General features: G+C 42.7%; 3 protein-coding genes and 4 long non-coding RNA genes across 8 annotated transcripts in view; 3 read left to right on the forward strand and 4 right to left on the reverse strand.

Moving 5' to 3' along the window:
• Positions 1-14224, forward strand: part of LOC144100085 (uncharacterized) — a 16740-nt gene extending 2516 nt beyond the window's left edge. Inside the window, exons 3-7 of the mRNA XM_077633127.1 lie at positions 1405-1454; positions 5447-5486; positions 10045-10100; positions 11133-11211; positions 14080-14224. Coding sequence (XP_077489253.1) covers positions 1405-1454; positions 5447-5486; positions 10045-10100; positions 11133-11211; positions 14080-14092 — 238 coding nt within the window. The 3' untranslated portion in view covers positions 14093-14224. The remainder of the gene's footprint in view (positions 1-1404; positions 1455-5446; positions 5487-10044; positions 10101-11132; positions 11212-14079) is intronic.
• A 6754-nt stretch (positions 14225-20978) lies between these two features.
• Positions 20979-33230, forward strand: LOC144100086 (uncharacterized). Its single transcript, XM_077633128.1, has 7 exons — positions 20979-21070; positions 22988-23057; positions 26766-26824; positions 29249-29324; positions 30554-30609; positions 32325-32391; positions 33086-33230. The coding sequence occupies exons 1-7, from the start codon at positions 21028-21030 to the stop codon at positions 33090-33092; spliced, it is 378 nt and encodes a 125-aa protein (XP_077489254.1). The 5' UTR covers positions 20979-21027; the 3' UTR covers positions 33093-33230.
• A 2560-nt stretch (positions 33231-35790) lies between these two features.
• On the forward strand, positions 35791-40037 carry LOC144100087 (uncharacterized). Of its 2 annotated transcripts, XR_013307515.1 has the most exons (6): positions 35791-35986; positions 36779-36815; positions 37715-37749; positions 38463-38690; positions 39486-39519; positions 39884-39929. XR_013307515.1 is itself a non-coding variant. In XM_077633130.1 (5 exons), the coding sequence occupies exons 1-5, from the start codon at positions 35830-35832 to the stop codon at positions 39936-39938; spliced, it is 318 nt and encodes a 105-aa protein (XP_077489256.1). In that variant the 5' UTR covers positions 35791-35829; the 3' UTR covers positions 39939-40037. The 2 variants fall into 2 exon arrangements, 1 of the variants encoding a protein (XP_077489256.1); XM_077633130.1 differs by lacking the exon at positions 38463-38690 and having other exon boundaries at positions 39884-40037.
• A 1614-nt stretch (positions 40038-41651) lies between these two features.
• Positions 41652-44305, reverse strand: LOC144100088 (uncharacterized). The gene is made up of 2 exons (XR_013307516.1): positions 44041-44305; positions 41652-41746 (listed from the first exon to the last, which is right to left on the reverse strand). It is a non-coding gene; the product is annotated as an uncharacterized LOC144100088 (long non-coding RNA).
• A 5218-nt stretch (positions 44306-49523) lies between these two features.
• Positions 49524-52131, reverse strand: LOC144100089 (uncharacterized). The gene is made up of 3 exons (XR_013307517.1): positions 52118-52131; positions 51512-51527; positions 49524-49651 (listed from the first exon to the last, which is right to left on the reverse strand). It is a non-coding gene; the product is annotated as an uncharacterized LOC144100089 (long non-coding RNA).
• A 5641-nt stretch (positions 52132-57772) lies between these two features.
• Positions 57773-60361, reverse strand: LOC144100090 (uncharacterized). Its single transcript, XR_013307518.1, has 2 exons — positions 59801-60361; positions 57773-57886 (listed from the first exon to the last, which is right to left on the reverse strand). It is a non-coding gene; the product is annotated as an uncharacterized LOC144100090 (long non-coding RNA).
• A 4313-nt stretch (positions 60362-64674) lies between these two features.
• Positions 64675-65348, reverse strand: part of LOC144100091 (uncharacterized) — a 7112-nt gene continuing 6438 nt past the window's right edge. Inside the window, exon 5 of the long non-coding RNA XR_013307519.1 lies at positions 64675-64783. This is a non-coding gene — a long non-coding RNA (uncharacterized LOC144100091). The remainder of the gene's footprint in view (positions 64784-65348) is intronic.

Consider the following 65348-nt stretch of genomic DNA (forward strand, 5'->3'; position numbering starts at 1 on the left):
TGCAATTAATTCTGTACTCAAGCCGTTGGAAGAAGGCGGCCCGGGCGGCCTTAGTTTAGCCGCCGTATTTACTCTGACATAAAGAGGTCACGGCGTGCGCGGCTGGTGACGTGCGGTTCGTGAGCACGCCGTCACTCCGTCGCTCGAAGCAGTTATAGGAAGAAGCATTCGGCGAACGTTTCGCCGGCAACGCGAGCGCAAGCGACGACTGCGTGAACATCCGGAGTTGCGCGCGCTTCAAGACTGCAACGGTGAGCTCACGTTGACGAGAAGCGACTAAGGCGCCGGTAACAGGAAGTGAACGTCTTCCAAACCGTAGGACTTGAGGGACAGACGAATCACGACAGTGCCACTCGAGTTTCTGAGCGCGAATTCAGTGCTTACCCGTTCGGCATCCTGTGGTCGTTCTGCGTGACGCACTCAGATAAAGAGCCGCCGCAGTGCCTGAGTGGTTATGGCACTCGGCTGCTGGCCCGAAAGACGCGGGTTCGATCACTACCGCGGTGGTCGAATTTCGATGGAGGCGAAATTCTAGAGGCCCGTGTACTGTGCGATGTCAGTGCACATTAAAGTACCTCAGGTGGTCAAAATTTCCGGCGCCCTTCACTACGGCGTCTCCCATAGCGTGAGTTTCTTTGGGACGTTAAACCTTCATAAACCAAACCAAACCAAACCAAACCAGCACTCAGATAATGAGAATTCCATGTCGTTTTTGCGCGCGTTATAACCGCCTCATTCATCGCTAATAACCTTGTGAAACGGGATCAAGCGACCAGCTGGCGCTGAATTTTGGCACTGAATTTTGCAGCATTTTTCATGGCCACGTAGAATTTTGTACTCACTTATGGTGGCCACTTCCGGCATTTAGCCGCTGTGTGTTTGTGTGTCTGTTTGTTTGTCTGAAGACAGTTTTGTGGCAGGCTGTTCACCTGCCATCTGAGCAGTGGACAGGTTAGCATGAGCAGCCTACCCACTGTGTCAGGCGGTAGCTCAATTAATCGTAAGAGGCACCTCGCTAAGAGCAACCTTGATCTCAACCCAACCCAATGAACCGAAGTCCCACCGATTGCAGCACCTGCCATAGAAGGGCACTGGTGCATCGCTTGACCGCTGCATCGCTGCGCCAGGAATGCTATAGGAAGACTCCCGGGGACCCATGAATGTAGAGAAGGACCAATTCCTCATATATGAACATCAACCTATTATCGCTATCCGAACAACTGCCGTCCGTGTACACTGGACCTGAACACCGGAATCGAATGTAAAACCAAACTGTTAGCGCACCTAATTCGCATTTGGCCTAACTACATGAATCGAACATAACTTTTTTTCGTAGATTTTAGATGAATTATCCGGGAAAACTCTCGCTACAACCAACACCACATTTTGTTCTTCCACTTTTAGGTACGGCCGTGATAGGAGCAGGCGGAATCTAGGAACAATGCCAATTCCAGGTAAGTTGTTTTTCTAATAAACAACTCTGTGTACGGCCTTATACAAACACGAAACGTGTTTTCATGGAAAGAGATGAGCGTAAATGATATTGTCGGCTTTAGGGTTCACAAACACGTGGGCTTGACCGCGGAGGTCGTTGTAGTACATATTTTGGCGAAGCATTCTTTCTCCCTTGTTAGTGTGCACTTATAGTGGCCATTTCCCGCCTTTGGGCGGCGTGCATTGTGGTGCAGGGGTTTATTACTTTTCATTCTTTTAGGTTGCCCCAACCTACTCAATGTGTTTGCCTGAAGACGTTTTTGTAACTGGCTGTTCACCTGCCCGGGAGGCGGGCAACCTGCCCACCGTGTCAGGCGGCAGCCCATTTAATCGTGAGAGGCTACTCTGGAAGAGCAACCTGGGTCACAACCCAACCCAAGCAACCTAAGTCTCGTTGGTGGCAACATTTGCCATGGCACCTGCCTTTTGCCACTGCACCACTGCTCACCTGCCCACAGGGAGGCTTACTTGCCAAGGTGTAGCCAGTGGTAACCAGGCGAGAACTTGGGGCGCTTCTTAGGCGGCACCGGCCCTAAGCGCACAGAGGTAAGCGGAATGAGCAGCAGTGGTTAGCAGAAGCACATGATTCGAATGATGCTTGCACAGTAGCTAAACGGAAGAAGAAGTTGGGGCGGTATTTAGGTGGTAGCCTGGTGCCACCTACTAGGTCGTAGTCTGAGTCGTACATGTACGGGAGTGGTGGAGCTGGAGAGAGTGGGGAATAACGATCTCGGCTCGAGAAACAATCTTTGTTTAACTCTATTATCGCTGTGTATAATTATCCCGGTCCCTAATTATCCCATCCAACACTTCGCCTTAGTTGTCCGTGTTCTGAGTAGAGAAGGACAGGGACAACTGCAGGGAGTCACAAGAACCATTCTCCCTTCTGTGGACGTCAATCGGGTGATCATGATGACAAGTGTAAAGGACTAGTTTTTTTTTCTCGAGATTTTCCCCCCTTATAATACAGCGCGAAGAACACGAGGAAAGAAAGACAGAATATTCGAGCTCTGACCATCGCATGGCAATTTTATTTCAGAAAGCGCGAAAGTATAGGCTTAAATCGACTTGAAAACGGAAATACTAAAGGGAATGCTGAAGTCAGCATATCATTAAAAATGGCTGTGTACGTATTATGTGTGCTTTGCTGGGTTCAATACTTCCGTTCGTCTTCATCAAATTCATTCGTTAGTCTTTTACTGCGTTCGTCGTATATTCCTCGTTCGGCGAAACCCTCTTGCTTCTCTTGTGTAAAGCCTCCACCTTCTGGGCACCCCACAGGACCAGACGGTGCCTGGAGGGCGCCCTTAGGGTGCCTCCTTCGGGCCACCCTCCAGTTGAAAGGCATATTGAACGAGAGGATCCAGCCATTAATGTTGATGATGATTAGATTTTATGGCGCAAAAGCCTCTGTGGCCAAAGAGCGCCATAGTACAAGGTATTTTCTTCTACTCAAGGTAGGGTCAAAGATCCATTTCACCCGAAATAAGCCAAACACTAGACCAGGGGAAAGCTTGTACCAATTGCATCACCGGTGGGTAGCCGGGGGCACTGGGGATCGAACCCCGCACCTCGCGCAAGCAACGCGGATGCTCAGATCACTAGGTCACCGCTGCGGTGACCGTGCCTTAAGAAATTAAGCACCGCCCCGAAGTCTGAGGTGAACGGGTCATCCTGAACTATAGAGCTTGGAGAGAGAAAATGTTGAACGTACCCAGCAATTCTGCACAAAAGAATTTTTCAACACGAAAGAGTTTATGAACGCAAATTTTTCACATATATTAAGATTTCACCATAGCGATCAATATATCCTCACATCTCTCCTCGGCATGCCTGCATTTCTTGTTGCTATCGTCAAAACCATTCCTCATTAGTTTTCTTTTCTAAGGCATTCTTAACTACTTGATGCGAGGGATGGAAAAACTTTAAAGGAAATATTCTGCTAAGAGTTCGAAGTACGGGCCATTGTTTTAATATCTCCAAATATTTCCGTACCAGTACCCTGCAATATTCTAATATTAAAAAATTTTGTCCAAGAACACTGGAAATGGGTTTCTCTGAGGCGCCTCATGGGTGAGAATTAAGGTGCTCTCATGTCAAGCAATTTCGGACAAAAGATTGAAAGTTGCAAAATTTTAAGATACTTTTACGGTAGTATTATAGATAATAGTGCGTTATTCTGATATATAGCAAAATCTCTCTTTACAGTGTTTACATCGGTTGCATCGAACAGTTAAGACTGCCATAGAAAACCAATGGGGAACGCTTTTGACGATAGCAAAAACGTTATAGAAAAAAAAATTGAAGACTGCCGTCGGGTGATCTGCGGATATATTGAGTGTTATAGTGAAAGCTTACATTACATGAAAAAAATGTGTTCATAAATGGTTTCCCGCTCAAAAATGATTTTGTCCGGAATATCTGGGTATGTACGCAAGGCTTGACAGAAAAAGTCATGACTGGTGACGGCGGAGGATACAGGGGTGTTTTATCATGGGGTGTTTTCACTAGGGATATATCGGTTCGATTTCCAGGTACACAGATGTGGGATGAGCGTCATTGCAGGCAGGCTTTGGACCCGTTTTCCTAGGAGAGAGCGCGCTTTTAGGTCACTGACGGCACCTCAACACGAGTATTTGTCTATTTCAACGTGATGTGTCTGTTGAAAGCATCTCTGTTTCTGAACTTACCTCCATCCTAAGCAGTTTGGATCACATTTATGTTTATTTCACGACTGTTTTTTCAAGGGTAGCGATTATTTTGCCAAGGAAGAAGAAAATGATGACTATCATGGTGATGATTAATAATTTGGATGATTTAGAGCTTGGACATCTTGGCAAATAAACGCCGTTGAGACAGCGTTTTTTCTTCGGAATTGGGGCAAAGACCCGCATTTCCTTGCATTTCACCCTAGAGGAATAGAACGTCTGGCTAGGAAAAAGTTATGCCCACTGACTACCCGGTGGGTATCGGGCGGCGCCTGGGATCTAACCCCGCGCCTTCAAGACAGGAGGCGGGCTGGTTTTTCTCCCTCCGCGCCTCTACCCCGAAGAAGGAATTGAGTGGCTATCGGGAAGCAAATCAATAAAATCTATGGTAGATCAAATACATGTGGAATGGGGTAGAAAAGAATCTGGCGTAATAATGAGGACGATACTAGTACTTTTTCTATTAGAGATTTATAAGCTGTTGCTTATAAACGACCACTATAGTCCATAGCTTGAGTTGCTTTGGGACGTTAAAGCCCAAGAAAACAAAATCAAGTGATCGCGATAATAAGAGTGCACGCTTTTTCAAGGAAGGCTCGAACAATACAGAAAGAAAGAAAGAAAAAGCAGGAAGTGTATGTCCTTAGAGGCGCCCCCTGCCTACTCGGTTGTCTGGGAATTGTCGAAGTTTTTGATGTAGGGCGACAAAAAAAAAAAAGAGCATGCTAGCAGCATTAATTCCTTCTTCGCACGGACAACTGCACCATTCTTGATGCCTATTTTTGTGTCTTGCAAAGCTTTTTGTATAGAAACAAAAGAACAACTTCGACCATTCAGCCATTTTCAAGATTTAATTGATTTAACTAACTTTAAGTTGCTCTTTAATTATAGCGGGTAAATGATAAAATGGTGCCTGTTGCTACGCTATTTATAAAATTACTCTAAAATGTGCTTACAGAAACGAGCACGTCCTACTCTTTTGTAAGATCAAAGTGTGGCTAACGAATTTTGATGAGCAATTTTAACCTTGTTTGGTAGGAAGACAAGACATACAGCAATAATTTAACTTGGACTTTACTGACAAAGTGGCGACATGACCCTTACGATAGTGTAAGAAATCAGCAATTTACTCTTACTGTGAACCTGCTCGCATTCCAAAGTTAGGCGTTGTAACCTACTATTAAGTACTTCACAATCTCTTTACATTATTGTTGCCATCTTATGCATACAAAGTCTACTTTCAGGCACCCACGACACTGGCTTCAATGGCGGGTCGCCCTTCGGGTAAGTTTCAAACATAGACTCGTTAACGCTACTGACAGCACCGGTCCATGCAAAACCAAGCGCAGCCTTCGCTAAGAAGAGCATGGGAACACAAAATTCTCCTTGCCCCTGTTGTGAACCCGTTGGTATAGTCAGAGTTTAACGAAAAATTCCAGAACATGCTGTAAATTGTTTTCTTTATGCCCTCATTTTTCATATGACCAGGGTTCGGTATTGCCTGTTGCGTGATCTGAGCTCAAAAATGCTGTTTAACCACTTTGAATCACATATGTATCGTATGCTGGTGCCAGAACAGCGCTAACAACTTGATGGGAGACAATAGTTACGTCTAATTTGGAAACTGTTTTTTCCTTTCAATACGGACGTATGCAACAGGCAGCAGATGTGATTATGTTCATCCCTTCATTGCGTCATTGCGTTGATGTCGATTACATTTCGGTGATGGTTATGGAAACCTGAAAAATTTTTAAAAGACTTTGTAATTGAATTTGTATACATCTATGAAATTTGATACCAGCTTTGAACGCATTTCGTACCTTCGCTAATTTATATCTCAACTGTCATGTACCCAACACTTCATGAAACATGCCTATAATCTCGTAAGAATATGGAAGAGTGCTCTCAATTCAGCTGAAGGTCCATTAACTTTCAAGTCAGCTCTCGTGTGTGCCTGTTCTCTTCTGTTCCGTTGTTTTGCTCTGTAATCCTGCGTAATGTTGTTACCAACTCGCCTAACGACGTTCCTTAAGGTTAGCTCTTCACCACGAAGTTATATCATTGTGCTTCACTGTGCGAATACCAGACGCGCAAGGATGCTCGATGGCAAGACGGCAGTACGCTGAATATTCAGCTTAAGAATATTGAAAGCAAAAACTTCGCGGAAGGTAACAAATGGCGGGGACGAAAAAAATTATGGCGATGTGAAGAGAAGCCGGAACGAAATAACGTTTTTTTCGATTTAGTTGATATTTTCTTGCTAAGTGGTGACATGCAGTGCTTTTTACCCCGTAAAAAAAAGTAGCTGTCTTGGTGCAAGCATGCTTGGATGTTTTACTTTGATTACGGTTAGTAAATTTTTTTTTTGCCGCAGACACATACCATAGCTTGTACCCAGAAGGAAACATGCTCAAACTGAAACCTTAAGATATCTAAAGGCCTCTTGGGCATTCCTGATTCGTAATTCACTGATTATTTTCATGATGCTTTCAATGCTTTTCTGCGCCTTCCATAGGGCAACAAAACCTTCTTGCACTCGTCATCGATGACCTCAATCCAATTACCACACATTGTTTTTTTTATTTAGGTTTTTTCTTCACCCTCCTCTCGCTACAGTGTTTCCGAAATCCTCTACCGGACACAGATTAGCATGACAGCGCTATTCACACGTCGACTTAAATCTCTGTTTTTTTAAGCCAGCATTCTCTCCCTCTCTTCACTACAACAGCATGTTTCAGAATTCAGAAAAGAATGACGCTCAGAGTAGCTTTGTTACCTCAAAGCACGAACTGCCGCTAATATTGAATACTCGCGAGCCATGTCTGAAAGGAAAAAATATCAAACATAACTTTGTTTGAACTTCTAACGAAGGAGAGAGCAGCTACGGGCACTATTCCTCAGTGGATCAAGAATTTTTATGAAAATTTTACGCAATCTTATTGTCAAAGGTTGGGTAGATTTCTTTATGCCAGGAGCGGAGTCTCAGAAAGACGCTCATGAGAGGTACTTCACCGAGGTACTCCCATGATAGGCCGCCGCGGTGGCTGAGTGGTTATGGCGCTCGGCTGTCCGCCCGAACGACTAGGGTTCGATGGATAAGAGATGGATAAGTTTTTGTAAAGAAACGGAGAAAGGTCGACCTCTTCGATGAGAGGTCGACTTCTTTGACGAAAGGTCGACCTCTTTGATTCCCGGGGAAGAGGAAGAGAGAAAAATTACGGGACGATCAAGAAACGTGATGCGAGAAAGCAGCGACAGCTGCTGGATCGGCCCTCGATGATTACTTCGATGCTTCTAATCCAATGAATGCTTTTGCCCTACGCCAATGTTTTCAGCAACGTTTGTTTGAGGGCTACTTGGTTGATGTTTTCAAGGCGGAATGCTTTTTAGTGCTTGTCTTGTCCCCGTATGTGTAGCTCTAAAAGGTATTCAACTTTCAACACAGAATGTTTCTGGAGTGTTGAGGTGGGGTGGGGAGATGGGTCGGTAGCGGTGGTGGGTTCACGGGAAGCTCCGCAGCTAGGGGGTGGGATGTTGAAGTTGCTGGCCGTTGGGCTTGTAGAAAGCCAAGACTTAATTCACCGTGTCTTCACTCACACACAACTCCGACATTTTTGTGAAGGGCCACCGGTACTGCTGCTGCAGTTAAATAACGAGGGGTATTATGGGTGGGGATGGAGATGGAATGGAGGCACGAATGCATAAAAGCACATCACCAGCTTTATAAATATGAATCATTAGTCAAGACACGTGGTGCTTGAAAGAAAAGTAACGCTATAACTAAGTTTAGGAACTTCCAAGCCTCGAGCCAAGTCCCAAGTATTTTCCATTAGAATGAGCTGGTGTCAAAACGCGCCACGCACGCGGTCAACGCCCTCTTTTTTCATGTGGTATACTAGGGGCAGTAAGTTTTCTTAGTTGGTCGTCCCAAATATGGCTAGTGGAACTTGCGAATTCGATTTAGGTCGACCCATGGAACAAGCATTATCCGTGCAAGAAAAAATTGGAGCCCATGAATGAATTCGACGGCAACCATCTTTGACCTTGATTCGAGATACATTCTCACTCCGTTAACTCTTGTGCCCTTGCCTCGACAGAGACGTGACGTAACATGCTGCCTCTGATCTCATTAGGTGTCGAAGCAAAAATCAGAGGAACAGTGTTTGAAGCGAAACAAAATATTACCTTACGATAGTATCAGAAGTAAGCAGAAGGTGTGCAGTCTTGTCTTCATACGTTTACCGCCAAAAGAACCCTGCACACGCCATAGTTGCCCTAAAAAGCAGTCAAAAGGGCGCTCTAGACGCATTTTCTATTTAAGAAACCGGAGACATCTAAATTTCGGCCGTACTGTTCTTCATCAATAACCATGTAACTTCCGCTGAACTTCGATTTGGGCTAGTTGGCGCAGGGTTTTAGTATAACGCTTGCGGTTGTCCCCTCTCCGTGGTTGCTCATTCGTTTGCGCTCACCTACTTTCGTTAGAAAAATAGCCATGTAACTGCTTCTCATAAACAATGACGCAGTGTAAGTCAACAACTGATGTTTACATGATTTCCACCAGCTTAGGGTACACTTTCTCAAACTTATGAACCTACTACAGTCAGCATAGAGATCCCGAAGTCAGTCGTCTTGCACTCGCTCACACCCCGACCAGAATTTGAGAGCTCGGTAGGTCCTGAAGCGGCCCAAAATCGAGCCAAATCAAAGAAATGCGTGAAACTTCTTGTGAGAACTGACGGAGACCGTCTCGATTGCACAGCGAGCTGAAGAAAGGCAGCACCTTACACGACATCATCTTTTTTTTTCTGCGACATGATAGGCGCACGCTACTGTTGTTCATGGGCTACAGCAGCAATGAACTCAAAAGGTCTCAGCAGAAAAACGTCAATTTTATATCCCGAGTGTATTCAAAAGCCTCTGTGATTACCATGAGGTATTGCATTAACTGTGGCTAAAAAGACGTCTGAAATCTTTACAGGTACATTTTTCGGTTGCTAAGGTTGCGCATAAACCAAAATAAAAAAAATACTCTTTCGTACCCACTGCACCCGCCACGGTGGCTCAGTGGTTAGGGCGCTCGACTACTGATCCGGAGTTCCCGGGTTGGAATCCGACCGCGGTGGCTGCGTTTTTATGGAGGAAAAACGCTAAGGCGCCCGTGTGCTGTGCGATGTCAGTGCACGTTAAAGATCCCCAGGTGGTCGAAATTATTCCGAAGCCCTCCACTACGGCACCTCTCTCTTCCTTTCTTCTTTCATTCCCTCCTTTACCCTTCCCATACGGCGCGGTTCAGGTGTCCAACGGTATATGAGACAGATACTGCGCCATTTCATTTCCCCAAAAAACCAATTATTATTAATTTAATTACCCACTGCCATCGAACTTCACATTACTGGCACTAGAGCTTCTCTACTGCTGGAAAACCGCGCATATACCACGTAGATCGACCTGGTCGAATTAACTTATGTTCGGCAGGAAATAAGCATGCTGTTCTTTATGCAGTTTTGGGCAAGCAATCAGTCCGCTTATCTTCTAGCATTAGTTGACTTTTAGATGCTTCAAAAATTGAGTTACGGAAAATACATATGCGCGCTTTCTCAGTCAGCCAGTAAAGGTGTCAGCGGACGAGGAGGTCGCTTTCCTTCTTGCTTCTGTGATGCTGACGCTGATGATAACAATATCACCATGAAAACCTCATCGCATAGCCTGAACTCCGTAAACGCAAAATTATATTCTAGATGCCGTATAAATTTGGCCGCAATTCTGCTACTTCCTATTTCACTGACTTCATTACGCGAATAGCGATCATGACTTACGTGTCCTAATCGAAAACTTTCAGGATGTCCAATCCCGGACCCTCACCACGCATGAATATGCCGGTACAACCAAGTTTCCGTAAGTCACTCCTTAATGATATATTCTGTGCACCAGTAGCAAAGTCCATTAAATATACCTCACACGACGGGGCATCTGAGAATAAAACTTCGAGAATTGCGAAATATGAAGGGCCGTATGACCGAAGAATGCCCGTATCGTGAGGGAAAATCGCAGTTTGAGCGAGTAGCAACGTGCTTTAGTCCGAAATTTTCTTGCGTGTTCAACGCCAATAAAAGAAAAGTTCCTTATTGACTTTGGATGCAAAGGTTTGTTCGACCTTATTGTCTATCCGCGCCAGTTTTGCAACCCAACAAAGAGCAAATAATCGTAAGAAGAAGCGAAATATGACAGCGTCTATTTTTAATGCGATAGCGTTAATGGCCCCGTTGGCATTGGCATTTTGAGGACATCGGGATTGGTATAGAGGGTTGTGACGTCACAACCATATGATATCGCGCGGGTAATTCAAACACCTCACAACAATCACACAGTACAGCAGTGATGACGTTACTACAGGATTCCTTCACTGTTATACAGGGTCGCGACGGCATTCCACCGCCATTACTTATAGTGCCTCTGAAGAAAGAGTAGGAATCGCACTGAAAAGAAAAATGACCGAGGCGGGACTCGAACTGCTAAACCTTAACCACTGAGGAACGTTTGTTCGACTTGGTCAAAGGGAGTTCGTGTGCGTTGTGTATTGATAAAAAATAAAAAGAATAAAATAAAAACGAACTTAATTAAAGAACAGTATTCTTGTCTGTGAAGGGATGTTGTCGTAAGAAGACTCATTAACGCTATTGCGTCCCAGCCTTAAGGCATAGTTTTTTTTCGTTGCGCTATACTTGATACAACGTTGCTCTCTTGTTTCCCGTAATGTTACTTCTTTAGATATGGCAGAAGTTGGGCCTAAGCATAAACTCAGACAAGCAGTAGGTCAATGCTAAATACGTCGTAGTAATTTGTATCCTCTGGCCTCATTGAGTTTATAACAGTCCTTCGTTCGTAAGCCTCACGTCTATTGTCCTTTTCTCTGTTTCTGTGGTGCAGATAACGCACTAGGCCCCATGCCAGCCCACAGCAACGGAGGATTGCCAGGCATGGATGGCGACGTGGAACCCCGTTCTCCGTAGGCTGCTCGTACAATTTTTCTAAGCGGTTACCAAGCTCAGTTTGTCAGTCTGTGTCTCTTGCATATTTAACGCTTGGTTTTTATGGGAGTCGTTCATACGTGCTTATCTCCCGCCCGTTTTTTTTTTCGTTCATCCTCGGTTTTATATTCTTGTAGGGCTGAATTTTTTTCTGGGGCTTCTGACGATTTCATTTCATAATGACGCCTTCTGAAAACCAGTGGAAGATTTATGGGAAATTCTTGAAGTTTTATGCGTAATGTGATGTAATGCGTTTCCAGTTTCTTTCCTAAAGCCGCTCGTGATCAAAACAGCCGCTTTAACTTACGTTAGACTATGAGGATATGGGAGAGGCCGCAGTCCTGCAGTGGGTGTGGTCAGGTTGACGATGCTGATGATGATGACTATTAGCTGGCTTATTCGCTAAGACGGACATACGGCGTCAAGAAATTTCGAGGGGTTACACTCCAAACGCCGCCTATATGTCAGTAAATTGGAAGTAATCTGTACTATAGCGCACCCCCTTTTAGGTGCAGGGTATACTGCACACGCCTTGGGGTAAATTTCCATAACTAAAAATGCAATGCACTTACGGATGGCAACGGAAACAGATTCTCTCTTCATAACATGCGAGGCTCTAGGAGTTACGAAGATTCTATCCGAGGTTTCAATCACCTCTATTTGGTAACCTCCTGCGCTGCGTTTAAAAGGCTGCTTTCTTTACTAACTGCTCCAAGTTAGTATTATTTCAGCTAGGTATATTCTTCCGTTACAAAGAGTAAGCCTTCCGTATTTTTAGTGATGGAAACTTTCCTGGGTACTTAGACAGCATGCCCTGCACGCTAGGAGAGAGTGCGCTAGAGGAGAGCTCCCCCCCCCCTTTTTTTTTTTACTCACATATAGCCTTATTACTGTTTAGAGTGTAGGCCCCACAGAAGCACGCACCTAAAGGGGCTTTACGGCTAATGTGCGTAGTGCGGCTCTTCAAGCATCCGTGGAAGTCATAGCCTCTGAACGGTGAGGACCTGTGTTCCTCGTGTCTTCAAGATGTATGAAAAGCTGTGGATGCATAGCGAACCAAATGACGTGGCAAAAAAGTGAAACCTCGTGGGCTCTAAACTTTTGACAAAAGCTGTACGTCAAACGACAATATGTGATGATCAGGACACCGCCGCGGCAGGTACCACGGTATGGTTCGCCATTATCCTACAAAGTCTTTGATGTGTGGGGACTCTGGCCATGGTCCTCAAGAAAAAAAAAACAAATGTATAGATAAGCGCCGCATGCGGGCTAGCAATGACGCTTCGTGATTACTCTCGTGATCGCTGTGCCCCGTGCAGGGACATGTGCTCTTGCCACTTGCGGATAAACTTCTCGCTGCTTAACAGTACCACCAGGTCCCATCATAGGACCCCTTTTCTACCACTCTACTTCGCTGGTACCGCTATGTCATTACTTGTCCCTTACCTTTCATGCGTAATAGAAGGTTACATTTACGATTATTAGTAGTCAACATTTGTTTATTTCCTCTCATGACCAAGGCATTCCAGAGGGACTGAGTTAAGAAATGCATATTTCTCGGCCATTGTTAGCTACTATGCTTCGCAAACTACAATGCTCCTAAACAGCAATCTTAGAGTTTAAAAAATATTATGAATCAAGACCCGTCAGCTCCTCCACATTGACATACACACTTAAATTTCCAAGAGCGGTATTTAAGTGCGGCGTTTAAGTTACTTTCTTGGTGTCCGTTCATCCAATGACTACGTGGATTTATTCAAGAGGGCTGCTAATATAATCTTTACCATAATGCTCATCTCATGTTTTCGCTTAATTGAAAAAAAAGAATTTGTTAGATTTTTCATAACTTAAAAGTCGATCTTATTGATGGACGGAGTATCAGTGTTTGATGATCAGATTTTTTCAATGTTAGTAATAGTAGGATCAACAATCATATCGATGGAATTAGGTATACGGACCGAGGATGCAGTTCAAGTGGGTATGGCAGTTGCCTAGTGTACGGGTGTAGTTGGTCATCAAGGGCGGCAATAGTTGTGGGCGCAGTTCCATAGGTTGAACTGCCAAGCTTTCGCGGGAACCGTGGGGAGAAGGTGGGGGGGGGGGAGGGTGAAAGAAGCAGCGGCAGAAGTAGCTGCTGACTAGATACCGAGTGAGTGGGAGTGTTGTGCATATGTGCAATATCGGGGCAGGTACTACACACACAACAGCCTGTGCTGCCTGTGCAGTTCGAAGACGTGGTGTTTGTACAGGTGGCAAGCATGAGAAAGAGGTTGGCGCTTGCCGTATGTAGGAAGATGACCGGCGGGTGAGGTATGTGGAGGTGATGGACTTTTCGCTGAGCCTTGTCTTCTGGGCTTGCGGGATGCGTGCAGTTCGTCCATGGAGTTGTGGTCTGCCCTTTGTTACGCTATCAGGAATTAAATTAATTAAAGTATCATTCCATGCTTCATAGCTTGTTTCTAGATCCTACTGAGAAATAAAATAGATATGTCAACCCTTCATCATTAAGAAATCGCCGCTGCTAAGTTTTGAAAACTGCGACAAAAGGAAGTCGTGCGAATCTGCTGAACTCATCGTAATGAGGCGGCAGCTAGCGGTGCAGAACACAAAGGGCTTTGCTGTGGTGTACCTCAGCGTCACCAGGCGGCGAGCGTATGATATATTTGGCGTGCTCACAACCAGGATGTTGATTCATAGAAGCTATTAACTTCAGAAGACTTCCGAGCGACGTAAGCACAAGCACCAGACCGTTCAGTCAACGGAAAAGGACGTTGTACATGCTTTGTTATCCCCCGCTTTTCTTTTTTTCTCACACAGAAATAAGCTGCACCTGTGCTTTTTTTCAGTGTATTTGGGTGAATCGTGGGAGCTGTGGCGCTGCGGCTTGCGAAGAACAGTTTGTGTAATGGACCGACACTGTGCTCTGTGCTCTGCGGGAAACCCAATAAACCTTCCGAGACCGAACTCATAATAAACTCTCTTACACGAAAATGGCGACAGCTTGCGACAACCCTCGTGCCTATACTTACACCCCTCAGTGCGTATTTGTGGGCACCCACCATCATCCTTCATCGATGTGGGCTGGACTAGCATGTCACGATCATAGCCTGGCTAGCATTTTCCGCACCTTAAGGAGGGCCTTTATTTCCTTCTTTGTTGCTGCTAATAACTCAGCTATGACAAACAAATTCTGAGAATGCTGCATTTAATATCAGATCATGCAACCGCTATGTGATATCAGTGTAGCGGCCAGGGCGGGAAGGTCTGTGCAATCTTGCCGTGCAAGGTCTGTGCAATCTGAGCGCTTGTCCCCTTCTTTCTGTCTGTGTCTGCTTGTGCGCTGTTTTTTCACCAAGGGCGCAGTCATAAGCAGGTTGTAAGGAAGACAGTATGATATCTTAAGATACTAAAAAGTATTGCGAAGAGCCGCACATTTGAGTAGCGTTCGCACTAGGTCCCGTCCTTGTTTCGGAAGTCAATTATCCCGTTTCAGACGTATTATCGGGAAAAAAAAACATATTTGCTTATTGGAGGCCCAAGTACATTTGTTTCTAATACAAAGGGTCCGGGGGCTCACAGATGTACGAAATGTCGACTTGGTTGCAGGCAATAACGTTATAAATTGAACCGAATTACGCGCTGTTGATTGTGGCGGCAATAAGACCTTGTGACTAGGCTTTTAAATTTTTGGCTCAATTAGCAACGAGTTGATGAACAAAACTTATTTGAGGACTAGTACGCATGACATTTCCGAAGCTATGTTTTGCCAGTTCTTGAAGACAGGTCGCGAACAGAGACGTGGGATGGCTTCAAGGTACATAGACGAGAGCCCCAATATTTATTGCTTCTTTATTGGTCGTTACTATAAGCGCTTGACTTGTTCACGAATCCTAAGGAAATTTAGTGTTTTACATAGCAGCAACCACACAAACTTTAGTCTGTCAAGCATTAGGCGTATACTACTGACTATTCCACAGATGGGGCCTCCGCAGTTAACGTGCACTTATGAAAGCTACTGAGACCGTATGAGTGACGTGGTGCTCGAGGTGTCAGTGATGAAGCATCAAGTGATACGCCGGCACGCATAGTGAACCCACAAGTACAACATGTTAGAACATGTCACATGACAACACTCCTTCGCTTCGAATGTCCTTCGGCGCGTTACACGCAGACAGGGCACAACCCACAGGCCACAGAACTTTTCAACACCGAGGCGCGAATATTTCGGGCACAGTTGCAAAGCAATTGTAACAGACATCTTGGGGCAAATACGCCATTAAATGTGCAGTAGTTCTTTATGGTTTGCAAAACATGACTGGCGACCTAAACAGGAAAACGAGAATAGTGGGACTAGAAATTAATATTTACAGGTTGAAAGTAAAGTTGCATAGTATCGGAAAAGCACAAAAGTTTACGAAAGCAATGGGGTTAGGAAGTTGTCAGGAATATGCTTACTTAGGGTAGGTAGTAACCACTGACCCGGAATACGAGCGAGAAATAACTAAATGTAGGTAGCACTCGATCTGGCAGGTACTGCAGGCTCATATATAGCAGATAATCAGCATCCGTGAAGAAGAAGGTATACAGCCGTAACTATGGGGCGAAACGGCTTGCAGTCAGGTTCAGGGCAGTGCAGCTTGCTATGGAAAAGAAGAATGGTAAGAATAGCATATAAGGACAAGACGGCAACATATTTAATCAGGGAAGAAACGCGAGTTAATATCCTAGTTGAAATCAAGAATAAATGAACATGGGCAGGGCATACAATGCGAAGGCAATAAAACCGGTTATTCGTTATGGTAACTGTGTGAGTTAAGTCGGGTAGCAGAGAGTGACGTGGGCGGATGAGATTAGGAAGGTTGCAGAGCAAAGGTGGCCAAAGCTGTACAGGACCTGGTTAACAGAAGGTATATAGGAAAGGTACCTGTTCTGCAGTGGGCGTAGTCATGCCGGGGATGATAAGGTACAGTTCGTTACAGAAAGGGGGGTCGAAAATTGCCAGGCATCGGGGCTAAAAACATGGCTATGTCTACAGTGAGCATACCAGTTAAATAGCGCCGAAGTCCGAAGTAGTGTGCCCGTAATTTCGGGCTTTGATTAAATCTAGTGATTAAGAATTCATTTGCATCGAACAATACATGCAACCCTCACAATGCATTAGGATTCAAATATTTGTGAGGTACAGTCTGTTACGTTTTAGGTGGGGTGGGAGGGACTTAGGCACAGATCAACCCAATCGATTGTATACGTGTAACTGTTTTTGTTTACATCTGAGACACAGTTGCTGCAACATAGGCGATGGAGCCTAAGGTTACGGGAGCCTAAGGTTAGATGAAAATATAACATGATCGATTGCGTGATAAGAAAAGAGGTTACTGTGGTGATGTCAAATGCGCAACACCATATTCCGCATTTCTTGACGAAACTTAGACAAATTAAACAAGAAATTTGCTAGTTATACTAAGTCGTTCCTTATGACGCGACATGTTCCAGGCGGATTGATTCCTCTTCCTGAACTTGCGCGAGAATTTGATTGATGCCCCAAAGAAAGATTTGCCGGATACCCTGAAAAATGCTGGGGAAAATCTCAGTTAATTCATATCGTAGCCATTTGGAGAGCTTTCAGTCAAGATGCCGTGCAGTTTTTGCTCGCGGAAGAAATCGGCTTCTCATTTAGGGACCTGCAGTGTTTGCCTTGAGGGTGTATATTCAAGACTCAGTGAGAACATTAACTAAAACTGCGTTTTTCCGATTTCCGTTGCTGCGTAGCGATAGGGTTTTGCAGTTGGTAGGCGGGAAACGTATAATCAGTTAATTTAGACTTGCTTCTGCCGCAACATTTAACTTTTCCGTTGACGATATCGATGAGGGTTAGCTGGAAAAACGTATTTCAGCGAACTTGGCAAAACTGCTAGGAATGTGTGAAGCTTTGTACTTCTCAGGAACTAAGAAATGTTTCTGTCATGCGTTGTAGCTCGATCTTGACCCTGTACCGTACAACGCCCTTCGTACTCGGTGTGAAGCTGGCATTATAGTATTCACTCGTCTTTTGATCTTCACTGAGGAGGGCAAAGGAAGTGTTGGTTGCCTTTCGATATATCAGGAAAGTTGTGAAACCTTCTTTGTAGCTCCTTTGTTCCTCTGCATGGAGTTGAGAACGTTCCCTGTTGCCGTGCATATCAGAAGTTGGCGATCACGAATTTCAGAACAATTTTTTGTTAGCTGTGCCCTGTAGTTAACATATGGATACAGTAGGAAAGCGGTGCCCACGATAACGTAGTTAATTATGCATGCATCGGTTTTGAAGAAAGTTCACTGGCATTTCTTGTTTTCTTACACGAGAATTGTTTGACGGCACAGCCCACATTCAGGTTGATGTTGGTGTCAGGGCGGACGGCTGAGAATGTGTCCAGTAATTCCGAGGCAGGGACTCCCTATGTTGGGGAGGAGAAGACTATAAAGCACAAAATACTTATTTTTTAATCGGTTCGCTAGGGGTTCTCGGTTAGCTCAATTCAATGCCGTAAGAAGCTGCTTCCCCATTGACGTTTCGAGCACGTGCTCGCGAAAGGTCCAAATTTCCAGCAAGTATAAATTCTGTGAGCGTTGGCGGGGCACGCTTGTGAGTTGGTCTACAGCGCAGGCACTCGTATAGCGGCTTAGACTTTGGCTCGTGATGTATGGTCCTCGGAGTTTATGATCCGGACATGCTGACCCTTTCTTTCTGATTCTCCAGTGTTCGGATTTCTAGAATGGATCTTTCGTCATCTTCTATAAACTTTTTAGAAAGTTTACCCCAGCTATATTCATCCTTACGGGTGTCTCGTCACGTCCACAGAAAAAACTACTGCCACGGTGCTGCGTGGCTTCCTAGAATATTGCGATCGCCTATGACCCTCTCTCTCTTTTACCCCAAATTTCATTTTCCCGCTTCCCCTTGTATGTCTGTTGCAAATTATTCACACAGATTCTTCTTTTTCCTACAAGACGTTTTTGAATCCTTTCGAGAGGGCTTCAAATAACTAAAAAAATATGCTATCGCGATCAATAGTTTACGGGACACGTGTTTTTTGTATAATGTTAACTGTAACTTCCTCGCATCCCCGTATTATGGTATTGCTACAAGTGGCTAGAGCCTAGAGCATGCAGGTCTCCTCATGTGTAAACACAGTTCAGTCAACTGGGTTGCGCTAATGCGTCGAAATTATCTGTTTTTAGACTGCTGGCCCGCAAAATTTTGTTTGAGATAATACGTAACTTCATCATTCCGCTGCTCGCTTTTGATGTTTGGAAGTTGACGGGAGAAAGACGAAGCAATGGTGAGGTTGCGGAGGTCAGTGAGTGAGTGAGTGTGAGTGATTGTTAGTGAGTGTTAATGAGTGAGTGTGAGTGAGTGAGTCAGTGAGTGTTAGTGAGCGAGTGAGTGAGTTAGTTTGAGTGTGTGAGTGAGTGTTAATGAGTGTGAGTGATTGTTAGTGAGTGTTAATGAGTGAGTGTGAGTGAGTGAGTCAGTGAGTGTTAGTGAGCGAGTGAGTGAGTTAGTTTGAGTGTGTGAGTGAGTGTTAATGAGTGTGAGTGTGTGAGTGTTAGTGAGTGAGTGAGTGAGTGTTAGTGAGCGAGTGAGTGAGTGCGAGTGAGGGAGTGCGAGTGAGTGAGTGTTAGTGAGTGTGAGTGAGCGAGTGTGAGTGAGTGTCAGTAAGTGAGCGAGTGTGAGTGAGTGAGTGTTAGTAAGCGAGCGAGTGTGAGTGAGTGTGAGTGAGTGTTAGTGAGTGAGTGAGTGAGCGAGTGTGAGTGAGTGTGACTGAGTGAGTGAGTGTGAGTGAGTGTTAGTGAGCCTGAATGAGTGAGTGAGTGTGAGTGAGTGAATCAGTGAGTGTTAGTGAGCGAGTGGGATAGTTAGTGTGAGTGTGTGAGTGAGTGTTAATGAGTGTGAGTGACTGTGAGTGTGAGTTTTAGTGAGTGAGTGAGTGAGTGTGAGTGAGTGAGTGAGCGAGTGTGAGTGAGTGTTAGTAAGTGAGCGAGTGTGAGTGAGTGAGTGTTAGTAAGTGAGCGAGTGTGAGTGAGTGTGAGTGAGTGTTAGTAAGTGAGCGAGTGTGAGTGAGTGTTAGTGAGTGATTGAGTGCACTTTTATTGAAGAGGACGGTGGCTGGAGTGCACGTGGGTGGAAACTCAGCCCAGGGCCCCGGAGGCTTCTGCCGACCTTCTGGCGATGAGAAGGAGCGTTGCCTGGTAGTCGAGGCGTGCGCTGGTCAGCTTCACCTCCCGCAGCTACAGGGCCATCCGCATTATTTTACTGTTTACTGTAGATGGCGCGGTTTTTGAGGACATTTCCATGTGATATGCGTTAGGGGTGGGGTGTCGCCGCACCAAGGACATTTGTCTTCATAAATGGTTGGGTGTAGACGATGCAAATAGTGCAGGTTGGGTAGATGTCTGTTTGAAGACGCCGTATGAGGGAGGAGTCTTCAAAGCAGAAGGAGAAAGTTGAGGCCTCTATGAAGGCACTGGGGTAAGGTTGCGGGCTAGTTGGTAATCCATGATTCAAAACATATAGAGCGGAATTCAAAACAGTGCGCCCTCTTAATGCGTCCTCGGTTGCCCTGACAGAAGCTGAATTGAAATTTTTGAAGAGTCAAGGCCCGTATGCCTCATATCTTTTCTTTTTTTTTATTTCAGCATATATGTAATTGTTCCTGTCAATAAATGCCAGTTGGAAGTAAGCGCTCATGTGTCTGCTCTCGTCTTCGTGCTTGTCTGTTTTAAGTTGCGCTCTAGATGTTTTTAATCTATTAAGGCGTTGGGTTTCGCGCCGGTTGGCCGAGTGGGAGGATAGGGTGTACAGGGCAAGAGGGGATGGCCCTGGTGGTTGAGTATATTCTCGAGCTAACGTGTTCGCCCTGGCGTTTCTACCAAGGCCTTCGTGGCTAATGACCCAGATGGTGACGCGGCTTTGGTAGAGTGTGCGTCACAGAAAGCGTAACGGCTGTCGTGGGACACGGCCTCTTGTGTACGCTCCACAGACGGTTTGAGAGTCTGTGAATATGTGAGGGCTGTTGGAGTGAGTGTTTGCCATTTTTATGGTGAGGACGATGGCGATCGTTTCAGCGGCGGTTGGGTCTGGGGCTCGGACAGAGGCTGCCAGAAGTGGAGTGTTGGTACTGTCTATGGCAACACAGGCGAATGACAGTGGGTGGGCATAGGAGGCGATATCAACGTATATAGCGGTGGAATCGTGCTGAGAACATGCAGAAGTATAAGCGAACTCAGTCCCTCAGAAGTTTGCGGTGATGCGGTGGCCGCAGCTGGCAAAAAAACGGGGTAATTGGAGTGACATAGGAGAGGCCTTTGCCTTGCAGTTGGTGTAGTCAGGCTGATGATGATGATGGTGATGATGATGATGAAGAAGTTTTATGCATGATCTTATTTGCTTCGCCCACTTTAGAGCTGCTCATTACATCGCCTAACAATTTGGTTTGAATAACGCGCTACACACTAACAAAACAATTGGAACGTAGGACACAGGACAAGCGCGCTGTGTCCTGTGTCCTCCGTTCCAGTTGTCGTTTTGTTAGTGTGTAGCACGTTATTCAAACCAAATGTACGACCAACTAGCCCACATTGCTGCCTTGCCTAATAATTGTTTTCATTTCTATCAGAGCCTGCTTGAAAACCTCTAATTACTGCTAGCAGGCCACAGAAAAGCTACTAATTGGAATATGTTTTTTATTATGCGTTTCAGGATGAACCCTTCACGGAGGAAGCGTGGGAACGTCAACAGTCTGGAGGGTGTGCATATGATAAACCCAGTGCTCAAAGTGCCGGGGCCCGATGACCTAAGTATGATTCTGTTTATACTTCAAGATAAATCGTTCCGAATGTCTCAGACAAAACTAGTTTTGTTTAGCTGGACCCAAAGTTCCGTTGCAGAGAATTGTAATACCTATGCCGAAGCTTGAGTAACTTAGGCTTAGCTTCACTCTATATTGTTGTATATAAAAGCCGGCATTGTTTATTTTATAACTGTGAAGGGGGTAAAAGATACACGGTTCAGCCATTAAAAATTGTCCCATTAAGCGTTACGAAAACTGCATAATAGACCTCGCTTATTGGACGCGTGCACTGAAGCAACAGTGACCGCCGTATTGGCGTCCGTGCAGCAAGGCGAAAGGCTACGACGCGTACGTGTCAAGTTGCCTTATCCAGAGAGGGATTGCAACTGGGTCTGCTTATCAGATCTCAGTTTTTTTCAGCAGGGCGCAATGAAATAGACAACCGCTGAAAACAACGGCCGAATCATCTGAAGGGGGTTTAGTTTACAGCAGAGTTGTTAACACAGCAACAAAGCAAGGCCTTGATGCATTGCCTTAGTGCAAAGCACTAGTATGCAAGACGTCGCAATTCCTTCGCTCATAATTTCAACTTGTTAGGTTTTTAGTTAGTTTACATGGAAAGCTTTAAACGCGTTCTACTTGCACGATGCCAAGGAAAAATGCTATGGAAGGAGTAGTAGATGCACACGGACATTTATTGTAGTCATGTAAAGCGGCAGCGAGCAGCAACAAGGAGGGAAGCGAGACACAGAACACAGGACAAGCGCTTATCCTGCGTTCTCTTGTCTTTTTTGGTCCTTCCCAGACAAAAAAATGATCTTCTGTATATAGTCTATAGACTTCTTGTAGTCTCTATTGCCTTCCTATAGATGTTTATCTTTGTCTATTCACAGTCAAAAGACTGTCTATAGAAAAAAGTGTGCTATAAGTGTATGGGCATAAATTTATAGATTGTCTGTGACCGCCTATAGGATTTGTATTACCGATAGACTGTCCTCTAGGGTTTGGCTATAGAGAGTCTATAGACTTTATAAACAGAGCTCTATGGACAGTCTATGATTGTCTAATGAAATTCCTGTAAGGACTGTTGCTTCGCGCTTCCTCTTTCCATGATGATTCATCAACTAGCCCGCACCAAGCTATTAATTCATTGTAGATTAAGCTTCTTTTCGACGGTATGGAATTCCTTCAAAAAATTGAGCGCATTTAGTACGCACTAATTCTCATAGTGTATAGTCGATATGTCGGTAGACAAAGCTGTGACTTTGCTGCTTGGCGATTTAATGCGCACACCATTGAATACGCGCTGAGAATACGAGAGTATTGTCTTTCTTATTGAGGGAATGCATAGTCAGAATGCCTTGCCTTGTTATCATCAGTTTCAGATATGACATTGTATCACGCACTTATGGTTTTTATCTGAGTCTTGTAGATAGCGGCAAGTTGAGCAGTTTTCGCAGTTCCAAGTTCATATATTGTGAAATGTGCTTTCATCAGATTATTCTACCGAGTTCAACTTGTTACTTCCTTGTTGGCGTGCAACCAGGGCCCATGAATTTGGTGGATGTTTAGATTTGTGTAAGTTTTCCGTATATCTCATAATTGTGTACATCACATCTTTTTCAAGTTAAATAATTTGCATTTTATTTTGCTGCAGTTATGAATTTTTAAAATATTCCCGGCCTCCTTTAAAGACTAAAGCGGCCACTGGTATCACTGGGATCTGCTTGCGAGTGTGGCGTACAGTATCAATAGGCTACAATAGATGAAAAGAAACATCACAGCGCTAGTACCAGTGAACGCCGAGGGAACCATTATCCGATTGACCTTGCTGCGCAGAACGCTGTATCCCAATCTTTTGCCCTTAACTAGAGTCAATATCCGGGCTCTACATGTGCCTTATGTGTACAACTCCTATTTTTAGTTAGCCATCAACCTGCCTACTACGGAGGAGCGGATAACCAGCCCACTTTCTGGGGTGCGGCGCGGCGAGGGTAAGTATAGCAGACTATTCACGAAAACTTTGTCCCAGATTTGAAGGCAACAGTCATTGAAAGCAATAAACATATACAGGCATTAATTTTCTCTTTTTATTTCACCACACTATCTGTAATGTTCCTTAGCTTTGTGTAGACATTTCTCAAATGCGGTGATGCATTATAATTTCTATCTCACACTAGCGAATTTACTATCATTAGAATCGAACGGCATCAGCAACTAGTGCGATTGAACGGCTGCGGCACGTGAACATTCATTGTCATAACTTGCACTCATTAGGTTCGAATGAATTTCGCTGTTGAATGAGTTTGGGGAAATCATTCACGTTATATTTTTAATCGAACTTATACTCTGGACTCCAGGTACTCAGCAGAATCAAGCAGTGCAAAAAAATAATGTGCGCGCCTTCAAATTTAGAAGTTTCATTTCTTGAGTTTTCTTAAAAGAAAAGTGTTAATTTTTGTACGAAAAAATTCGCACCGGACGCAGTCGTGGATATCTATTACTCCTGATCTCAGCAACGGCAGTGGCTCAGGGTGAAGCTTGGGGCCTGGCCGCGACAGTTGATCATTTTCTATGGCGTATTTCTTGTTGGTTGGCGCTCCATGTCTGTTTAGCTCATAAGTGTACTTGAAGCTGTAGCTGAGCGCTTCACCTTTTCGATGTCAATTCCAAGTTCCGCGAGTCTGCGCGCTCCACCGTGTCAGCCATATTGTTTCTTGACAGTTATCAGATTTCTGGCTGACTTTACACTTGACTTGGCATTGGATGGCTGAAGTGCTGCAGTGTGGCGCCTATACAACTCTACAAAATTGTTTTTGCACGCCAGAAAATACTGTACAACAATTTCAAGTACATTTTATACGCACTAAATTTTTTTCATTGATCCTTATAGCTATAATTTGGAATTGACATATGTTTTTACTGTATAGCAGCGAAATAGAACGAATGGCATGCCATACATCGTATGCCATTTGATTCGAATGATATTCATTTTATAAGGCAGAGGTATATGGCTAGCACGTGAGGTTTCTAAATGACTCTTGCATTCACAGCACAGTTCTTACCTTGCGAACAAATACACCACCCATGTATATAAAGGGACATCAAGGACAAATTGCAGTCGGCCTTCGTCGGTAGAGTGCCGCGTTTAACTACAAAAAAACGTTTCCTGCATGCGAAATAGAGGTTGTATAAGTTACAAAAGGTCAGAAAGGTGGTTAATGGCAACCAGCACTCCCACTTTCAGAGACGAGTTACGCTCGGCAATTTCACTGGTGGAAATTTTCAACACTACAGGGTGGTAGTCATCCACCAAAAGCGTCTTGCACCTTTGCGCGTATTTTAAGCCTCACAACGATCATTTCCTTCAAAAATAGTCGAAAAATTTGTCGATTTCGGCACGTTCATTAGGAATTAGTTGGGTGGTTAAAGGGTTGGCGATGACCGAGCTTTGCTGTGAGTTTGGATGGTATAACCCCGCTAGAACGTTCCATGTGAACCGCTCGTATGTAATTATGGGAATATGGAGTTCATAAGATACAGAGAAATATATGGACATCTATATCTTGTCTCTACGGCAACTATTAGCACTTCCATAATTTCTATGCGATTTCCATGCATTGTACTTGACGTAATGGAGTCCATACGTGCTTCCATACAGCCCTTACCGACTCCATATGCTCCATACAGACTCTATAAATTTTTTTTTATGGAAACGTATGGAATTATAAAACTTCTCATACTGGAATTTTCAGTAGGGAAGGCACAGTCGAGTGATACCTTGCCTTGTTTTAGGAGTAGAAGCATATGACACGATGGGGCATCCAATCGTTTAGAACAGTACGCACACTCCACAACTTATTTTGGTCCAAAAAGTGCATCGAGCCTCATGGCAAAGGTTTGCATGTGAAGAACACGTCTCACCATCTCGTCCCGGCAATGATCATCGTCTGCAACAAGACATCGTGGGGTCAAGCTCATCCAAGGAGAAGAGAAAATTTATTTGCGGGTATTTAGAGGTATCACCTTGGTATGCAAGTCAGGGTTACGGAATGAGTCTTTGAACATGCTACCGTAGCGCAGAAGTCCTCAGCTAAATCATGTTTGCTATATCCACAGACTTAAGCAGATGGCGCTGTCGAGATATACGAAGACCTTGAACGGCGCTTCAAGCCCGTGATGAAGGCTTTAGGGGATCAAGCGACTCACAGAATGACCCCCAACGTTTGAGTAGAGCATGTTGGGGGCTGGTTGGTGCATATCAACAGAAAAAAACTGGCGCCAAATCAGACAACACAGAGCAGGAAAGACTAGTCAGGCGCAACCTGCAGTTGTTTATTCACAGCGTGACGAGTGAATATAAGAAGATACATCAAGGGGGTAAGGAGAACCCACCCATGCGAACAAAAGAATTCGTTTCAGGAAGCAACAGCAGCACACACGTGTTTCACCTCATTCTTTCTAAAAAAACGCTTTCATCCTTATACATTGTGATTGAAGGGGTGCTTACACAAGTACTACCCTTTTCTCTGACAAGGAAAGGCCAGATCAGTTCACAGACTATTTTATCCTTACTCCTTTTTAAGATATTGGTGTCCTTCAGCCTCGACACGCAGATGCTCTAAGGGATCGCAGAGGCTGCTATTTAATGCAGAGCTACCTGCACCTCGGCACTGAGTTGAATAAGCGTGCCGCGCTTTTCATAGTCTCTAGAATTTCTCTTCCATACCTGTGCAGACGTCTTATCTGTGTACGTCTTCCATTAGTGTACTAAACGATCACAACTTACTCTTTTGCGTACGTGCAATAGTAGTTCATGAGCTACGACCAGAAATGTTGATATACATAGATATTTGGTCATAGCCACGGGCTTGTGTACTCGAAAACAGCCGGACGCTGCTGAAAAGGTACCAAAGAAACAAATCCACGTCACGACGACATCTACCGGAATTCAGTCCTACAATATTTGGTGCCGTTCCGCCATTAAGGCACTGGAGGTCACGATCAAAGGCGAGAGATATAAGAAAACTTGTTCTAGGACCAGGTGTGAAGGGCATTAAATTCAACGATGATAATCTAATGGTCAGGTGTAACGGTTAGGAGGCCACTCAGTATTTCGGTGCTTAAGCTACTTGATGGTCACGTGCACGCATGAGAAAACGGGTGGGTGCGCCACTACCGATAAGCGAACGTGCTGGCTGTCGCTGCGGTGAGAACCGGATGGTTCACTACGAACGAAGGAAATGATTTTGCTGTTTCTTCTGTGTGTGGTTACAGACGCTCGCGTGTGGCCCTGTAGCCTTGCATTCGCAGAATATTTTACAAACTAAGTCCACAAATGATAAGTGCAAAAAATACAAGTTTCAGTACAGAAACTGCGTTCTGAGTGCAGCGAGCAATACTGTGCTTAGCTTCATTCTGTTGGCAAAACACATGAAAGCCGATAAGAGAATGTGCGCTTTTTCCACCGCTCATGACAGTGAATTGAGTGCAGGGTAATGATGAGGTCATCACCAGCACTGTTACTGCCTGAATTGAGATGCTGCTTTTTGAAGAAATGAACGTACGGGCAAATCCATGGAGTCGACCTGCCTATCTTTTTCTCATGATTTTAATTAAAAGCTTCGGTGAATGGTTAATGATGTTTTTTTTCATTTTGTTACGAGAGAGTGTACAATATTTATTCCGAAATTTATTTTCAGATCTCCAAAACCCGAAGAGCTCAGTTATCTCGGAAGACCCCAGCGCCTTCCAGATATCGGTATTTGAATTTTTTTTTCATCTCGCCTACAGGCTACACTCCTAGCTTATTCGATGTGGTTGGACTACATTTAAAAAAAAAAAAGACACGCCGAGTAGAAAGACTAAGTATAAAAGGTTAAAGGTGAACTAAGTCACACAAGAAATTTCGAAATCAAACTTTAGTATTAGGTGTCAGAACTCCGCTTTATGTTAACCGCGTTACTTTAAACTGCTAAAGAGGATCCATGGGGTAAGGTGAATAGGAGAAAATAAAACTCTTTTTATTCTTTCTTACAATATTATCCTACGGCTGTGTTTTATAACCTTTTCTTTCGTTTTATTTTTACTTTGCCCTGTGCAATGGGTTTCTTCTTTCTGCTCACGTAAGCCATGGCGGATGACGTCACGCTGATTGTCGCGGCTGGTAGTGAATGGCACTCAGTGCCTTCTCACCGACCTCCACTTAAATAGCAAGTCACTCAGAGCTGCCAGTCAGTTATGATACACATTACACATATTACACATTACACATTACACATATACATATTACACTATTATACACATACACATCGGTTATTATAGACCTTTTGGACCTGGAAACCAGCAGCACAGGCCTTGATCATGAGACTACTGCTATGGCGCCTCGCCGCGCAATCACAAATGTTCCTGGCGACTCGACAGGCTGGGAAACCCGTCGAATTAAGCAGTCAGAGTGGTCGTTTATTAGTGAGTGTAACAAAACATTGCCCGCAGGGCACATACTCTCCCGCACATCTTACTTTCTCAAAACAAAACAAAACAAAAAGTCGGCGAAGACAGACCTTCCAGTGTAGCCCCGAAATTTTTCTACAGGGCAAAGACCTGAAGAAAAAAAGGATAAATCGAAATGGTGCTTGTCACCCCTACCTATCAACGGTTACTCTTTTTCACTTCGAGAGCGAGGAGGGCTAATCTCGGATATGTAAAAATGTAGGGGAAAATGATAGACAATTTAAGGTGGCTAGACCAGATGTGAATTATGTGCGCACTTTGGGTTTTCACTTCTGTTACGGTGTTTAGATGTCACAGGAGGGTACAATAAAGTTTCACCTTAAGGGTGTATGAGGAAATAGTGATAATGAGTTAATGCCCATATAACGCTGAATGAAAGCTCTCGTGCGAACGCACTAAAATATAGCTTTCAAAATGAACTCGAAGGTCACAGTTAACATTAATCGAGTTTTTCGGTGGTAAATATGAAATCCACTTTTCAAAATTTCCTTGGATGGTAGAGGTATACAGCTTCACTGTAATAATTTCGACCACCTTAGGATCTTTAATCCCTATCCTATCTTCGTGTCCCCTCAAATCTTTCATTTCATTTCTCCATTCTGCCTGCTATCCTTTACTTCCGCTGACCCGGCTCAGGTGCTTCAGTATCGATGGTAGATGCCGAGACTAGCAAACATCTTTTCCTTTCTTTTTTACTATTATTTTAAATAAAACCACTTAATACTACTGCTGACCATGCACGCTGAGAGCGTTTAGAATAAACGCATACTCTCAAGAGGAACTGGTGACACTCGTTGAAAGTCGAGTATGAACTCTGACAAGGAAAGCTAAAGACTGCGCTATGCAACTAAGTTATCGTTTAGCGTCATTTCAGTCAGCACTGTAGGCCTTGAACAAGAATTCTTTCATAAAAAAATTGAATAAAAGCCATGGAGAAAAGCCTAGGAAAGAAGGCGAGCATTTAGCACTATTAAGAAGCTACCAAAATCCACCCCTTGGGCGTGTTACTTGGATATTCCTTGAGCAAAAGCTTGTGCAGTGGTGAGGGCAGCAGAATTGTGACAGAGTGCTTGGCCTATGTAACTCACATGGCGTATGTATGTTTATGCTTGTGTTTTTTTTTTTTTCAAGGAAACAAGAGTCGCGATTATCTTCTTGTACGATTACAAAATTACACGCCACATCGTTTAACATAAACTCGCGAATTCTCCAGATGTTTGCTCTTGTTTATATCTTACGTCCAGTTTACAATTTGACATAACACATTCCATTCCAGAATATATGCTTTATACTTAATTTTACTGCATTTAATGCAGTTTTAGTTATATCAGTGCTACAATGCATTGTTGCGATATTCTTGCGATCTACTAGTCGCCGTAAAGCGCGGAAAACAGAAGCTGTAAGCAATGCAGAAGAGACATTGAAAAAGCACTACTATCTTTGACGAGCGAGGGGAGCCTTTTGCGGTTGCCACTGCTTCCCCGAAAGACTGATACTTGGTCTCGTGCATTTTACTAGACTCTTTGTCAGGGATTAACTTCAACATAGGTGGTACAAGGCAGTATTAATTGAATGGATATGGGAGAGGCCTTAACCCTGCAGCAGGCGCTTTTAGGCTGACGATTGTGATGATGCTGATGCTGATGACGATGTCTCCAAAATCTGTTTTTAGGTAACAGTCGTTCCAGTTACTACGGAGGGGCGGCGGCAGACAACCAACCTGGTTACTTTGGAGGTTTGCGGCAAGGGTAAGATTAAGCTTCTCTTTACTGTCACAACATAATGGGGTCAAACGCAGAATGATCTCTAATATATCTGATCTGAAGTTAAGCTTTTATTTTAGATCCAGAATGAAATCCTTGGGCTCGAACACGATATTTCCTCTCTGTCTGGCGTCAGTGCTCTCAGAGCTCACATGGATAGCAAGAAATTAAAATAAATCTGCTCATCAATTTAGAGCCGCACACTATACTTAGCTTCGCAAGCTTGTAGGTTATTTATACTGTATAGGTGAACTTATAACAATAGTGTAATGAAGAAGAGTAAAAAATAGAAGACTGATAAGGTGAGGATGATTTCAGTAGATGACCACAGTAGCTTACCCGAGTAACTCGGGTAAGCTCGGTTAGTAAGTGCACTCCTAATTAGGGTGAACAAGCAAGCCATATTTTTCTCTTCGAGACCAGACAACTGCTGTCATTAAACCGTGAAATATATGTGCGCCGTCATTAAGACATTCATAGTCATAGTAGGAAGCGAAGGAGACAAGCATTGTTTTACCAGGTTTCATGCCGACACTCCCGCGTATAGTGCTATGCGCATTGGGGTCTTTAGTTCATGATCCAAGGGCCAGTCTAAACTATTAGCAAGTCTTTCGGCGCCGAATTGACTTGATGGTGATGGGTATGGACCCCGAATCGCCAACTTGGAGTGCTTTTCGTTACTGTTAGACAAACCTACTGGTTGGCGCATTGGTAAAGAACCACATAAAGCCCAAATGTTGGTTCACATCGGATGTAGAAAATGACTTTGATTCCTCCTCTGTTCGAAGAAGGTGAAACTTTTTCGTTCTTTGACAGTGGCAGGATCTTTTGTAGATTTGACCTACAGATGACAACTGCAGAAAATCTGCTCTCTTAAACACATCATCCGTTAAAGTCAGCAAAAATCCTGTGCGCAGCGGAATTCTATCAGTGAGAGACGATATGAGAAATGATATGAGAGACGCCAAAAAACGGTGCTTTTATTTGTTCACCTTTACTGAGAATTGAATGCGTGACAGCAATGACGCCCTCACCGACATTTCTGCGCTTTATATCAGAGAAGGATTTTAAAGCAAGTAATTTGCTGGCACGTATATCGAAACTGAGATCGATGTACTTTAGCCTAACTTAAGAGCGTTGTAGAAATGTTTGCTGATGCTTTTCTTGGGTTGTGAGGCGAGAGCGAGCTAAAAGACATGTTCTGAAACTTTCAGGCCGTTCGACATTCGACGCTTGCCTGCACAACCACGCCGTGTTCATCAAGAGTCCGGTATATGATTTCTTTTGATTTCAAGTGCGTGTAGCGCTCGAAGCGTGTTCAAGTTTATTAAGATGGCTGTTAAGAGAAATTGAAATTGACCTGTATCGACAGACATTGTCATTGTAACGACCAAGAGGCCACTGTCTTTGAAAATGGAGCATATATAAGTCAGAAAACACCAGACAAGAAAACAGAACCAAAGACTATGCTGCACTTTCATTCACTTCGACATGCTAGAAAATATCTCTCCTTGGTGTGGACTTCAGGAGTTTGAGTCGAGATGCACGAACGTTATTAAATTGAATTTTTTTCTGTCGTAATTATAATATTTTTTTTTTGCTGCGGGACAAAAGTAAACTTAACCAGAAACAGCCGAATAATCTATTTTTGCTGCCAACAAAAATTGGATAGATTTGTGTCTCAGTGTCCTTTTAGGCAACTTGTGAGTAACGTCTTTGGCGGCAGAAACATAAGAAAAGAAGATTAAGAAAGGAAAATGATTCCCCTAGAAATGCGCAAAAAATATTGTAATACTTGTGAACGTTGTCATCGTGTAAATTGTGTTGCTTTAAACCGGAAAGCACGAGGCAGTCACGCAAGTGAACAAAAAAAAAATACTTTTTTATTTGCTGCTGAAGTGATTTTATAGGACTTTATTTAGTAACGTTTCATTTGTCTTTTTTTTTATTCCTCTGCCATTGGGCGGTGCTTTCTGGTGACGTTGGTCTTTGCGGGTGACGTCAGGTGGTCGTGGCAGGGACATATCCGCGACACTTAAACGCGCCTTCCGCCATGACACCATGGTTTACCTGCCCCGATGACAATAAATCAGGGGTTATGCAGGCGAATTTGTGCCGTCTCACAAGCTTTATCCGCGCTAATATCTGTTTAAAAGAGAAATTATGCGGCGGTTGTGAAATTGATTGGTGGTACCTTCTCCCTATTACAAGGACGTACTTGAATGCATTGGCAGTACCGTAGCTAGGGGCGGCGTCAGGACTACGTCGGCCGTGCTTGGGATTGGTATTTATTTTCCCACCACCTGTTTCTTTCGTCAAGAGTGACGTCACTACAAAATGAAACGGAAACAAAATTATAGCTTATAAACATGGTTCCTGGATTCATTTTGACTGCGCTCTCCCTTCTATTAGTGGTTGCGACGAACAAGTATTTGGGAACATTGTAAGGTTTCGTCGAGTTGGCCGGAGCGGCGTATTTCGGCAAGTAATACTGTACTTGAATGAGCCATTTGTTCATTACGATCCGGAACACCTTCAAGACTGGTGCGCCTTTAACTATAAATGTGTTTTTTTTCGTTTGCGCAGTATTCTGCAGTGGTTTTTGTGCGGCAAAATGTTTGTGCAGTTTAGTTCAAATAAATCACGTCCGTTAGCATATATCTTGAGGCAGCTATTCTGGGATATTCGCACTCATAACGTCTTTAATCCATATCTACGGCAAGCTTTCTCTAGACCCCCAAACGATTCACTGCAGCTTTATCATTTTTTTGTCAACGGCTTTGACTGTGTAATGTTGGTGCTTTAAATTCTGCTTTTGAAACATATTGCCTGAGGCCTTAATAAACGGATCTTGAACATTATGAAACAGCTTGTAAAGCGAACATACAGGTAAATATCAAAACAAACATTTCATACTCATGACTTTCATTGTGCACTTAATAACAGTTTTTGCTTTGGTTTGTTTTCTTTTGTGCTTTTCTGCAGTACCCTCCGAGCACGACGTGATGCACACCATCGGTGACTTGGAGGAACATCATACAGTGGGCCCTGTGTAGGCTGCTCAAATTATCTTTTTTTGCGTTATTTTCTCTGCAGTTTTACAACTATAGTATCAGGAGAAAAGTGATGTACACCGCATGCCATCCAAGAAACCTGTATTGAAGCGCCTCCTCTCGGCTGTGTCTGGAGTGGCCGAACTGGGAAACCGCGGCCGTTTTCAGTGACCGCTAGTTGATATTTCTTTCACCGCGTCCTGAGAAAGGAAAGGTTAGCCACGAGCGCCAGATATTACGGCAGCACATTCACCAAAAACAGTAGCGCTGAAAAATTTGGAACCTTATACTGTCGTTGAGATTAGGTGCAAGCGTGAAATGAAATGTAAGGAGATGCCCGCTTTATAAAGGCTCCATCCGGGAGACGTGAGCTTCCAGAACGGAAGGGGAGGAGGTCAGGCCCCTCGTGTAAGCCAGTAGCAATAATGCCGCACTAATTATTCCTAACCTGGTGGCACCTGACAGCAAAAAGCGCATAAACTTTTCGCTTGGTTCTCTAGAGCACCTTTGTGCATTTCTTGACCCATTTCCTATCAAGATGTTCACCAGTGGTGTTTGCAGAATAGTGAAGAGAGAGATCGCTAATGGAATGAAACGTACGCTGCTTTACAGAGCCAAAAATGCGCATTACACGTTTCTAACCTCTAGGAGCGTGTGTGGAGGGCATATCGATATTTTTTTCCTTTTTTTCAGGCATTAATCAAATTTTGGAGTAGTTCCACTGCAGCTAATCTAGAGCAATTTCAGGAGTGCTCCGACGAAACGTCTTGTTTTCTGTGACCATCTCAATAAACTTTTCATCACAACACTTTATAATAAACTCACGTACACAAAAGCAGTGACAAGTTTTTATTTCTGTCGTTTAATTAGTACACTGGTTTCTCCTTATTGAACATTTTGGTAAATTCGAGCAGGCTGCATATGCGAGGCTCCAACAAGTCATCTGAATGAAGGCTTGTCGGTTCGAATATATCAATGCTTATGTATTTGTCAGAAGAAATTGTTATGAAAATAGAGTGGCAGGTCTAAGCAGCAGCGCAGATTATCGAAGAAGCATTTCATTTATTCATTTTCACATACTGCAGCCTAGCATGAGGCTATGGCAGGATAAGCAGGTTAGTTCAATTTGTTTATCTTACCAGTGTCCTGACTACAGCGGGTTTTCAGTTTCAGTTCAAGCTTATTTAAAAAACACAAGAGGAGGTCCGAAGGTTACAGAACCATCTGCGGGACCTGCTATGCAAATTTGGCAACAACAACAACAACAACAACAACAACAACAACAACAACAACAACAACAACAACAACAACAACAACAACAACAACAACAACAACAACAACAACAACAACAACAACAACAACAACAACAACAACAACAACAACAACAACAACAACAACAACAACAACAACAACAACAACAACAACAACAACAACAGTTCGTTAAATATATAAAGTACATAACCCTTACAAATACGTGACATTGATAAAAAGCAAGAACATAATCATTGCATTGAAATTACTAAATGTGAATGCAGGCCTAAAATATATCTGTGAACAACAGTAACAATGGGAGCAGCAAACAAACAGGGTTTGGATTAGAACAGTGAAAAACGCAGTTCCTAACATCAAACGTAATTTAATACAGAACAGGAACAAGAGTGGAACACGAAGAGAATATTGGCACTAGCCCTTGATACAGGACTTTGCGATCAGTACAGGTTGTTTTGAATTTTACTCAAATACTGAATATTTTCCATATGATTTAATTTCATTGGGTAACTGATTCTAGGATGTTAGACCCATAAATTTGGCTGCAAAGTCGGTATTTATACTGCAAAAACGGATACCTCGTGGTTTGCTCCCACTTAGAGAGACGGGAATATTTAGCATTAAAACCTGCTCATAAAAAAAAGATATTGACAGATTTCCTCCCAGGATTGGGCGCCTGTGATTGCTTGATAAAGAAGGATATAAGAGGCAGCATTCGGAATGCCTGGTCTCTACTGAGGAAAACTGCTGGTGGTGTGCATTAGGTGGGCATTTCAAGCCCGTGAACGATGCTGGTACTGGGACTATTTACTATTCCCATTCTTAAATCCAGGATTCCTTCGACCAAACACCATTTTGATAGAAAGAAGCCAAACATGCAGCTTGCACACATGTGTCACAACAGGTAACGCAACTATTCAATAATTTATCATTGTCGAAAACTCTGTATCGTGTTGTCCATCATGTATCTTAAGTGTGTTCCTGAAGTCTCGTGTGTGAAATTCTTCTTCCTATCGCTTTGCATCCGCTTGATGCTCTGCCAGTAAAGGAACCAGGCGTATTTGTAGTGCTTTCTTCCAGCAGCTTATGTTTTGTTCCTTAAATAGTTAACTGGGCCTGTCAGTTAAATGTCTTAGAAATGCCTGGAAGGAATAGCCAGCCAAAAAGAAATTAATGTCACAAGCATAGTAGGATAAGCGTGCAATCACAGCTCAACATGGAAGGAATAGCAAAATGGCCAATGCCAGGTGACGATATTTAAACTGACTACTTAAGCAGATGGGAAATACTTTTCCTCTTGGAAAAAAAATTGAAGTTTTTCTTTTTTTACATTTTTCTAGTAAAGGTCAACAGACATTCCTGCACAGCAGTCTAGTCTAGATTGAAGGAAACCAAAGGAGAAAAAAGAGAATGACGTCTTTGCAATGCGAAGGCTGTCTGAGAGCTGTTTTGGTCTCCTCCTTTCAAAAACTTTCCTTCAAAAACTGCATCTTTCCAACATAGTTATCAGGTGAATTGAGAAAAAACAAAACAGCCCACTGAAATATTCTTTTGCTCCCCTTCTAAATTTATGGTCAGAAATTTTCTGCTTTATTTTTTCCAGTTTATTCTGCCAGCGGAGCAACCCAAAGTCTCCAGCTTAATTATAAGTGAATCAGCCATACCGCTATTCCATTTTGTGCGCGTATAACCAACGTTGGAGCGTCATTCCGGGAGTTGTCGCGCAATGCCCAAGTGAGACAAGTTCTTCGCTTCAAGCATTGAGCTGGAAGCTACCATGACGTGAGGCCCGTGTGGCTAACGAAACCACTCACGAGGGGACTGTATAGTCTACTGACCGCTCGTGATGCCCTCTTGAAATCAAGAACTAAAGCAACCACGGAGATAAACATCCCCTCTCGCCACCATCCAAAAGCAAGCGCAGATGCTACGCCAAGCTCGGCAAAGACTGCATCGTGGTTTGCTTCTAAGCTCGTTTCCTAAGCGAGCAAACAAGTGTGAAGTACGATGACAGGGAAAAGGGCATCGTGAGAGGCCGAGGCAAGACGGAAAACGCGGTTTCTTTGCGTATCCATATCGCTGTTTGTCAACCGTGGTATTTCCAATCCAGCGTTCATGGAAGGGACAGAAGATGCACACCTGGAAGACGCACGGCTCGTGAAGGCAGTATGGCGAAAGTTTCCGCAGGTATAAAAGGAAAGCCTGAATATTTCTCACCAGATGAAACGTACCTTCTGGAGACCAACCAACGCGGTCGAGACCAGGACAGCGCTATGAAGCTCGGAGCTGCGACAATCCTTGTCTGCCTTGCGCTTGCCGCTTCTGGTGAGTGAATGCATGCTTAAGTACGTAAACTGTGCTGTTTTCCTTATTAATAGTTCTTTGTCCAAAATTCTTATAACTTCCTCGAGCATGTCAGAGGCTGAAGTGATGAAGCCGTTTTACATTGAAAATGTGCTAAAATTTGTATGCTTTAATAAAGTCCACTGTTTCCAACCGCTAGTGATACGACGAAGTAGGGATGAATTATGAACCACGTTCACTTGTTACATTCTACAAATGTGTGATCCGCAGTATGACTTACGTATAGTGTTTGTCAAAAAGGTCAGAGCCTGCAACCGTTGCCTGGATCAAAGCGCTGAGAGCGGAGGCGTGGTGATTGGCGGCATTTGCCGGTACCTAACGTGTGCTGGTCAAGGAGGCATGTGCTCTTTTGCTCTTGCTTAGAGGGACCTGCCATGAGATTGATTGATACATTGGTGATCCGCAGACTACCTCGGACCTTAAGATAGGACTTTTTCGTAACATCATTTTGGTAAATTGATGGCTTATTAACTTCGTTCAAAACAAAGTTCCTTTTATACAATTGTTCATGCGTGAGCAGAGCTTCTTGCACTGACCGCTGCATTTGTGCGCGCTGACTAGAAGTAATACAGAAGGAAGGTTCGTTGCAAATACTCAGTCATGAGCAACACGAAACTTTCAGAAGACGGCAGCCTGCGTAGTCGGCCGCAACATAGAATACATGTTTTTATTAGAAAACACCTTTCATTGAAGCATGTGTTGAAGTGCTTGGTTACTTGAGAAACAAAATATCTCTCTATTATTTTCGACCAGCTGCAAGCGTGACTGCGACAGAACACTTTGACAAACGGTAAGTCCTTTTCCCCGATTTTCTTGGAAGCGAGTTCGCCGCCACGAAACAGTGGTCATATACTGAGGTAGAAACTTTGCACAGCGCACATTGCGAGCTGAATAAAAATAGAACCCTCACAGATCACCATAGTTTTGTCCAGGCTGCTTTGCTACATCCAAATAGCATTACATAAGAAATAAACCTGTAAACGAAGATAAAAATGATAAATGATAATGAAGATAAATATAGTAGGGCGTTTAAGCTTTGTCTTTAAGAGTGAGACGCGACAGCGTGTCGCAGCGTTGCCGAGGGGTGCGCTGAACGCCATCGCCTGTTCGGCGCGATGCGTGGCAAGTTGCACAATTTAAGGAAAGGACGCCTGTCTCACATATCTCGGTGGACACCCGAACCGGGCCGTAAGGAAAGGAAAATGAAATGAACAATTGCTTTTAAGGAAAGGAAATGACGCCTTTCTCACATTTCGCTCTAGACACCCGGATCGCGCCGTAAGGGAAGGAAAAATAAATAAATAAATAAATAAATAAATAAATCAATCAATATAATCACGAATAAATTCATCAATCAATCAATCCTTAACGCTTTCGCATTAAAATTCCTTCCCTTACGGCGCGGTTCAGGTGTCCACCGAGATGCGCCATTTTTCGCTCACGGCCAAAGACGCCGACGCCGACAACGACTTTTCTGCGACACAAGCTCCTTAACGCTGTCGCGTTAAAATGAGATTATTGGTGGCAGGCAATTAGTAACAAAAACTACCCTGCCGAGTAGTATTCGGAGGCCAAAGTTGGCAGCTTGAGCAAAGTATCTCTGGATACCACATTAATTAAATTCTCTCAGCTATACATTATCCTGTTTAAAACACTAAATAATTTCTTTAACTTCATTTTTGACTGCAGATCAGTATTTCAAAAGTTTCACAAGTCCCTGTACGGTAAGTGCCACCTTTTGCACAATTCTAGCAACTTTTTATGGCATTGAAAAGTCGAAAACCTAATTATTTTTAAAAATTATCAATAGACTCGAAAAGCCGTTCCCTCTTTTCAATCCCTTTTTACAACACTATCAGGTGATGAATGTTATATAACGCACAATGCTAAATGCTTTAGTTATTGTTTTCATGTACCTGAAGTTTTTCCAAAGTTTTAAGGCTGCATTATGAGGGAACACGGAGGGTTTTTAAAAGCCCCTTTCAAGTCATCTCGCCGATCTATGTGAAAATGAGTCAAGATATTCCGCTACTGCGGCATTCCTCGCTCTCCTCAGGTTTCGCTGGCCCAATAAGTGGCCTTCATGATATTTGTAAATGGCCTGTACAAAGGGAAATTGAAAAGATGGGCATAAAAATTAACGTGCGAGAAATATCTAAATAGTCTAGAAGAAGCGTGAAGTGCAGTGTGTGTGGAAGTAGAAGTCTAAATATATATAAGACTGCAACATGAGCCATCTCTCAAGGCTTGCCGCTTAAGTGTGTCGCACATGCAGTGGCCTTGCTTTTAAGAAGATAGCAAAAAAAAAGGACGACGGAAGGCAAGATAGCAAAAGGAGACAAAAAAATGTTTTTTTAATGAAGCCCCATCCCGCCGCTCCCATCTTCACTCTCCAGAAGCAGCATCCATCACGCATCGACACCACTCCACTTTCCAGAAGCGCCACCCACCACCATCATCATGAACCCACCTACATCCTACACCTCGGGAAGACTCCCGAGGCCTCCATCCAATGAAAGGCCATGCAGCACCGGATCCAAAAACGATGGCGAAATAGAATGCTAAGAGGCAGTGGGAAAACCAGAGAAAGAGGGCTGCCCGACCACCCAGAGCCACCCTCGACCCACCTGCGCTCACCTTTAACCCCCACAAAAATTTCGTCGCGGTATGAAGCCTTTGTTTAGAGTAAAAGCATTCAGTCGAGTAAAAGCATCCAAGTAACAATAGAGGGTAAATTGAACTGCGTTATCAGAACTGTCGCATCCGATGTCTGATCGTCCCGCATTTTTTTCTACTAAAACACCGCTCAGTGAAGAGGATAGCCAATTTTATTTGGTCTCGTTCATGTTCCAAATTTTCCCTAGCTTATTTTATGCCTTAAGGGGGACAATTTTAGTTTCTTAGAAGAGCCTGATGATGCTTATAAGACGGCAGTGCCCAATGATAAAGTACATACGAGAAGAAACATTAGAAAGTTAGACAAATTTATAACTTCGTTGACAATATTTCATATCTCAGATGATATAAATCGATGATCGATCTTGTCTGAATTTATTCTTCTGCTTTTGTATTAAGTACCGGGGAGCAGAAGTGAAAATACTTATGAGAACGCAGAAATGGCACCCTTCAGGGATGTGAGATTAAAATTGCACGCTAATCTTTTGACGATGATGAAATCATGCATGAACTTTTTATATATATGAGCCAAAAATGGTAGAACATACGACTCGACATAATTCGAGTTACTTGCAATCACAGTATAGGTAAAGAACTTGCGACCGTGCTCACGAAAGCAGACCTGTGTAACCAACACTGAAAGTACGGTTTTTATCAAAAGGTCTTCCGATTGAAGTTGGATAATATCTGTTGGTTTTCATTTTCTGGCCTAGCATTGTAAGCACTGCAAATGCGATGAAATGTTGGTAAAGAAAACTAAAATAAGCGTTTTAACCAATTTCAGAAATGCAGCATCCTGAATTTGAACAGCATCAGTTGTAAGTGCACCGCTGATACCTTTCACTATGTTATATATACGTAGTGCCTCTAGAAATCAAATTTAGTACCTTTACGATTTCTTGGGACATTTGCCACTTGCTCTCCCTTTCATCTGAGTGACCCTTATAGGGAACATATTTCTTAGAGCAGATGCCTAAATGTTCGCTGCTGACGATTTTTTTTAGAGGCGAATAATTTTGAATGATGAAGGTTATAGGGAATAATAGAGAATGTTTTTCGTTTACCTTATCTGTCAATGAAGTATTAAAAACTGTAGCCGCTAAATGAAAATATAAGGCATGTGATGGCTCTCTGTGGCGATGGTGCTGGGCAAGAAATTTATGATTTATTTTTCTTTTTCAGCCAAAATATGCACAGCCAAAATATGCAAATGGAAGCGCAGTATACTCAAGGCTGATCTCTCATTTCGGAAATGCTGCAAAGAACGTTGATTAGCTGACATCCGGGGAAAAAAATCCGCTAAATAAAGAGGAAAGTATTTGAAAAGATATGAAAATGCCCCTGTTGAGTTGATTCAATATATACCCGCATAACTTAGTGCCATGAATTTTTGTTTAGTTTTATTGATTTAACTGTTGCCATCATTGGTTCGTAGTTTTCGATACTTCTCGAGCTTGTGTAAATTTATATTTTTTCGCAATGCAATGACTATATTGTATGTCACATATTGTTAAGCTCTCACAGCTGTGTTTTTTTATTGCCTTCCTCCTCCCTCCTATATAAAGCAGGTTCGTAAGAGAGCTTTAAGAGTCCAGATAATAAATTAAATTATTTGCGATATCGGAAACAACGTTTACAATCTGGTGTCTTTACGTCCTCTAAGCATGTCCTAGAAACCAAGAAAAAAAAAGGATCCGCATCACAGCGATACATGCCCGGATGCAAAGTTGAAATTATTGTGTATTTTATTGTTTGTAACATGAATAAAGATAAAAGCAGTAACCTGTGAGGAACCCACCTGAACGCCTAATGGAGGCAAGATTTACATAAACTCATAATTTCGTAGCGAGTGCTTTGAAGTGTGGCTTCATTATTGGCGGGGACCATCTACAAGAAGCAAAACCGCAGTTTTTCGATGTAGGACGTATAAGAAGGATGGTAAGGGAAGAGGTAGCCCTTTGGAGCCAAGCCCACATCTGTGCCCCATAGACAAGGAGCGAGCTATTGAGATAGAAGTGAACAAAGACCACTGTGAAGCGGGCAGTTAATGATGAAAACAGGTTATATTGATGCAGAAACCAGAGTGAGGCTTTAAAGATGTGCCTTAATTTCAGGTATTCGAACCACGCCCGGTATATAATACGCAGGGAACGATTTTCTGCCAAAAATTATTTTTTCTTACATTGTCTGAAACCCACAATCTTCCAGGGCTAGGTGTTCAGTCCGTGAATAAAAATATAGGTGCCAATTTTGAGCCGCTAAGTGCCAAGCGTTGTGATAACAGTTAAATTAAGTACCACAACCTAACTTATTTAGGTTGTGGGACAAGGTATGCATGCGGGGAATAACTGCCGTCTTTTTCTGCTTCCTAGATGACTCTCTATTGCGGCCACGTTCGCATTTTTGTTTGTGCTAGAACAAACCCTCAGCAACAGATAGCTGTGCATGCAATGGGTAGCCTGATGCGGATAGTCTGGACAATTGCTGAGCAAAACTAGTCTAGTAGGGGCTCGCACGATTTCTTGAGGGTGTTCTTGGAAACAAGGATTGACAATAGCTCTCTTGACAAATTTGGAATGCACCGAATGAAACTGAAGTAGCGGATTACTGGAGCGGGGTTCATATGCCCAACAAATGAAGTTGTTACTAAACACTATCTTTAGATGTAAAAGGCGAATTTTTTCATCTTCCGTAAGTATTTACTGGCAAACGCGTTTATTAAGTATATGAACCCCGCTCCAACAGAAAAGTAGGGCAGACTTTGTTTTTAACGGTACTGCTTATTATCCACACTACCTTATGTGCTATTGTATATTAAGACAAATGCAATAAATTGGGTTTCAATGCACTCCTTCACCGACATGACAATGAGAACTAAGACATCTGCAATTGAGGTCATTGTCATCTTCCTGTATGCGTCATGAGAAAGAAGACGCGGAGCAGCAGAAGATAGGCCGTTGGGTGACTTTATTTAGTACATCCTTCAGTGAATTTGAATCAACCGGCGCTTGCACCTTCTGTCGTATCACCGGTATGGTTCGTAGCCTGTAAAGAATTTTCTCATCAGGTGCACAGTTAATCTCGATTATGAAAGCAATTGTTCTCAAATGTAAACATACGTTATACTTCTTGTAAGCCTAATGTCTTTGGAGACGTGCGGAAAGAGAGCAATGTTTATTGAAGAGTAGGGCAGTTGGAAATTGTAGGAATGAGCTTCGCTCATCATGTCCATGAAGCTGGATGCTACAGGCTAAGTAATTTAATATAATAATAATAATAATAATTGGTTTTTGGGGAAAGGAAATGGCGCAGTATCTGTCTCATATATCGTTGGACACCTGAACCGCGCCGTAAGGGAAGGGATAAAGGAGGGAGTGAAAGAAGAAAGGAAGAGAGAGGTGCCGTAGTGGAGGGCTCCGGAATAATTTCGACCACCTGGGGATCTTTAACGTGCACTGACATCGCACAGCACACGGGCGCCTTAGCATTTTTCCTCCATAAAAACGCAGCCGCCGCGGTCGGGTTTGCACCCGGGAACTCCGGATCAGTAGTCGAGTGCCCTAACCACTGAGCCACCGCGGCGGGTCTAAGGAAATTACAGTTGGAATAACGGGCAGATTACTCAGCGAATATGTTTCTGGCACTCAAGTTCTCGTTGCACACACTCCTCTGCAGCAATAACATTTGAATGAAGAAAAGTTTGTGAACTGGGGCCCTGCAGTAAAGAATAGTTAGAAAAGGAAGAGTGCGACAGTCAGACTTTCTGCACAACATTGCAAGACGTCCTTTGTTCTGATTGCGCCAAGTAGAAAGTACTTTGCAGAATACCGCTTTCGCTTTGGAAAACATTACTTTGGCAGAGAGAAACATGCCGAAACGCGCGGATTTTATAGCATGTCAGATTGTTGATTTACTCAAGCTATTTAAACATAATGAGACATATTCTCTTGTACGCGATGACATTGCTCTGATGAAGTGCTCTTATTGAACGCGGCACACGGAACATCCAAACAGGTTGACTAAATTATACGTGTCGTATGTGCAGTTTCCGGTTAACTATATATATATATATATATATATATATATATATATATATATATATATATATATATATATATATATATATATATATATATATATATATATATATATATATATATATATATATCAAACAAGGTAAAGGAAATGACAGGCTCGTTTTTGACAAACTTATGAAGGGAGCCAACAGTCACCGAAACCAAGGTGCATAGGGGGACACTCACAGGGTTCGCTTACTGGTAATAAACATAAATACCCACGAGAGCAGCTGATTTGACAGCCGTCACCGTAGCTTAGTTGGTAAGAGCACCGGACGCGATATTCGGAGGTCGTGGGTTCGGATCCCACTGGCGGCATGGTTGTTTTGTCTGCTGCTTTATAAGTAATTTCTTTAAAAAACGATAGATTAATCGCAGTATTATTATCCCACTTATAAGCACAACACATTAAAAAAGTTAAACATTCCCCTATGCACCTTGGTTTCGGTGACTGTTGGCTCCCTTCATAAGTATATATATATATATATATATATATATATATATATATATATATATATATATATATATATATATATAGCGCAAAGTATGAAATCTTGGGATGATTAGTAATAGTATACACGTAGATCAAAGTTTGAATCGAGTTACTGACATTTCTAACGAGGAAATGCCTTTGCCGCAATATTGCAAAGAACGTTCTAGGTTCGTGGATCGACTTAACCTTGCCGTATTGAGGCATCGTAATGAATTTTGCTCAAAGCTAGGTGACGCTGTTCTAATCTGTGAAAATGAGAAACCGTGGGGGACAAAAGCTTCCTTCTCCTTGCAACGCAGCGGAAACGCATTTTTATATCCGTACTTTAAACAATCTTGCCTTGCTCGTGACTCTGTCCTCGATATGTGCACCAGAGCCATAGTTTATTCGGTTTTCCCGAACATGTGTTAAATTTTTTTGTGGTGTAAATACAATTTGTTCCTTAAAAAGATCATTTAAATGTCATTTGTAGTTACTGTGTTGCCTTTTATCCCGCGGTTCTCGATCTTTTGCGTTAAGAACATATGCGACTAGTGCCAACAAGGACAATTTCTATTTTACACGCTTTCAATTTCTATTTCTTTCTATTTTATTTTCTACTCCTATTTTCTATAGCTATCTGAGTAAATTTGTATTTCTACATTACATCTCTACACGCTTTCGCATTTCCTCACCCTCCTAATAGGCAAGATTGCGCGACTGTTTACAAAGCTGTGAAATGAAATGCGTACAGGTAGGGAAGTTATGCGTCTCGCTGTATCGGACCTCACCTGCGTCTTCGAAGGCGAAACGAGCCTTTTTTGTTGTCCTTTTTGGCGCCCTGCAAGGCGGCGAGAAAATTGAAATTGAAAATTGGTTGTCGGGGTAACGTAATGGCGCAGTATCTGTCTCATATATCGTTGGACACCTGAACCACGCCGTAAGGGAAGGGATAAAGGAGGGAGTGATAGAAGAGGTGCCGCAGTGGAGGGCTCCGAATAATTTCGACCACCTGGGGATCTTTAACGTGAACTGACATCGCACAGCACACGGGCGCCTTTCGCGTTTCGCCTACCTTAAAACGTGGCCGGCGCGGTCGAGTTCGAACCCGGGTACTCCGGATCAGTAGCCGAGCGCCTTAACCACCGAGCCACCGCGACGGGTCAAAAACGAGGAATTTCAGAAAGACAGCAGTCTTTATCATTTCATCATTATAATTCGACTGGTGGGCATTTGTTAGCACAGTGAGAATAATTCAATTTATTGAATATTTAAAATAAAGAATACTTTATTTATTTATTTATTTATTTATTTATTTATTTGTCTATTTATTATGATACTACAAGTCGCCCGTAGGTATTGTCGTAGGGGGATGTCACAGAAAGGACAAACATGAACAGCGATTAAATGAGCAAAGGATAATTGCCACTAAAGCACAAAAACACAACAAGAACGAGATTTATGCAATAAAACAAACAGTAGATAATCAAGTTTCGAGACAAGCAAATAAATTTGGTACAGAGGGAAAAAGCGAAATAAAAATAAAATGTAGAATGCATTATAAAGTCATAGTCTATTTTCTATGCACTTTCACAAAGATATCGCCTTAACGCATCCCTAAATTGCTCATCACTTGTAGACACCGCGGCCTGAGGCAGTCTGTTCCATTAGTTAACGCTGCCAGGAAAGAAAGACAAAAGGTATACTTTTGTTCGGCAGGCGATTTTTCTGTTATGGTCATGTCATTGTGATATCAAACTAGATGATTTTAAAGAAAATGTAGCGGTAACAGAGAAAAAATGTGAAACTAAGATGAGATTTATTTCATTAACTTTTGCAACACATCAAGCAACCAGCATTCCGCAACCATAATTGCGTTGTCTCAACAGTTTATTCATAGACTGTATGGATGGATGTAGAGCGTTCCCTTCAAACTAGGTTGAGGTCTGTGCCACCATGCTCTTTGTTTTAAGAGTGTGAGCTCTCACTCAGCACGTTTCTCGATTTCTTGGGGTCTGCTACCACCTCCCTTCGGCGTGAAATTTTCCAAGCCCGAGGAATTCAATATGGTGGCCCCCATAGTAAATGGATATAGCAACTCTATTGATGATCGATTGGTGACGTTATTATTATATCCAATTGGTGATTGATTGGTGACGTCGTTAGTATATCTCATTGTTGATTGATTTGTGACGTCACTTAAAAATCCAAGATGGCGGCCGACTTAGGTCACCACGTGACTATGACATCATAATCCAAGATGGCGAAAAAATTCGGGTGCCAATGATGACGTTAGAATTGAACGTGGCGGACAGAAGTGAAATCACGTGTTATGACGTCATATCAATTCTAGTAAACCAAACAACTAACGCTCTTCAACGTCTACCAGTCGGTGGCGACAACCTTTTTCTTCATATTAATTAGCCAATGTGTCCAATTAACTCTCTAGAAATTTTTCTTCTAAAAGGTTTATGGGTTTGTGGGGGTTTAACGTCCCAGAGCTACTCAGGCTATGGGGGACGCCGTAGTGAAGGGCTCCGGAAACTTCGACCGCCTGGTGTTCTTGAAAGCGCAGTTACATCGCACAGTACACGGGCTTCTCGTATTTCGCCTGCATCGAAATTCAACCACCGCGACCGGTATTTCGTGTCAGACGCTAGAAACAAAGGAAAACAAATTCCATTGATTTCTACGCAACACGAATTTTTAATTCCGACTTGGTAATTGTTACGTGAGTGCCTTGCTTTTAAGCCAGTCAGTCTTCCAACCACGTTTTACTGATATTAACTGCAGATTCATTCACGATTTCTTCATTACCTAAAAACTCTACAGCCTCAGAGAGAGCCAATAAGCCTTTATCGACATCTTGGTGAGTATTTCCGCACTATAAGGAGATTTGGTGAATTTCATCTGCAGATTTGATATAGCCAGAAGATGTTCCAACCTCCCTGTCAAATTTCTCCTTGTAGCTTATCGGTAACAGCACAGCGCTGCACCTTGAATTATCATATGAAAGCTTTCTTCACCATGTGATATCTCTACTTTTTTTACAAATTCAGACTTTATTTTCTTTTTTCATATGAGTATGCGACCACTCAACCTTTGCGTTCATTACATCGTTTGAAGGTCACCCAGACCGCAAGAGTCTGGAACAACCTTCCCGCTAAAGCTTCTAATCATCCTAGCCTGGAATCCTTTAAATAATTTATCATAGATCTAATTATATAATATATTAGCCCACCACTCATGTAATGCCCTACTGGGCCTTTTAGGTTCTAATAAATAAATAAATAAATAAATAAATAAATAAATAAATAAATAAATAAATAAATAAATAAATTCTTACGGTTTAGTTTCCTAGTCATATTCAGCCACATTGAATCTATACTGTTCCTGTAGGAGCACGTAAATATGTCTGGGCATATCAAAAAAAGTAGAAATGGACGTGTATAAAAGGAGAGAAAGCTCACCTGTATGTAGAGATACTTAAATATTTTGGGCATATCGACGTGTATAGAAATTTACGCATAGAAAGGGAAAATTTCAGCGGAAAGGGAACCGCTTTATGATAATTGAAGATCCAGTGCCGTATTATTTATAGGGAGGTCCGAGTGTGTTAGTCCACGTAGATGCGAAAAGGTATATACTGAATAGATTGAATGATGCAGAGTGTGTTGTAAATCAGAAGAGGCAGTTGAATATATTCTTCTGGAATGTTATGGCATCCGACCGGATGTCGATGTTCCCAAGTTCATCATCTTTGAGGCACGCGTCCCCTCTGTGCAGCTCAGGTAAACGGTTAGAAAACTGAGCGTTTAAAAAGCTGGGACGATACCTAGGGACTACGCTTTTAGAAGAATTGATGTATGTTTAAAACGATTGAAAATTGCACTTGAAAAAGAGTTTTTTTAAAAATAAATATGACTGTTGATGTTATGGAAAGAGATAAAATGAAAATAACTACATGGCGGCGCCCTCTACCGCCCAGTTTCAAAAGGACGCCCTTGTCGTCCATCCATTCATATATCATTTTATCCACTCTAGCGTCCTAGCTGTGCTCTTAACAGCTTTCACATCGCAGTGGGAGTTGCGGGTACAAGCTTGCCGCATACGCCAAACTATAAGTGCTCATTAGGGAATAAATTCGTGCACGCGTTCAGTGGCTAATCATGCGAATGGAATAAATCAATCTGTAATTTCATGAAACCTTTCAAATGGCGGAATACGAACAGAAAAATCTTCAGTCAGCCAGCGAGCACCAAAGCTTCAGATCATGCTTGGCACGTTGCACTGCGTTTAAAAATTGCGTGGGCTTAGGCCTCAGAAATGATGAAAGTAAACTTAATTGAGTTCTAAGGTGGAAATTATCAGGAATGGAGGACATCAGTAAGGATTCTTTTGAAAAGCGTAGTAAAACAAAAAAATTCCCAACGGTTTCCTTAACGCTAAAGCAAATTATTTAATTTGAAAGCGAATACTTACCATTTAGCTGCAGAAAAAGAAAAAAAGAAGAAAACATTAACTGGTGGCAAAGCTAGACTGGAATTCTTGCAAAAAAAATTGCCTTCGTATTGTGAAGGTGTGCATCAGAGCTACTAGAAATAACATCGACCAGATATATGGACAACTTACGCTGAAAGTGAATGACAGCGGAGTTTTGTATGCTTTTCTCTGTTTTAGAAGAACCCACAGTTTTCTGCATCCGCATTAGAGATACGCTGTGCATGTAAGAACACGAATGCTGTAATAGACTGACCACCTTCTTTCATGTAACATTTTATTGTGGCGTACAGTCAGCTAAAGAAACATAAAACAGCCACTATAGGCACACTGCACGTCAATGTCAAGTTCAGCAGAATATTTGCTTGCTTACCAACATGTTACATTAGCTGAGTTGAATAATTCGAATAGTTTTATTCTATTTATAAAAAGAGGTGTTTACGTATTAAAAGGTTTCGTATAATATGCATTCGCAGCAACGGGCCCGAATGTTTTAACGTTTAAACTCTTTTGGAGCTTTGTTCACATCGCTTAAGATCTGTTGAGGAGTACTCTGTACTGAACCTGTTCAAAAATACAAGAGAGCATGTCCCAAAATATTACAAAATTTTCGTAGCCATTTTGTTATGACAGATTTTTCTGTGCTACTGCGCATTTGTATGTTGCCGTGACAGAATCCGCTCTGTTGTTACGACAGGAGACGGCAGCACACTGTAGAGAAATCATTGTAGTGTTGGTAAAAGAGGTTTTGATTTCAGGTCCCAGAATACTACACGAATACCTGCCTTGACAACAGAAAATATTCTCTTGTGCTTTTTGCTCAAGAAGGCATGAAATCTCACTCAGCTGTACCCTTGACGTCTAGTTTCAACTTTCTTTGTCTTTTCACCTCCATATTAGGTGGTAGCGTGTTTTTTTTTTGTTCGATTTCCACATATTCGTAGGAGCCGAAACTCGTGGCTGTCGAGCATGGTCTCTTCGACGTCGCACAATGTTATTATAGTAAATACAAGTAGGGGGGTACTGCGCACAAAAAGACAAGGACAACAAGATAACACAACAGGCGCAGATCTGTCTTCTTGTCCTTGTCTTTTTGTGCGCAGTACCCCTCTCCTTGTATTTACTATGATTGACCGACTAGCCCAACAACGTACGCTCTTAAACTATGTTATTATAGTATACCAAAGAAGTTATTTTAAGGCGATAGCCTTTAATGGCTCATACTCGCGGTGACCGTCCGTCCGTTACATCGCCACCTAGGTCACGTGGCGCCACGCTCGCGCCCGCTGCGAATTCACGCGCGGCAAATTCAAATCAGTGCAATGAGTCGCAAACGGCTTTCGCCCTCCCGCAGTTAAGATATATCTAAGTGCCTCCAACGAATTTTTTAAAATCTTTCCGGCTTACAGTTATTCAGGAAAATAAATTAGATGCATTTCCGCTCAGTCGCATTACTGTACTGTCAGTAATTTTGACAAAAATACTTGCTTGCAATTCATAATAGAGAGAGTGGAAAGTTGGACTAGTTGGTAGTATCTGCGAATTATAGCACATCGTTTCGGTGGTGGCCGCACAAAAGAAGCTACAAACTTGAGCTTTTACTGTCTTCACAATCACTTTATAGCAAGAACGCACAAACAGGTGGGAACCAGCAGACACGAAGCTACGGCGATTGTGCTGTCTCAATTCTTCTTGTACTCTTCAACTCTGTTTTCCTCGTAGCTTTGTACGCTGTAGAGCATAGAGGAACCTTATACAGTGCCAGTGACCCCGTCTAACACGCTGTGCGTGAAACTCGGTGGTTTTAGACTAAGGGCATAGCAATTGTGCAATTTGTGATGTGAATATATCTTACGGTCTCCCCGGCCTCTATGCGCCCTTGGAGTGGTCGTCTTGGCTACCCTGTAATAATTCGGGGAGACAACAAAGCAGATGGTTTTTGCTACATGCACCAGAAGAGGTTATTTATGTGTGACACCATTCTTCCCCGCCATTTCTTTTTGCCTTGAATTTATATTGCAAAAAATCGTGAAGACATTGCTTCACGAGAGGAAATCAAAGCATGTAAAGTTAAGCCCAATTATAACGAAGTTGAAGGTGCCCGGCGATTACTTCGTTATAGCCGTAGCTTAGGTATAGCCGGTGTTGATCGAGCGTCCTAGGGGAATCGTCATTTCTTCGTTATATCCATTGTTTCGTTATAACTAGGTTCGATGGAATTATTCGAAGAAACCGGATAGTGCCTAGTAATTTATTTTGAATTCCTGAACGCCGTCGTTGGAGGGGCATTAATTCAAGATTAAAGTAAAAAAAATGAGACCTTTCACATGCTTGCGAGCTAATTAATGGAAGGAAATAAACACCATAGTCAAAGGCCAAATCAGCACGGCAAACTCCACGGCAAGATCAGAGGTTGGTGCTAAGGTTGAGAGGAAACTTTCGGAAACGTCAGTTGAGGTAGAGTATAATGCCTATAGATAAGCTTGTAGCCAAGGAGCGCCACAAAAAATGATAATGGTCGGAAGGGGATGAGGGCGGGAGGAGTTAACATTGACCGGCTCGGCAAGGCTTTGCAAAAAAAAAGCACGTGCGCACCAAAACAAATCTTTTTGTCGGAACGTTACCCAGCGGGCGCACTATTTACTCTCGTTCATTTTATGTTGATAAAAATGCCATGTTCTCGGCTCCTTCTCTACCGCACTATTAAGTGGAAGTGAGAAAGAAAGAATGAAATATGTAAATGGTCTGGAATGCAAGCAACACATGGAAATAGCATTATTTGTTCCGAGGCGAGGAGATGTCTCCCTTAGTGAAAAAGAATTTTCTGAAATGCCCTCCTGCTGGGCACATCTTTTCGATTGGTGGTCTTCGTCGTTGAAATGACTCGGTAAGCAGATGTTGACTGGTTGCGACGAAACTATGCTCATAGCATAAATGCGTTGCAGAAATTGCGTTTCCGGCTATTCTTTTTCTAGGCTGCTTGCCTGATACATGTTTATGGTAGAGCAACTGGACATGTTAGGTTCCTCAATAACATTGATCATGAAGTCTTGTTAAAGGTGTCGAGATACGGCGTTTGTTGTGGCTACGGGCGTCGGTCCTGAAGATCTGAAGGAGGAACATGTAGCAGTAATGAGGATCCGCATCCTCATTTGGATTCCTGTTTGATTCCTGGCTGAGGTCTTCAGTTCGGCAAAGGAGTGGAAGTGATTAATCAGCCATAAAAAAAAAGAACTGTAAAGTTTCGCTTTCTTATTTGCTCATCAGTGTGCTGGCAACAGCGGGGTAACCTACTTTGGTATAGAGATTATTAAAGCGTGCTTCGTGTGGGTGCCAGTGTCGACCTTACCACTCAGTCGAAATTGCAGATATGCCCGAAGAGTAGGAGAATTGCTTCTTCTGGTAATTTTTAGAAATCTCAAATTTTCAGGGTACCTCATAGCATCACAAACATTTAAAATGTGGAGGTGGAATCTTTGTACGCGAGCAAAGTGGCAGCACCAGAGAAGAAGCAGACAAAAAGAAGAAAGACACAAACGTCCTCGTTCAAGTCTGTGTTTTTTCTTCGTGTCTGGTTCTTATCTGCTGCTGGTTTTAAGTGATCATGCACCAACAAGCTCAACAATCCACCTTATTAACAAACCATTACCACTAACGTCGACCTGAGGACAGACATACGGGTAGAAGAGGAAACCTTGGGGCATACTTGAGCAATTAGATGTCGGGTAAAAAGTTACGCGAGAATGATTCTGCCATACTTACGCCCGGCCCTCGTTCGCTAGATACGGTGAAGGGAGACAGAAAAAGAGACAAAGTCATGTTTAAAAAGCCAGTAAAATGAAGCAGCGAAGAAAGAACTGCCACGTATCAGCATTAGGCCGTAACATGGTGATAAATTTGAGTTAATTTCTATAATTGTATTCAACGCTTTTGCTGTGACGTAACTATATAACTGTATTACAATCGGAAAGTATGCGTTTGTCCACGCCTAATCAGCTTATTTTGTGCAGCGTGGTGAACATGTCGCATTATTCACAATCGCATCACTGAGTGTAGCGAGAGAACAATAAAATATAAGCAGATTCCTGCGTTTACGAAAAGTAGAGAGATCATGTTTTAGCCGAGTAATAACATCAAACGACAGTGCTCTTCTTAAAGGGATCCATTTGTTAGGGTGATGTCTGTTTCTGTTTCATATAGGTTCATTCTCCACAGCCTTCGTTGAGTATTTTGTTTCATCTTTCCTTATTATTTAATTATTGACACAGCCACTATTCTATACAGTTCACATCACATGCTCTTACCAGTTCCTTCGAAGCAATAACTAAGTCGCATATCTTTTCCCTTTTTACAAGATAAGTTACTCACCTCTAGGTGTTGTTCTGAAAGAAAAAAAACACACGCCCAATTTTTAATTCCCTTCTTTCATTGTTCTGCACGCAGGCAGAAATAAACTGCATGATCCGAAACAGAGTCCAACACGTCAGCATTCCAAATGCGAGCCGCGTGGATGTCAGCATACATACATTCAGGCTGATGTCGCGCAGTGTTCGACTTCACATACTCAGAGACACTTTCTTTTTTTAAACCTCTCGGCATCATTATCCAGACGTCACCTAAGGTAAGCTCGCTTAGGAACTGGAAAGTTAGCTATTCGAGGCCTCCTGGCAATTTTCTCTCTTTAGAGTATCTGCATTGCAAGCCGCACTGGGAAGTTAAGGTTTATGGTTTATGGGGGCTTAACGTCCCAAAGCGACTCAGGCTATGAGGGACGCCGTAGTGAAGGGCTTGGAAATTTCAACCACCTGGGGTTCTTTAACGTGCACCGACATCGCACAGTACACGGACCTCTAGAATGTCGCCTCCATCGAAATTCACCCGCCGCGTCCGGGATCGACCTCGCGTCTTTCGAGTCAGTAGCCGAGCACCGTAACCACTAAGCCACCGCGACGACCGGGCAGTTAAGGTCAGTGCCATAACATGGCGTAGTTATCAAAACGCCTTCTAGGTTTGTGCCCTACATGCATCATGAAGAAAGTATATATCCGGCATGCTGTCCGAGTTTTCAGTTCAGTTTAGTGCCTTAAAATTCCCCGGAGGGGGCATTACATAAGGGGTGGGTTTTCATGGAAAGAACATCTCGAGTCAAGTTGTCATTGAACAAAATGGCCATTTAAAAGCTGTAAAAACAAAGTTGGGCGCGTGGTAGCAATGCGGTAGCATGGTTAGGCGGTGACATGTCCCGGCAGAACACTGTGTTGTGCGTTTGCTGTTTAAAGAGCATTTATATCTGCCTCACCACTCATAGAATGCCGCTTTTGGGAACGCCGCTCTATGCAGTAAACAAATGTAGAGTCAGTGCGTTCGTTTTTGGGTTTCGGGCATTAAGTGCCCTCAATATTTCCAAAGCCCAGGATCCTGTTACGCAGCATTTTTTACCGTAGGATATACATAAAAATATAGCCTGGTTCACGTAACATGTGACTATGCAATGGTCTTAATACTTGTAGCATCACGTCACGACCTAGACTCTAGTGCGCTGAGAAAGAAACCTATTATCAACCTGTGAAATAAACTCCGCAGTGGGATCTTTATATCTAGTCCTAATGCCTGCTACTGGTGACCAGAAGGACTAAGTAGGGTGATATACGTGATAATAAAGAAACAAGAGTGCATTCGTATTCACTTTTTAGAAGCTTTAGCTGCAGCCTGTATTAAAAAAATTAATTTTGGGTGCCGACTGTTGGTACTAAATTGTACGTGGAGCTAAAGGTCTTTAATTTCAGCTATATTTGTTGGGACTGTTTTTTTTATAAATAGGTGAAAATATGTTTTTTTAACGTTTCCTGATTGTCGTGTATTTTCCCAATAATTTGCGTCATTCATCACTGAATGCCAGCTTCATACCGTCAAGGGAAAACGTGAACTGTATAACGTTCGCCAACATACCTTTTCTTGCGGGCATCAGTTTCAAGAATGACTGCAAAAGCAAAGTTCAGAAAAAGCAAATGACAGTGACACGCTTGCGTGAGGTTCTTCTGTCTGTTCGTAATAATTGCGGCATTACATTCTTAAAGTATTTTTACAGCATTTTTACAGATTCGCACATGATTCATAGGCACAGCAATTGTCTTTGACTTGCTCTCACGGTCCTGCAGCATAAGCTGAATACGCTTCGAATTGTGTGTTGCCATGTCCAGCATTCTCGGGCAAAAATTTTGAAATTTAGAAAATTGTAATACACTGTTATGGAAATATTGAAGGTAATCATCCATTATTAGATGTGTAGAAAAATCTTTCTTAAAAGTCTCTCCAGCGATCGCATCGAACAGTTAAGACTGCCATAGAAAACCATTGGGGAACGGATTTGACGATAGCAAAAACGTTAGTAGAAAAAAAATACATCGCGGTCGTCGGCTGATCTGCGGATATATTGGTAGCTATAGTGAAATCTTATATGAAAAAAATTGCGTTCGTAAACGGTTTTCCGATCAAAAATGCTTTTGTCCATAATTGCTGGGTATTATTCAGTCAACCACTTCATCTGTTGCACTGTTACTGGTCAAAATTGAAAAACGCAGTCAGCAGGTAAAATTTTTTTCAAGAAAAACCGTATGCAATTTTAACACTTTGCCTTGGAGGAGCCAGACGTTCCGATTTAGACATTTTTAATTCATATTATTTCGATTACCTTTGAACGAATATGTGCTTCCTTCCTGGGATTATTTTTTATATGATAATTTTGAATAGCCGACTCATATATAGGACGACTTTCAAGCTTGCAGCCAGATATTAGGGAACACATTACCACCGAAAAACTGACCTTTCAACGCTACTCGACAATAAGTCATGACACCAAAATAGACGTAAGGAGAATTGATGACGTCATACCGAATGAAATCAGCAGAACGCAAAAAATGACTATGAGGCTCTTCATCTCCAAAGTTATTTCCGTTTCCTTGCTAGCAGTTTCGAGGTGCTCTTCTGGAAGCCTAGTTCTTCACACTGGCCATAAGGAAGTACTCGGGTGCTCTTATAAAGCAAGTCACTTTTCCTTTCTACACCAGTGCTCACCCTTGAGCAAAAGCGGGCTGGCTACACGGGTAATTACAACTCGCTTCTCTCATAGCCCAGTCTCAAACGCATTCACTAGGTGCTCAAAAGAATAAAAAAGAACCAAATTTCTTCAGCTTACCTGAGTGTTTGTAAGTCTTCCCGCACAATGAATGGGGGCGTTCTTTCGGCACATTATTTGTTCGTGCTTCACGATGTCTCACCCACAGTTGTAACCTTAACGAGCAGTCAGCCGTTACATTGATCTCTCACTTTTTTCCTAGCAATCTGGAACGCAGCCTCCGTCGCGTACGTTATAGCGCTTGCACTGTCCTTGACGGCGCACGCATTTCGATGCGCAAACGCCTACGCAGTACCAGCAAGCCCACTGACAGAAGCCATTAAGTTGCGAACATGATCGTCACGAGGAAGAGCTCTTCGATAGCAGTGACTGGGCGCTGCTAAATAAGCGGATGATATATGTGACAGTTCTGGTGAAACTTTTATGCGCACTAAAAAAAATACTACGCAATCTCTGCACTTTCCTATTGACTTCTGTACCCATCGCTTGCATGCCGGTTACATAGTGGGTACAGCTAGCCTAGTTGGATATTTTGAATACACCGAGACACATTACTAGATACATTTGAGGAGGCCAAAAAAGAAGACGAGTTATAGTCACCACGTTGGTGGTTCTAAAAAGATATGACGCAGTTTTGAAGAAATTTATTTCATGTAACGTTCGGTTTGAGACAGACAAGATGACCTTCCAGAGCTACTCCTCTCACATATTTACCAGCTTTAACCCATCAACTGCTTTATTATTTCTCTCTATTTACGCCCTAAGAAGCAAAAAAAAAACATATTAGTATAATTTTGAAGCTTTTGAAATCTATGACTTTTATGTTTTGAAGAGCAAACTGACTAAAACTGAGCTTTTTCCTTTTTGGTGATCAGTGATGTTCTTGCTTAAATTAGTGACGTTATTGACCATAGTAGCTAAGCTAAAGAGAAAATTGTGGAGTTAATGTCTCCCGAACCAATGACCAGTACCCTCTTGAAAAAATGATTACCGCTCACACAGATGGCTCCCCTAGAAGTGCCTTGGTATATGAATCACTATAAACGAATATTCTGCATCGCAAGGCTTGCGACGGCTAGAGCATTATGGCTATAGCTTCTACAGCTAGTTGTAGAGCTACAGAGGAGCTAGAACTTCTAAAGCGGCTAGAGCTGCTGTGCACAATGATATCGCTTTCAATGAAAAATTTAAAAAAAATCCTGTGTCATGAAACACTCGAATAGCTGATTCATGTGTCGAATTTCATGTGAATGAGCGTTGTGCAATCCAACTCCACTTGGCAGCGGTTTAGTTGTTCAAAGCATGGAGTGCAGCTGCAAATCATTATTTAAGCATAATTGTCAAGTATCAAGGAAAATGTGCACAATTTATTTCTGAGGCTTGTTCTATAAGGAAGGTTGTGTTCATTACTTTTCTGTGACGTATATGCATGCAGTATTACTTCTCAAATGTCTATATGCTCTCATATGAGGGTAAGTGAGGGGGTAATGTGTGAATATATTTGTAAAATCAGATTCAGTGCAGTGGAAGAAAAGAAGATCGACTCGATGAAGTGAGGAAAGCGTGCGTTGGCGCAGCAGCGAGGCACGTTCTGAAAAGCAGACCATCGAGACGCCGGCAAAAGTCCGAAATGTCGCGAAGGCGTCCTCAGCACTCTGATGACCGCGCGGCTGCAAGCTATGGTCGGCGCTAGATGGCGCTAAGCTCCTAAAACCAAACCGAAACTATGAGGCCAGGATAATCACGTTTGGCGTTCGGCGTGCCTCAGAGGTGCACGGTCAAGGCTGCATGCACCATGTGATTGAAGCTGACATGGTCGCCTGTCGGGAGCCCGGTGAAACTAACGGGTGTCAACCCAGCTGTGTCCCAAATCGTGATCGTCCGACTCGACAGACGTACATGAGAGTAAGCTGGGACGGGGTCGGCCGTTGAAATTATCGAGATTTACGAATTAACAAAGGTGAGCTAAGAAAGTTGTACTGTAATATGGCATTTTTCATAGCTAATCGGACAAGTATGAAAGGAACTATTCCTTCACAAACAAAAACAACTTAATTTTTATTGTAACTGCTGGAAACACATTGCGTCTTTTCTTAATAATTGTTACATAATGTTCCTACTAACGCTTATATCTCCGCTTCCCAGAACTGCACTAACATGTTCCCTAAGCCACATTTTTCTGGTCCCTGAAAATCGCGTTAAAAATGCATATGGAGGTTATGGAGCAGTTCGCCATAACCACAGTCACTGAAGGGAAATTCCGGTGATATTTTGAAAGTTCGAAACGTCAAAAAATCATGAGCAACGCCAACTTCTTTTCAGTTCTTTTTTGCATCAGGCAACGTGGAGTTAGAATAAATTTCAATGCTTTCAGTAGTTAACGTCGCTACAGGAGGCATCTACCTGCTGCAGGTTACTGGGTTGCATAGGACTTTCCCACAAAATCTTTTTCACCACTCTGCTATTTAGTCATCCTGAACGCATGGACAATACTAGATGGCTGGAAAAATGCAGGGGGTAAAGTTTCCGAACTACTAACGGAAGTTCCACGCTTCGAGGCGCTTTGGGAATAATAACTTACCCGTGTTTAAAATAGAGCTGTGATAAAAATATTTTAATGCGTAGCATTTGAAGATCCGTGGAGTAAAAATGCGTCGTTAGTCATAAAATTCGCCCTCTAGTTGGAAAGAAGTGACGTCCCCAGATTAAGGCATTCCCATTGACACGAAGGATGTGCTGCAAAGGACAATAACGCCCATCCGCGCATTGTCCTTTAGATTTGATTTTAAAGCTATTCAAAGCCGACGGAACCATGAAGCAGATTGGGCCATTCAGTAAAATAATAATATTTTTGCATAAAGAAACAATACTGAAATGGTGAGCTTTCAAACGGGGTTTTTAACATGTCTTTATTTAACTGCTCCACCTGTAAATATTTGGCTAGTAGACGCAGCCTCCTTGAGATTGAATGACAGATACCTAAGGGGCCATTCTGGGTCAGTCTGGAACGAAATAATTGATAATTAAATAAACGTGACACATAGGGAAAGCAAACAGTGATTGTCACAAATAAACTGTCGTTATGCTTTCACTCAGTGTTATGTGCGCGCAGGCGTTCGCAACGCAATATCCTTCCGAAGTACAAACCAAAGGCAGTGCTGCTTTGTGTTGGTGTTATTTCGACAAGGAGAAAATATGACCATGAAGTGAATTCATGTGATTTCCTTTAGATGCGGCTCAGAACGATCTTCGAGCACGAGAAGTAATTATCTTTAAAGAGACAGCCTACTGACTTTTTTTCCAGATCACTTGCTTTGTGCAATCGAATATTCCTTGCTGGAATGAATGAATGTCCGGATGTAGTACAGAGAAACTCAGGACAACATTTTAAAACGTAATTTTTTACATGGTAGCCTAGATTTATAGACCTCCACGGCGTTTGTGAACCTCGACGTCGGGGCACGGTGTACATTTAGTATAATATGTTAATGGGGCTGAATAGACGCAATGACTGCAGCGCCGCCTAGATGAATTTCACTACCAGTAATGAGTGTTACGTGGACAAAGACGCAGATATTTGCTTACAACTGCAACTGAGAGCCCTGGTGTGATTTTAAAAATACTATCAGTAGAATGAAGCTCAAGATTTCAATCACTGACGCAAGCAACCTCTTTTGAAGGTCAGAGTGCTGCCGACGGCAACGCCACTGGCAGCACAGGGTAGCTTGCTTCACGAAAATATTGGAAGAGGGAAAGAGAAAAATGGTTACAGCATGTAAGAAACTACAACTAGATACAAGAGAAGAAAAATAGGGGTTTATAAAATTTCTTCAAGGAAAAACAAAAACGTATTTTTATGTATTGAGATCAGACCTATATACAAAGTTACATCAACTACTAGATACGTAACCAGATTATTTCGACAGTCGTGAAGCTTTCACACTACCGGCTTCAACCATCGGCTGTGGCCTGACTTTCTTTGACAATTTAAAATGCACATTGTGTCCAAAAGTTCAAGTTCTGCCCTCGCAACTGTCATCGCAGGGAAAGCTAGTAGGGTCCACAGTTTTGAAGAAACTCAAATATTGGAGACCCTTTGAAGCCAGCCCATTTAATCACAACAACTTTGTTTTAGGGTTTACAGATCATTCGAGACCCAGAAAACTATCAACAGAGCTCGCCTAACGGGAATGTTGCATTTTATTGCTTGATTTTAGTGCTTAAGCTAGTCTGCGAGTGAAAGAACAGTCATAGGGATGTTCCTGTACGCCACATCCTAGAATAGTCAGCTTCAGAAAAGAAAAGCATCTTTTTTGCTATTTCTCATTCTTGGGAGTCGGCAGCATAAAATATTGTGTTCAATAATTATTTCGCGACATAAAACGATTCGTGAAAACCGAATTCCACGCTTTAATGCCTATCTGGAATACCTGGAAATTTAAACGATGTACAAATGACTTCAACCTTGGGTACTGCTTCCCAATTCACTCGGTAAAAAAGAAGTACGATATTAGGGATATCAGCGTCACCTTTATACCATTAATGTCACTCACATATTAAAGTTTCTAATTTTACCGCTTTGGCTATTTGTAGTGCACTAGCCCTCATAGAGGCCATTTACCCATTCAGCCACTGTGTTTCTCTGAAGTCTGCTTTGTGGCAGGCTACGCACCTTCCCAGGTGTGTGTAGATATACACAAATATATACCCGGAAGGTTGTGATCCCGTCCAAAGGTCACTGGACCTAAGTGGAAGGTGGACGATAAACAATGCAAAGGCCACACAGCGCTAGCGCACCAAATTTTGATTTGGCCTAACTATGCAAAAATACTGCCATTTTTTGTTCGTTTTCTAGCCGCGATGTGGCGCCACTGATCGAAGAAGGTTGCTGATGCTTGCCAGAGATGGCATCTTACCATCATCTGCGTATTCAGCACCGAAGCGCGACTTTGGAGTCGTCGTCGTCCTTTTCCTGGTGCACCAAAGAGAAAAACATTGCGAAAAGCATTTGGGTTCATCGTATTGGAGTATTTGGATTCATCGTTGGCAAAGCTTGGCTCACTTACCCTGTTTAAATTAAAAATATAAAAAATACAGCACACCTAATTGAATCCGGTTATAGTCGGTATAGTTAGATTTTGACTTCAATAATGATGGCTCCTGGCGCTGTGAGGGTACAAAATTTGAGCAAGCTGTCACCTTGTGCATTTAGCTTCGATTCCATTGAAAGACGCTACGAAAACGAGCATATAAGCTTGGCCAATGCGAGGCTTTGTTTGCTAACAAGAGCGCCCCTCCAGACTTCTGCTCGAGAGTGGCACCGAAAGTATTCTTTAATGCTGATAGCCTCAGCTGTGCGGGCTGATCAGAGAAGCCTGCCATCGCCAGGCGTCTAATACCAGGTGCACTGATAGTGTTAACGTTGCCATAACTTCGACGGAAGACTCGCAGCGCTCACAGAGATGGTGTCACATATACTTACCATCAGCTAAGATAACGCCATGAAAGGCAATGCTGGCAAGACTCAATGCTCCTAACAAGAGGTCTTTAGGAAAATAAAATAAAATTGATTGATCGATCGATTCATTAATTGATTGACAAAGGCGCTGCGTGAATTGCTGACACGCTTACTTTGGTCAAAAGGGAACGCTAGCTTGTGGAGAATCGAGGAACGGGAACCAACAAAAAAGAAGTTGACCGATCCGGAATCTCACTTTCAGAAAGAATTGGCCACTTTCATGCCTATTTCTTGTAGCCAAAAGCTCAATATTTTTCTTTCGCTTGCAGCGTTTCAGTTGGCGACACTGCATTGTTTGAAATCCTTGTTTACCGAATAAGGAACAGATTTGCCAATTCCGAGTACAATAATTTTGAAACGGCAGGCAACAATATATTATGTTACAGCCAGTAGGCGGTTTCTCATGAGGCAGTGTTGACGTCACAAATATTATCGACAAAACTCTTTCACTCGTTAAGAGAATAATGCAGGCAATGGAAACAACGTTCCAGTTAATGCAATCCCAGATATGACCATAAACGAGCTTAAGTTTTTCTTCAGGAGGTTCAGTTTGCTTATTTTTGGGAATGTTTTTGCCGAAGGTAGTCCGCTGTTGTCCGTAAATAGTTACTGGGGTTGAGCCATAATAAACGAAAATTTAAACTTAAGTTTCGCAGAAGAAAACTGTCCTGTCTCGGCAGTCTGGCGGAAATAATCAGGATGGAGAGGACATCAAGAGATTTTATTTAAATCGGTTAACAATGACAAATCTCGCTGATTTTCTCCAACGTGCGAAAAAATTATTGAATTTTCGAGACCACGGAAAAGTACTTACGGACCACCTGAAAAAAGAAAAGAAACAAAATTTTATTTGCATCAGAGTTTTTCACAAATTCGTTGTGAGCAAACTAAAACGGTCCGGAGAGTATGAAGACCAATAACAGCGCGTCGAGAAATAAACAAAATAAACAACACGTGCGAAGACTTTACATTTTAAGGGCGAGCCAGAGTATCCTCTCCATTTCTAATCTTTGTGCGCCTTTCATCTTTCGGTAACCTTCGTAATTCTTCGGAAGAGATCACCCCTCGCTATATCCAATACCAACGTTACGTCTGCGTACATTTCGAACGGGTATATAATTTCACATTTATCGAGCTCTACAAACCAGATGCACACAGAAGGAAATACTGCCAAACGCTGGTTATCGCTTGAGCAAATCTAATGCAATATGCCTATCAGGGGAGTAATTAATCATCTGCGATCACCTCACTGCCGCCGCACAGCTGTGGCTGATTTATATTACGCTTTGTAAGAAGCCTTGGAGTTAAAAAAATAATCCTAGCTTGGACCTGCCAGATAGGACGCCACTAAGTGATTCCTCTCTGCATTTAAGCATCCCTACTGAAGAGTTCCATAAGAGTCGCTCGTATGCAATTAAGGGAATGTGGAGTGTATACGATGTGAAAAAAATATATGGGCACCCATGAGTTCTTTCTACAGACGCCATAAACATTCGATAAGGTTTCCATGTAACTTCCATAAAATGTGCATGACGACATATGAAGTCCGTAACCTTTCACACGCGCTTTTTATAAAGTTTATACAGACTTCATACACTTCCTACTGACTTCATAAAATCCATATGGGAATACATTTAATTATGGGACTCGCCTTATGGAAGCTCTCGGTAGGGATTCTCCCCATTGTGGAGCTTATTCCCCAAACACATTCCACCAAAGGCAGCGCAGTGGCAAGAAGTTTAAATTTATAAGATGTTTTCTAGGCTGGGCAAATGTGCGATCGGTTAAATTAACTTGCCAGCGTTGGAGCCACCTGCAGGTGAAGTGCACCAAATTTATTACCATGATCAAGCTAAAATAATGGTTTAGCTTTTGAGCAATACGGCAGCACTACGCCTTTCTGGAAAATTTCCTGGTTACGTTAGACTTTTGCTGCCACGTTAAACAAGGCCTCGGTGCTAGCACGGAGAATTTAAACAGAGAATCTCCATCGATCCGCCGCGGTGGCTCAGTGGTTAATTTTTTGTAATTTTTTAAATAGGTTTTTTAGGGGAAAGGAAATGGCGCAGTATCTGTCTCATATATCGTTGGACACCTGAACCGCGCCGTAAGGGAAGGGATAAAGTAGGGAGTGAAAGAAGAAAGGAAGATAGAGGTGCCGTAGGGGAGGGCTCCGGAATAATTTCGACCACCTGGGGATATTTAACGTGCACTGACATCGCACAGCACACGGGCGCCTTAGCGTTTGTGTGCTGTGCGATGTCAGTGCACGTTAAAGATCCCCAGGTGGTCGAAATTAGGGCGCTCGACTACTGATCCGGAGTTCCCGGGTTCGAACCCGACCGTGGCGGCTGCGTTTTTATGGAGGAAAAACGCTAAGGCGCCCGTGTGGTGTACGATGTCAGTGCACGTTAAAGATCCCCAGGTGGTCGAAATTATTCCGGAGCCCTCCACTACGGCACCTAATTCTTCCTTTATTCTTTCACTCCCTCCCTTATCCCTTCCCTTACGGCGCGGTTCAGGTGTCCAACGAGATATGAGACAGATACTGCGCCATTTCCTTTCCTCAAAAAACTAATTATTATTATTAGAATCTCCATCGAATCTTTACCCGCCGCGGTGGCTCAGTGGTTAAGGCGCTCGACTACTGATCCGGAGTTCCCGGGTTCGAACTCGACCGCGGCGGCTGCGTTTTTATGCAGGACAAACGCTAAGGCGCCCGTGTGCTGTGCGATGTCAGTGCACGTTAAAGATCCCCAGGTGGTCGAAATTATTCCGGAGCCCTCCACTACGACACCTCCTCTTCCTTTCTTCATTCACTCCCTCCTTTATTCCTCCCTTACGGCGCGGTTCGGGTGTCCAACGATATATGAGACAGATACTGCGCCATTTCCTTTCCCCAAAAACCAATTATTATTATTATCGAATCTTTCTCTTACCCTAATTAAGAAATGACATGCCGATAGAACGGACACATGTTGCACGTACGGGCGCGACTGATACCTTTAAAGGATAAACGTCGGCTACTTCTGTTCATAAATTTTCGCTGTTAAACGAGCAGCTGACGAAGCTCTGAGTGCTTTGTTCAGCGTCACGGCTGCCAAATTAGGATATCAGTTTTGGATGGGACCAAAATGAGAGCGCACGTGTATGGTTTGCCAGGCCTCAATTATGCGATATTTAAGGGGTCCTGAAACCACTTTCACGAAAACTGCCGCAGCTTCATGTCTGCCTTGCAGCAGGCACTCGACTTCGCGCAGCAGGCTGTAGCCTAAGGTAAGAGGCTCTGTTCCTGATGCTTGGCCGACCACTCATGATGGTGCTTCGCCTTTTTTTCCTCGTAACGTTTCGATTTGCCATTCACTTCAGAACTGGTTTTTCTTACCAATGGTTCAAGAAATCTGATTAAAGCTACGATATTGTTTTTAGTGACACATTTAATGCCTATGTTCTTTTCCACAGTTAAAGTCGAAAATTAAACATCCGCATCAGCTACAGCTGATGTGAATGTCAAGCATGTAGCTTAGCACAATTCTTGCTTTCTGATTCCCAAAATACATGAATTACATTAGATCGGGATAGTTGAGAAAACTCGGATTAGGAATAGTAGTAGAAATATACTGATTATGACGTGTAACAGGTTGCATTTATATTTTAGAGGCCATATTACAATATCTAATTAGGGGCTAAAGTATGCTTGTTTAGGACATTCTTTAGGACTTGCTTATGTATAGTTAACGTTCAGGACATAACATATTTTCACTCCTATACCCATAACCTTCATTATTGCCTAGTACGTTCCAACCTGAATTGCCTGAGCGGAGCTAGCTTCGAATTATTTTTCTTCTCAACTAGTCGCATAAAATTCAAAAGCGAAATTTTCAGCGGACAGCGAAATTTTTGAATTGTCACTTGAAATTGGCAAAACGTATCTGTGTTCCATTCATATCGCACAAAAAAAGGCCAAGATTGACGAGTGGGTTGTGATGACAAATAAAAGCGCGAATAACACGTGGAAGTCACAGAAACTTTGAGCTTGTACTGTCTTATTGTTTGTCACAAAGCACACAGATCGTTGAATACCAGAAGGTTCGACAGCACAGAACTTGAGGTGCCGCGCCGTCTGGTCTTGATAGATTGGTCCCCTGCTGCGGCAACACTGCGTTATCGTCTAGGCCTTAGAGGATTTTTTTTAGGGTGCTAATTTACTGGCAGCTTTTGCCATGCTCCTGTTATCTTTACTTACTATGCATTTTTTGTTACGGAGACACAGGAAGATTGGCGGTTTTAGTAGCGGTTGGGATAATGATAAGATTTTCGATGCGAATATGTCTTACCGCGTGCTCGGGGTTTAAATTTCCTCGTGGTCGTCTTGGCTACCCTGTAATAAAGCGGGATGAAAAACAAAGAAATCAAATGCTTGCTTTTAATTTTGCCAAAGAGAATCACTCACAAGTACGTGTTTTTCCCCACCTGTTTTTTTTTTAATTTTCTGTCGATTGGTGCGGCACCAGCCGCCTAGGAGCCGATTTTCGCGACAGGAAATTTAAAATAATCGATAAAATGCTGAAAAGAAGCGAGGAAAGTTTGGTGCACACGCGCCTTAATAGGGGCATTACGTAAGCAATGAGTGTAAAAAATACTGAATTCTATAATTCGTACATTATCATATTGATGAATTAAAACAGAATAGAAATATTAAAGCAATGGCCATAATCAAAGGAAAATATAAACCTTGAAAGAAAATCTTGTGCAATAAAGGCAAAGCAGTATGTAATGGTCATATATTAGTCTTAGGAAAAAGTGAAAAAAAGAACTAATATATACATGTTTCAGCAAAAGATAGAAAGAACTTTAAATAATAAAAACATGCTGACTTGAGAAGACATTGGAGACAACTCAATTCAACTTTTTTGTATTTAGTTAAAAAAACAAAATATTTGGCT

This window comes from Amblyomma americanum, chromosome 8 (genome assembly GCF_052857255.1).
Source record: "Amblyomma americanum isolate KBUSLIRL-KWMA chromosome 8, ASM5285725v1, whole genome shotgun sequence".
Taxonomy (NCBI): domain Eukaryota; kingdom Metazoa; phylum Arthropoda; class Arachnida; order Ixodida; family Ixodidae; genus Amblyomma; species Amblyomma americanum.

Bases quoted from the DNA above. Each gene is read 5' to 3' on its own strand.
- LOC144100087 (XM_077633130.1), top strand. From the start codon at position 35,830: ATGGCGAAAGTTTCCGCAGGTATAAAAGGAAAGCCTGAATATTTCTCA. The intron at 35,987-36,778 runs GTGAGTGAATGC...ATTTTCGACCAG, and splicing joins CCTTGCGCTTGCCGCTTCTG to CTGCAAGCGTGACTGCGACA. The intron at 36,816-37,714 runs GTAAGTCCTTTT...TTTTGACTGCAG, and splicing joins ACAGAACACTTTGACAAACG to ATCAGTATTTCAAAAGTTTC.
- LOC144100086 (XM_077633128.1), top strand. From the start codon at position 21,028: ATGATAAACCCAGTGCTCAAAGTGCCGGGGCCCGATGACCTAA. The intron at 21,071-22,987 runs GTATGATTCTGT...TCCTATTTTTAG, and splicing joins GCCGGGGCCCGATGACCTAA to TTAGCCATCAACCTGCCTAC. The intron at 29,325-30,553 runs GTAAGATTAAGC...TGAAACTTTCAG, and splicing joins TTTGGAGGTTTGCGGCAAGG to GCCGTTCGACATTCGACGCT.